The following is a 61,708-nucleotide window of genomic DNA, read 5'->3' as shown; positions in this document are numbered from 1 at the left end:
CAGTGGTGTGGAGCCGAAGGGGACTGCGATGGAACGGTGACGGAGCCGTTTGGACCGAGTCTTGAAGATAGATCGCTCGGGTTTTTGTCCGAGGAAACTTCGTCTCGAGACGGTCCTATCGCTCGCTGGCAACGTGGTAGGAAACTGCTTTGTTGATCTTGACGGCGCAGTGTGTTGGGAGTATTAAGATTCCTCGGGAGATCAGAAGCGAGTAGGTTGTTTCTCTAAGGGAAAGGGGAATAGGCCTGTATCGTTAAAGGAAAGACTCAGAGTGGGTTTTGTTTCTCTCAAGTACAAAGCGCCCCATCTCAAGGGATTGCAAAGTCTGAAACGATGGTTCAAAAGCAGACTTGTGCTGTTTGCAAAGCGTCTGTTGCACTGCTCAAAGACAAAAGACGCTCACCCGAGAAAGTTTTTGGAAACCGATGTCCGATAGGCACGGGGAAAGAGCTGCAGAGGTTTACGTATCGTCTGTCGAATTCTGTTCTCTTTCGTGCCCTTCCATTTTACGATAAAAACTTTCGTGACCCCTTTTCCCGTTCAGGCACTGTTGCTAGTGTTTTTATAAGGGGGGAAAAAAAAGCGTAAGCCTGGTCTCTCGAGTGATTTTTTTTTTTTTTTTTTTTTTTTTTTTTTTCTTTTTCGCTAGACTAGTGGAATCGAGAATGTTCGCTGCCAGAACTTCATCCACCGAGATGGGACGCCAGGCAACTTCCTAACGGGCCGTGGGCAGAGTTCCCCTCTTGATGCCGTGCCTATATAATAAACTGTGCAGTCCGTTAGCTAGACGGGCTGCAGTACCCAATTTTTTTCGCCAGGCGGCAGCACCGCGCCCGCCCCCGGCGGAGTAAGGGCAGCGCATGCGCAGACGCGGCTTGACGCCGAAGGGGGCGTGGCTTGCGGGCACGTCGCGGGCCGATGACGCAATCCGGCTTCGGCGCATGCGCAGAAGGGGTTTCTGGCAAACTAAGGGCAGCGCATGCGCAGACGCGGCTTGACGCCGAAGGGGGCGGGGCTTCCGGCTTCGTCGCAGCCCGATGACGCAACACGCCTCGGCGCATGCGCAGAAGGGCTTTCTGGCAAACTAAGGGCAGCGCATGCGCAGACGCGGCTTGACGCCGAAGGGGCGGGGCTTCCGGCCTCGGGCGTACGGGCAGATGACGCAATCCCGCTTTGGCGCATGCGCAGAAGCCTTTCTGGCCGACCGAGGGCGGCGCATGCGCAGAAGCGGCTTTGACCCCCCCCCCCCCCTAGGGGCGGGGCTTCCGGCCTCGTGCGTAGGGGCAGATGGCGCATCCGGCCCGGGAAAGGCGGGTTCGCTCCCGGCCCGCGCGGCGCGCTGGAGCGGCCGTGGAGGTACGGAGCCTTCGCCGGGAGCCCGGAAGACTTTCGGGCCGGGACGTGCGGCGGCGCGCTCGGGCTGAAGGGCGGCCGGGGGCCGGCGGGCAGCGGCCCGGTCGGGGGGGGGATGTGGCGGCCCGGCGCTCGGCCGCGGCAGGGAGCGCCTGGTGCCGGCGGCGGGCGGGCTGAGGCAGGCGGGCGGCCCGGCCCGGGACCGGCGGGGCTGCCGCCGGTTCTCGTCTCCCCGGCAGGGACGGTGGTCAGCGGGCTCCTCACGGGGCTGCCCTTTTCTGGGTGGGTGGGTTTTTGTTTGTTTGGGTTTTTTTGTTTGTTTTTTTTTTTTTTTCTCTCGGAGCCGCGCCGCTACCTCGGCGAGGAGCGGCGGCGGGGCGGCCCCGGTGCTCGCTCGTGGCGGCGGCGCCCGGGAGAGGGGTCGGCCCGCGCCGCCCCGCCGCCCCCCCGCCGCCGCCTGCGGGCTGCCCGGGCAGCCGCCGCAGCCCTGCGCGGGGCTTTGTCTTTCCGCCAGCCGCTGGCCTGAGCCGTGGCAGCCGGCTGGGGCTGCCGGCCCCCGCGGGCCGCAGAGAGGCTGCCTCGGGGCCTGCGGTAACGCTGTCGCGGGGGGGGGGGGGTGGGGGTGTGTGTGTGTGGCTCAGGAGCCTCTTCCCGCCCCTGCGAGCGGGCCAGAGCAAGAAAAGGCAGCCGGCAGCGGAATCCCCAGCCGTCGCCCCCGACTGCTGCTTTCTCCGCAAGCCTTTTAACTGCCGGGGAGGGCTGGGAGGCAGCGGCAGCTCAGGTGTCTGGCTGATCTTGTGTCGTGACAGTCAGCTCCGGGGCCGGAGCAGCCGAGGGGAAGAGGCCTTTTGGTTTGCTTCCCCGCGAAACCGGGGCCTTTTGTTTTCCCTTTGTCCCTAGGTTCGTCCGGAAGCGTCCGTCGACAAGTCAAGGGGAGCGGAACCGAAGGTCGCTCGAGATGTTACTTCGCCACGCGTGCCTCGTGCTTGCGAGTCGGACTGCTGACTACGGAGGGATCCCTTTTGTAGCCGCCGAGGGCCCGCGAGGCTCCGTGTGCCCGCCGCTTCCGAGTGCTGCGCTGCGGCTCGGGCAACGGCCGGGGAGGAATTGTCGGTCCCTCGTGGTAACGCAGCCGGGCCTGCTAGGCGCTTAGAGCCGCGCGTCCGGCCGGGCAGTATTGTTTTCCGAGGCTGTAAAGGAGCCCGAGGTATAAACCCGCTTGACGTTTCCGTACGGCGGTGCGCTTTGTCGGAGAGCTGGGCCCTACTGACGGAGCTGGCACAGGGTTCCCGCGGGACTCCGGCTTTGCCCGTCTCGTGGAAAGGCTCCAGAGCCTGCTTGGGAAGCCGCTTGACAAGGCACGGCTTTGCCGTGATTTTTACGCCGGAATTCCGACGGTAACGCCAATGCCACGTGTTAGCCTTTCTCCAGCAGCTCCTCAAAGCAGAGTGAGCCTTAAGAATCGGATTGCCTTTTAACGAAATTCGAAACAAAGCGGCGGGGTGAAGCGGCTGGAAGCGTCCTGCCAGTCTGCCGTGGGTATCGCTGCCGTGCGTGTTACCTGCCTGTCTGCCGATCGCTCCTGCCTCTTGTTGTGGCCCGGTAATTCCTCTGGGGAAGGCGTTGGGCTCTGACCGCAGCGCACCCCGACTCCCTCCTGACCCCGGCGAGACGTGATGGGTGTTTGCCTTCCTCCCCTTTCACAGGGCCTCGGCTGTTGCGTGCAGAGAAGCTGTCAGCCTTGCGAGAGAGCACGCCGCCGGCAAGCGCAGCGTGGTGCTTCGGTACCGAGCTGAGGCCGCAGGCGTCCGTCTTTTGTTTGCGAAAAGGGATCGCGAGGAAAGGTGCTGGCCTCGGAGGGGGAGAGGTGGCGGGGGAACAGGTAGGAGGCAGCTCTTTCAACCGGTTTTAGGCTTAACTCCTGGGTGCCTGAGCACGGTTCTGGGCTTCGGGGGGTTGGCTTTCGGCTTTTCGCCTTCAGCGCGTCCTCCGTCACCGCTGTCGGCGCGCGCTGAGCTGCGGCTCAGGGGACTGCGGCGATACAGGCCGTGTGCGTGCCAGCCGTCCTCGAGGCTAGAGCTGTATTCTGCTTGTTACCCTGATGAAAGCGTTTCTTTTTTTCTAGGGGGCGTTCCCACAAGGCAGTGGTGTGGAGCCGAAGGGGACTGCGATGGAACGGTGACGGAGCCGTTTGGACCGAGTCTTGAAGATAGATCGCTCGGGTTTTTGTCCGAGGAAACTTCGTCTCGAGACGGTCCTATCGCTCGCTGGCAACGTGGTAGGAAACTGCTTTGTTGATCTTGACGGCGCAGTGTGTTGGGAGTATTAAGATTCCTCGGGAGATCAGAAGCGAGTAGGTTGTTTCTCTAAGGGAAAGGGGAATAGGCCTGTATCGTTAAAGGAAAGACTCAGAGTGGGTTTTGTTTCTCTCAAGTACAAAGCGCCCCATCTCAAGGGATTGCAAAGTCTGAAACGATGGTTCAAAAGCAGACTTGTGCTGTTTGCAAAGCGTCTGTTGCACTGCTCAAAGACAAAAGACGCTCACCCGAGAAAGTTTTTGGAAACCGATGTCCGATAGGCACGGGGAAAGAGCTGCAGAGGTTTACGTATCGTCTGTCGAATTCTGTTCTCTTTCGTGCCCTTCCATTTTACGATAAAAACTTTCGTGACCCCTTTTCCCGTTCAGGCACTGTTGCTAGTGTTTTTATAAGGGGGGAAAAAAAAGCGTAAGCCTGGTCTCTCGAGTGATTTTTTTTTTTTTTTTTTTTTTTTTTTTTTCTTTTTCGCTAGACTAGTGGAATCGAGAATGTTCGCTGCCAGAACTTCATCCACCGAGATGGGACGCCAGGCAACTTCCTAACGGGCCGTGGGCAGAGTTCCCCTCTTGATGCCGTGCCTATATAATAAACTGTGCAGTCCGTTAGCTAGACGGGCTGCAGTACCCAATTTTTTTCGCCAGGCGGCAGCACCGCGCCCGCCCCCGGCGGAGTAAGGGCAGCGCATGCGCAGACGCGGCTTGACGCCGAAGGGGGCGTGGCTTGCGGGCACGTCGCGGGCCGATGACGCAATCCGGCTTCGGCGCATGCGCAGAAGGGGTTTCTGGCAAACTAAGGGCAGCGCATGCGCAGACGCGGCTTGACGCCGAAGGGGGCGGGGCTTCCGGCTTCGTCGCAGCCCGATGACGCAACACGCCTCGGCGCATGCGCAGAAGGGCTTTCTGGCAAACTAAGGGCAGCGCATGCGCAGACGCGGCTTGACGCCGAAGGGGCGGGGCTTCCGGCCTCGGGCGTACGGGCAGATGACGCAATCCCGCTTTGGCGCATGCGCAGAAGCCTTTCTGGCCGACCGAGGGCGGCGCATGCGCAGAAGCGGCTTTGACCCCCCCCCCCCCCTAGGGGCGGGGCTTCCGGCCTCGTGCGTAGGGGCAGATGGCGCATCCGGCCCGGGAAAGGCGGGTTCGCTCCCGGCCCGCGCGGCGCGCTGGAGCGGCCGTGGAGGTACGGAGCCTTCGCCGGGAGCCCGGAAGACTTTCGGGCCGGGACGTGCGGCGGCGCGCTCGGGCTGAAGGGCGGCCGGGGGCCGGCGGGCAGCGGCCCGGTCGGGGGGGGGATGTGGCGGCCCGGCGCTCGGCCGCGGCAGGGAGCGCCTGGTGCCGGCGGCGGGCGGGCTGAGGCAGGCGGGCGGCCCGGCCCGGGACCGGCGGGGCTGCCGCCGGTTCTCGTCTCCCCGGCAGGGACGGTGGTCAGCGGGCTCCTCACGGGGCTGCCCTTTTCTGGGTGGGTGGGTTTTTGTTTGTTTGGGTTTTTTTGTTTGTTTTTTTTTTTTTTTCTCTCGGAGCCGCGCCGCTACCTCGGCGAGGAGCGGCGGCGGGGCGGCCCCGGTGCTCGCTCGTGGCGGCGGCGCCCGGGAGAGGGGTCGGCCCGCGCCGCCCCGCCGCCCCCCCGCCGCCGCCTGCGGGCTGCCCGGGCAGCCGCCGCAGCCCTGCGCGGGGCTTTGTCTTTCCGCCAGCCGCTGGCCTGAGCCGTGGCAGCCGGCTGGGGCTGCCGGCCCCCGCGGGCCGCAGAGAGGCTGCCTCGGGGCCTGCGGTAACGCTGTCGCGGGGGGGGGGGGGTGGGGGTGTGTGTGTGTGGCTCAGGAGCCTCTTCCCGCCCCTGCGAGCGGGCCAGAGCAAGAAAAGGCAGCCGGCAGCGGAATCCCCAGCCGTCGCCCCCGACTGCTGCTTTCTCCGCAAGCCTTTTAACTGCCGGGGAGGGCTGGGAGGCAGCGGCAGCTCAGGTGTCTGGCTGATCTTGTGTCGTGACAGTCAGCTCCGGGGCCGGAGCAGCCGAGGGGAAGAGGCCTTTTGGTTTGCTTCCCCGCGAAACCGGGGCCTTTTGTTTTCCCTTTGTCCCTAGGTTCGTCCGGAAGCGTCCGTCGACAAGTCAAGGGGAGCGGAACCGAAGGTCGCTCGAGATGTTACTTCGCCACGCGTGCCTCGTGCTTGCGAGTCGGACTGCTGACTACGGAGGGATCCCTTTTGTAGCCGCCGAGGGCCCGCGAGGCTCCGTGTGCCCGCCGCTTCCGAGTGCTGCGCTGCGGCTCGGGCAACGGCCGGGGAGGAATTGTCGGTCCCTCGTGGTAACGCAGCCGGGCCTGCTAGGCGCTTAGAGCCGCGCGTCCGGCCGGGCAGTATTGTTTTCCGAGGCTGTAAAGGAGCCCGAGGTATAAACCCGCTTGACGTTTCCGTACGGCGGTGCGCTTTGTCGGAGAGCTGGGCCCTACTGACGGAGCTGGCACAGGGTTCCCGCGGGACTCCGGCTTTGCCCGTCTCGTGGAAAGGCTCCAGAGCCTGCTTGGGAAGCCGCTTGACAAGGCACGGCTTTGCCGTGATTTTTACGCCGGAATTCCGACGGTAACGCCAATGCCACGTGTTAGCCTTTCTCCAGCAGCTCCTCAAAGCAGAGTGAGCCTTAAGAATCGGATTGCCTTTTAACGAAATTCGAAACAAAGCGGCGGGGTGAAGCGGCTGGAAGCGTCCTGCCAGTCTGCCGTGGGTATCGCTGCCGTGCGTGTTACCTGCCTGTCTGCCGATCGCTCCTGCCTCTTGTTGTGGCCCGGTAATTCCTCTGGGGAAGGCGTTGGGCTCTGACCGCAGCGCACCCCGACTCCCTCCTGACCCCGGCGAGACGTGATGGGTGTTTGCCTTCCTCCCCTTTCACAGGGCCTCGGCTGTTGCGTGCAGAGAAGCTGTCAGCCTTGCGAGAGAGCACGCCGCCGGCAAGCGCAGCGTGGTGCTTCGGTACCGAGCTGAGGCCGCAGGCGTCCGTCTTTTGTTTGCGAAAAGGGATCGCGAGGAAAGGTGCTGGCCTCGGAGGGGGAGAGGTGGCGGGGGAACAGGTAGGAGGCAGCTCTTTCAACCGGTTTTAGGCTTAACTCCTGGGTGCCTGAGCACGGTTCTGGGCTTCGGGGGGTTGGCTTTCGGCTTTTCGCCTTCAGCGCGTCCTCCGTCACCGCTGTCGGCGCGCGCTGAGCTGCGGCTCAGGGGACTGCGGCGATACAGGCCGTGTGCGTGCCAGCCGTCCTCGAGGCTAGAGCTGTATTCTGCTTGTTACCCTGATGAAAGCGTTTCTTTTTTTCTAGGGGGCGTTCCCACAAGGCAGTGGTGTGGAGCCGAAGGGGACTGCGATGGAACGGTGACGGAGCCGTTTGGACCGAGTCTTGAAGATAGATCGCTCGGGTTTTTGTCCGAGGAAACTTCGTCTCGAGACGGTCCTATCGCTCGCTGGCAACGTGGTAGGAAACTGCTTTGTTGATCTTGACGGCGCAGTGTGTTGGGAGTATTAAGATTCCTCGGGAGATCAGAAGCGAGTAGGTTGTTTCTCTAAGGGAAAGGGGAATAGGCCTGTATCGTTAAAGGAAAGACTCAGAGTGGGTTTTGTTTCTCTCAAGTACAAAGCGCCCCATCTCAAGGGATTGCAAAGTCTGAAACGATGGTTCAAAAGCAGACTTGTGCTGTTTGCAAAGCGTCTGTTGCACTGCTCAAAGACAAAAGACGCTCACCCGAGAAAGTTTTTGGAAACCGATGTCCGATAGGCACGGGGAAAGAGCTGCAGAGGTTTACGTATCGTCTGTCGAATTCTGTTCTCTTTCGTGCCCTTCCATTTTACGATAAAAACTTTCGTGACCCCTTTTCCCGTTCAGGCACTGTTGCTAGTGTTTTTATAAGGGGGGAAAAAAAAGCGTAAGCCTGGTCTCTCGAGTGATTTTTTTTTTTTTTTTTTTTTTTTTTTTTTTCTTTTTCGCTAGACTAGTGGAATCGAGAATGTTCGCTGCCAGAACTTCATCCACCGAGATGGGACGCCAGGCAACTTCCTAACGGGCCGTGGGCAGAGTTCCCCTCTTGATGCCGTGCCTATATAATAAACTGTGCAGTCCGTTAGCTAGACGGGCTGCAGTACCCAATTTTTTTCGCCAGGCGGCAGCACCGCGCCCGCCCCCGGCGGAGTAAGGGCAGCGCATGCGCAGACGCGGCTTGACGCCGAAGGGGGCGTGGCTTGCGGGCACGTCGCGGGCCGATGACGCAATCCGGCTTCGGCGCATGCGCAGAAGGGGTTTCTGGCAAACTAAGGGCAGCGCATGCGCAGACGCGGCTTGACGCCGAAGGGGGCGGGGCTTCCGGCTTCGTCGCAGCCCGATGACGCAACACGCCTCGGCGCATGCGCAGAAGGGCTTTCTGGCAAACTAAGGGCAGCGCATGCGCAGACGCGGCTTGACGCCGAAGGGGCGGGGCTTCCGGCCTCGGGCGTACGGGCAGATGACGCAATCCCGCTTTGGCGCATGCGCAGAAGCCTTTCTGGCCGACCGAGGGCGGCGCATGCGCAGAAGCGGCTTTGACCCCCCCCCCCCCTAGGGGCGGGGCTTCCGGCCTCGTGCGTAGGGGCAGATGGCGCATCCGGCCCGGGAAAGGCGGGTTCGCTCCCGGCCCGCGCGGCGCGCTGGAGCGGCCGTGGAGGTACGGAGCCTTCGCCGGGAGCCCGGAAGACTTTCGGGCCGGGACGTGCGGCGGCGCGCTCGGGCTGAAGGGCGGCCGGGGGCCGGCGGGCAGCGGCCCGGTCGGGGGGGGGATGTGGCGGCCCGGCGCTCGGCCGCGGCAGGGAGCGCCTGGTGCCGGCGGCGGGCGGGCTGAGGCAGGCGGGCGGCCCGGCCCGGGACCGGCGGGGCTGCCGCCGGTTCTCGTCTCCCCGGCAGGGACGGTGGTCAGCGGGCTCCTCACGGGGCTGCCCTTTTCTGGGTGGGTGGGTTTTTGTTTGTTTGGGTTTTTTTGTTTGTTTTTTTTTTTTTTTCTCTCGGAGCCGCGCCGCTACCTCGGCGAGGAGCGGCGGCGGGGCGGCCCCGGTGCTCGCTCGTGGCGGCGGCGCCCGGGAGAGGGGTCGGCCCGCGCCGCCCCGCCGCCCCCCCGCCGCCGCCTGCGGGCTGCCCGGGCAGCCGCCGCAGCCCTGCGCGGGGCTTTGTCTTTCCGCCAGCCGCTGGCCTGAGCCGTGGCAGCCGGCTGGGGCTGCCGGCCCCCGCGGGCCGCAGAGAGGCTGCCTCGGGGCCTGCGGTAACGCTGTCGCGGGGGGGGGGGGGTGGGGGTGTGTGTGTGTGGCTCAGGAGCCTCTTCCCGCCCCTGCGAGCGGGCCAGAGCAAGAAAAGGCAGCCGGCAGCGGAATCCCCAGCCGTCGCCCCCGACTGCTGCTTTCTCCGCAAGCCTTTTAACTGCCGGGGAGGGCTGGGAGGCAGCGGCAGCTCAGGTGTCTGGCTGATCTTGTGTCGTGACAGTCAGCTCCGGGGCCGGAGCAGCCGAGGGGAAGAGGCCTTTTGGTTTGCTTCCCCGCGAAACCGGGGCCTTTTGTTTTCCCTTTGTCCCTAGGTTCGTCCGGAAGCGTCCGTCGACAAGTCAAGGGGAGCGGAACCGAAGGTCGCTCGAGATGTTACTTCGCCACGCGTGCCTCGTGCTTGCGAGTCGGACTGCTGACTACGGAGGGATCCCTTTTGTAGCCGCCGAGGGCCCGCGAGGCTCCGTGTGCCCGCCGCTTCCGAGTGCTGCGCTGCGGCTCGGGCAACGGCCGGGGAGGAATTGTCGGTCCCTCGTGGTAACGCAGCCGGGCCTGCTAGGCGCTTAGAGCCGCGCGTCCGGCCGGGCAGTATTGTTTTCCGAGGCTGTAAAGGAGCCCGAGGTATAAACCCGCTTGACGTTTCCGTACGGCGGTGCGCTTTGTCGGAGAGCTGGGCCCTACTGACGGAGCTGGCACAGGGTTCCCGCGGGACTCCGGCTTTGCCCGTCTCGTGGAAAGGCTCCAGAGCCTGCTTGGGAAGCCGCTTGACAAGGCACGGCTTTGCCGTGATTTTTACGCCGGAATTCCGACGGTAACGCCAATGCCACGTGTTAGCCTTTCTCCAGCAGCTCCTCAAAGCAGAGTGAGCCTTAAGAATCGGATTGCCTTTTAACGAAATTCGAAACAAAGCGGCGGGGTGAAGCGGCTGGAAGCGTCCTGCCAGTCTGCCGTGGGTATCGCTGCCGTGCGTGTTACCTGCCTGTCTGCCGATCGCTCCTGCCTCTTGTTGTGGCCCGGTAATTCCTCTGGGGAAGGCGTTGGGCTCTGACCGCAGCGCACCCCGACTCCCTCCTGACCCCGGCGAGACGTGATGGGTGTTTGCCTTCCTCCCCTTTCACAGGGCCTCGGCTGTTGCGTGCAGAGAAGCTGTCAGCCTTGCGAGAGAGCACGCCGCCGGCAAGCGCAGCGTGGTGCTTCGGTACCGAGCTGAGGCCGCAGGCGTCCGTCTTTTGTTTGCGAAAAGGGATCGCGAGGAAAGGTGCTGGCCTCGGAGGGGGAGAGGTGGCGGGGGGAACAGGTAGGAGGCAGCTCTTTCAACCGGTTTTAGGCTTAACTCCTGGGTGCCTGAGCACGGTTCTGGGCTTCGGGGGGTTGGCTTTCGGCTTTTCGCCTTCAGCGCGTCCTCCGTCACCGCTGTCGGCGCGCGCTGAGCTGCGGCTCAGGGGACTGCGGCGATACAGGCCGTGTGCGTGCCAGCCGTCCTCGAGGCTAGAGCTGTATTCTGCTTGTTACCCTGATGAAAGCGTTTCTTTTTTTCTAGGGGGCGTTCCCACAAGGCAGTGGTGTGGAGCCGAAGGGGACTGCGATGGAACGGTGACGGAGCCGTTTGGACCGAGTCTTGAAGATAGATCGCTCGGGTTTTTGTCCGAGGAAACTTCGTCTCGAGACGGTCCTATCGCTCGCTGGCAACGTGGTAGGAAACTGCTTTGTTGATCTTGACGGCGCAGTGTGTTGGGAGTATTAAGATTCCTCGGGAGATCAGAAGCGAGTAGGTTGTTTCTCTAAGGGAAAGGGGAATAGGCCTGTATCGTTAAAGGAAAGACTCAGAGTGGGTTTTGTTTCTCTCAAGTACAAAGCGCCCCATCTCAAGGGATTGCAAAGTCTGAAACGATGGTTCAAAAGCAGACTTGTGCTGTTTGCAAAGCGTCTGTTGCACTGCTCAAAGACAAAAGACGCTCACCCGAGAAAGTTTTTGGAAACCGATGTCCGATAGGCACGGGGAAAGAGCTGCAGAGGTTTACGTATCGTCTGTCGAATTCTGTTCTCTTTCGTGCCCTTCCATTTTACGATAAAAACTTTCGTGACCCCTTTTCCCGTTCAGGCACTGTTGCTAGTGTTTTTATAAGGGGGGAAAAAAAAGCGTAAGCCTGGTCTCTCGAGTGATTTTTTTTTTTTTTTTTTTTTTTTTTTTTTCTTTTTCGCTAGACTAGTGGAATCGAGAATGTTCGCTGCCAGAACTTCATCCACCGAGATGGGACGCCAGGCAACTTCCTAACGGGCCGTGGGCAGAGTTCCCCTCTTGATGCCGTGCCTATATAATAAACTGTGCAGTCCGTTAGCTAGACGGGCTGCAGTACCCAATTTTTTTCGCCAGGCGGCAGCACCGCGCCCGCCCCCGGCGGAGTAAGGGCAGCGCATGCGCAGACGCGGCTTGACGCCGAAGGGGGCGTGGCTTGCGGGCACGTCGCGGGCCGATGACGCAATCCGGCTTCGGCGCATGCGCAGAAGGGGTTTCTGGCAAACTAAGGGCAGCGCATGCGCAGACGCGGCTTGACGCCGAAGGGGGCGGGGCTTCCGGCTTCGTCGCAGCCCGATGACGCAACACGCCTCGGCGCATGCGCAGAAGGGCTTTCTGGCAAACTAAGGGCAGCGCATGCGCAGACGCGGCTTGACGCCGAAGGGGCGGGGCTTCCGGCCTCGGGCGTACGGGCAGATGACGCAATCCCGCTTTGGCGCATGCGCAGAAGCCTTTCTGGCCGACCGAGGGCGGCGCATGCGCAGAAGCGGCTTTGACCCCCCCCCCCCCCTAGGGGCGGGGCTTCCGGCCTCGTGCGTAGGGGCAGATGGCGCATCCGGCCCGGGAAAGGCGGGTTCGCTCCCGGCCCGCGCGGCGCGCTGGAGCGGCCGTGGAGGTACGGAGCCTTCGCCGGGAGCCCGGAAGACTTTCGGGCCGGGACGTGCGGCGGCGCGCTCGGGCTGAAGGGCGGCCGGGGGCCGGCGGGCAGCGGCCCGGTCGGGGGGGGGATGTGGCGGCCCGGCGCTCGGCCGCGGCAGGGAGCGCCTGGTGCCGGCGGCGGGCGGGCTGAGGCAGGCGGGCGGCCCGGCCCGGGACCGGCGGGGCTGCCGCCGGTTCTCGTCTCCCCGGCAGGGACGGTGGTCAGCGGGCTCCTCACGGGGCTGCCCTTTTCTGGGTGGGTGGGTTTTTGTTTGTTTGGGTTTTTTTGTTTGTTTTTTTTTTTTTTTCTCTCGGAGCCGCGCCGCTACCTCGGCGAGGAGCGGCGGCGGGGCGGCCCCGGTGCTCGCTCGTGGCGGCGGCGCCCGGGAGAGGGGTCGGCCCGCGCCGCCCCGCCGCCCCCCCGCCGCCGCCTGCGGGCTGCCCGGGCAGCCGCCGCAGCCCTGCGCGGGGCTTTGTCTTTCCGCCAGCCGCTGGCCTGAGCCGTGGCAGCCGGCTGGGGCTGCCGGCCCCCGCGGGCCGCAGAGAGGCTGCCTCGGGGCCTGCGGTAACGCTGTCGCGGGGGGGGGGGGGTGGGGGTGTGTGTGTGTGGCTCAGGAGCCTCTTCCCGCCCCTGCGAGCGGGCCAGAGCAAGAAAAGGCAGCCGGCAGCGGAATCCCCAGCCGTCACCCCCGACTGCTGCTTTCTCCGCAAGCCTTTTAACTGCCGGGGAGGGCTGGGAGGCAGCGGCAGCTCAGGTGTCTGGCTGATCTTGTGTCGTGACAGTCAGCTCCGGGGCCGGAGCAGCCGAGGGGAAGAGGCCTTTTGGTTTGCTTCCCCGCGAAACCGGGGCCTTTTGTTTTCCCTTTGTCCCTAGGTTCGTCCGGAAGCGTCCGTCGACAAGTCAAGGGGAGCGGAACCGAAGGTCGCTCGAGATGTTACTTCGCCACGCGTGCCTCGTGCTTGCGAGTCGGACTGCTGACTACGGAGGGATCCCTTTTGTAGCCGCCGAGGGCCCGCGAGGCTCCGTGTGCCCGCCGCTTCCGAGTGCTGCGCTGCGGCTCGGGCAACGGCCGGGGAGGAATTGTCGGTCCCTCGTGGTAACGCAGCCGGGCCTGCTAGGCGCTTAGAGCCGCGCGTCCGGCCGGGCAGTATTGTTTTCCGAGGCTGTAAAGGAGCCCGAGGTATAAACCCGCTTGACGTTTCCGTACGGCGGTGCGCTTTGTCGGAGAGCTGGGCCCTACTGACGGAGCTGGCACAGGGTTCCCGCGGGACTCCGGCTTTGCCCGTCTCGTGGAAAGGCTCCAGAGCCTGCTTGGGAAGCCGCTTGACAAGGCACGGCTTTGCCGTGATTTTTACGCCGGAATTCCGACGGTAACGCCAATGCCACGTGTTAGCCTTTCTCCAGCAGCTCCTCAAAGCAGAGTGAGCCTTAAGAATCGGATTGCCTTTTAACGAAATTCGAAACAAAGCGGCGGGGTGAAGCGGCTGGAAGCGTCCTGCCAGTCTGCCGTGGGTATCGCTGCCGTGCGTGTTACCTGCCTGTCTGCCGATCGCTCCTGCCTCTTGTTGTGGCCCGGTAATTCCTCTGGGGAAGGCGTTGGGCTCTGACCGCAGCGCACCCCGACTCCCTCCTGACCCCGGCGAGACGTGATGGGTGTTTGCCTTCCTCCCCTTTCACAGGGCCTCGGCTGTTGCGTGCAGAGAAGCTGTCAGCCTTGCGAGAGAGCACGCCGCCGGCAAGCGCAGCGTGGTGCTTCGGTACCGAGCTGAGGCCGCAGGCGTCCGTCTTTTGTTTGCGAAAAGGGATCGCGAGGAAAGGTGCTGGCCTCGGAGGGGGAGAGGTGGCGGGGGGAACAGGTAGGAGGCAGCTCTTTCAACCGGTTTTAGGCTTAACTCCTGGGTGCCTGAGCACGGTTCTGGGCTTCGGGGGGTTGGCTTTCGGCTTTTCGCCTTCAGCGCGTCCTCCGTCACCGCTGTCGGCGCGCGCTGAGCTGCGGCTCAGGGGACTGCGGCGATACAGGCCGTGTGCGTGCCAGCCGTCCTCGAGGCTAGAGCTGTATTCTGCTTGTTACCCTGATGAAAGCGTTTCTTTTTTTCTAGGGGGCGTTCCCACAAGGCAGTGGTGTGGAGCCGAAGGGGACTGCGATGGAACGGTGACGGAGCCGTTTGGACCGAGTCTTGAAGATAGATCGCTCGGGTTTTTGTCCGAGGAAACTTCGTCTCGAGACGGTCCTATCGCTCGCTGGCAACGTGGTAGGAAACTGCTTTGTTGATCTTGACGGCGCAGTGTGTTGGGAGTATTAAGATTCCTCGGGAGATCAGAAGCGAGTAGGTTGTTTCTCTAAGGGAAAGGGGAATAGGCCTGTATCGTTAAAGGAAAGACTCAGAGTGGGTTTTGTTTCTCTCAAGTACAAAGCGCCCCATCTCAAGGGATTGCAAAGTCTGAAACGATGGTTCAAAAGCAGACTTGTGCTGTTTGCAAAGCGTCTGTTGCACTGCTCAAAGACAAAAGACGCTCACCCGAGAAAGTTTTTGGAAACCGATGTCCGATAGGCACGGGGAAAGAGCTGCAGAGGTTTACGTATCGTCTGTCGAATTCTGTTCTCTTTCGTGCCCTTCCATTTTACGATAAAAACTTTCGTGACCCCTTTTCCCGTTCAGGCACTGTTGCTAGTGTTTTTATAAGGGGGGAAAAAAAAGCGTAAGCCTGGTCTCTCGAGTGATTTTTTTTTTTTTTTTTTTTTTTTTTTTTTTCTTTTTCGCTAGACTAGTGGAATCGAGAATGTTCGCTGCCAGAACTTCATCCACCGAGATGGGACGCCAGGCAACTTCCTAACGGGCCGTGGGCAGAGTTCCCCTCTTGATGCCGTGCCTATATAATAAACTGTGCAGTCCGTTAGCTAGACGGGCTGCAGTACCCAATTTTTTTCGCCAGGCGGCAGCACCGCGCCCGCCCCCGGCGGAGTAAGGGCAGCGCATGCGCAGACGCGGCTTGACGCCGAAGGGGGCGTGGCTTGCGGGCACGTCGCGGGCCGATGACGCAATCCGGCTTCGGCGCATGCGCAGAAGGGGTTTCTGGCAAACTAAGGGCAGCGCATGCGCAGACGCGGCTTGACGCCGAAGGGGGCGGGGCTTCCGGCTTCGTCGCAGCCCGATGACGCAACACGCCTCGGCGCATGCGCAGAAGGGCTTTCTGGCAAACTAAGGGCAGCGCATGCGCAGACGCGGCTTGACGCCGAAGGGGCGGGGCTTCCGGCCTCGGGCGTACGGGCAGATGACGCAATCCCGCTTTGGCGCATGCGCAGAAGCCTTTCTGGCCGACCGAGGGCGGCGCATGCGCAGAAGCGGCTTTGACCCCCCCCCCCCTAGGGGCGGGGCTTCCGGCCTCGTGCGTAGGGGCAGATGGCGCATCCGGCCCGGGAAAGGCGGGTTCGCTCCCGGCCCGCGCGGCGCGCTGGAGCGGCCGTGGAGGTACGGAGCCTTCGCCGGGAGCCCGGAAGACTTTCGGGCCGGGACGTGCGGCGGCGCGCTCGGGCTGAAGGGCGGCCGGGGGCCGGCGGGCAGCGGCCCGGTCGGGGGGGGGGATGTGGCGGCCCGGCGCTCGGCCGCGGCAGGGAGCGCCTGGTGCCGGCGGCGGGCGGGCTGAGGCAGGCGGGCGGCCCGGCCCGGGACCGGCGGGGCTGCCGCCGGTTCTCGTCTCCCCGGCAGGGACGGTGGTCAGCGGGCTCCTCACGGGGCTGCCCTTTTCTGGGTGGGTGGGTTTTTGTTTGTTTGGGTTTTTTTGTTTGTTTTTTTTTTTTTTTTCTCTCGGAGCCGCGCCGCTACCTCGGCGAGGAGCGGCGGCGGGGCGGCCCCGGTGCTCGCTCGTGGCGGCGGCGCCCGGGAGAGGGGTCGGCCCGCGCCACCCCGCCGCCCACCCGCCGCCGCCTCCTGGCTGCCCGGGCAGCCGCCGCAGCCCTGCGCGGGGCTTTGTCTTTCCCCCAGCCGCCGGCCTGAGCCGTGGCAGCCGGCTGGGGCTGCCGGCCCCCGCGGGCCGCAGAGGCTGCCTCGGGGCCTGCGGTAACGCTGTCGCGGGGTGGGGTGGCTCAGGAGCCTCTTCCCGCCCCTGGGAGCGGGCAAAGGCAAGAAAAGAAAGCCGGTAGCAGAATCCCCACCCGTCGCCCCCGACTGCTGATTTCTCCGCAAGCGTTTAACCACCGGGATGGGCTGGGAGGCAGCAGCTACTCAGGTGTCTGGCTGATCTTGTGTCGTGACAGTCAGCTACGGGTCCGGAGCAGCCGAGGGGAAGAGGCCTTTTGATTTGCTTCCCAGTGAAACGGGGGTCTTTTGTTTTTCCTTTGTCCCTAGGTTCGTCTGGAATTGTACATTGACAAATCAAGGGGAGCGGAACCGAAGGTCAGTCGAGATGCTACTTTTCCCCGTGTGCCTTGTGCTTGTGAGTCGGACTGCTGACTACGGAGGGATAACCTTTGTACTTGCCGAGGGCCCGCGAGGCTCCGTGTGCCCGCTGCTTCCGAGTGCTGCGCTGCGGCTCGGGCAACGGCCGGGGAGGAATTGTCGGTCCCTCGTGGTTACGCAGCCGGGCCTGCTAGGCGCTTGAAGCAGCGCGTCCGGTCGGGCAGTATTATTTTTCTAGATTGTAAATGAGCCCGAGGTATAAACCCACTTAGTTTCCGTACGGCGGTGTACTTTGTCAGAGAGCTCAGCCGTACTGATGGAGCTGGCACAGAGTTCCCTTGGGACACCAGATTTGTCTGTCTCGTTGAAAGGCTCCAGAGCCTGCTTTGGAAGCCACTTGACAAGGCACAGCTTTGCCGTGATTTTTATACCGGAATTCTGACTGTAATGCCAATGCCACGTGTTAGCCTTTCTCCAGCAGCTATGAAAAGCAGAATGAGCGTTAAGAATCTGATTACCTTTTAACTAAATTCAAAACAAAGTTGCGGGATGAAGTGACTGGAAGCGTCCTGCCAGTCTGACGTGGGTATCGCTGCCATGCATGTTATCTGCCTGTCTACTGATCGCTCCTGCCTCTTGTTCTGCCGTGGTAATTCCTTTGGGTAAGGCGTTGGGCTCTGACTGTAGTGCATCCTGACTCCCTCCTGACCCCTGCGAGATGTTATCGGTGTTTGCCTTCCTCCCGTTTCACAGGGCCTCGGCTGTTGTGTGCAGAGAAGCTGTCAGCCTTGTAAGAGAGCATGCAGCCGGCAAGCGCATCGTGGTGCTTCGGTACCAAGCTGATACCACAGGCATCCGTCTTTTGTTTGCGAAAAGGGATCGCGAGGAAATGTGCTGACGTTGGAGGGGGAAAGGTGGCGGGGGGAACAGGTAGGAGGCAGCTTTCAACCAATTTTAGGTTTAACTCCTGTGTTCCTGAGAATGGTTCTGGGCTTCGAGGGGTTTGCTTTTGGCTGTTTGCCTTAACCGCATCCTCCGTCACTGCTGTCGGCGTGCGCTGAGCTGCTGCTTAGGGAACTGTGGCGATACAGACTGTGTGCGTGCCAACCGTCCCCAAGGCTATAGCTGTATTCTACCCTAAGAGAAGCTTTCCGTAATACTATGCTTCCGTTAGGACGCAATTTTCTCGAGTTCCCCCCACCTCAGGGTGATTTTCCCACACACCTGCAGGCAGCAGGACTAACGTCAACTCCTTTTGCCCGCTTGGGCTTGGACTAAAATCCCTTCCCTGACTATTCTTTAGCTTTTACAGCCTTTGAGCCTTCCCTTGGGCCTGGCTGATAGTCCTTTGCCATTTCACCCTGTTCACAGTCAGCGTGACTCTAGGTACCGACTATATCGACGAATTTCAGTTACACGATAAACCTGCTGTTTTGTAAATTAAATTTAGCATTTTAATTGCTTTCAAAGGGAACTACAGGAAATCCTGTCCGCGTGGTGGCCTAGCGTAAGCGATGATGGAAAGGTGCATCAGGTGTTACCTCCGTGTCAGCTCAGCGTGCCTCAGACAGACTGCATTTGGCGCTCCGTGGCATGCTGCGCAGCTCCAGAAATTAATGCTAGGGGAAAAAAAATGGGCAAAAATAATAGTCACATAGAAACACGAGTTGGGAAGAAATGCTATAAATTAGGTCTTTCTGTTGATGGAGGCAGTTGATCTTGCTTGTGGATCTTTGGGGTATGAACTTGATGCCAAACAGCTCGTTTTTCGTTTTGACATGCCTTGAATTATTTTCAAAGAGAGAGAAGAGAAGCTTATGAAATAGGATAGGTTATTGAGTCTTCCTAAAACGCTCACAACAATTATGTATAAAGCCGAAGTGAAGGACGATGGAATAAAGTTCTGTGCTTTATAAGTAAATACAGTACACTTAAAACGGATCTCCGTGCAGGGTCCTAGTTATTTCTGTTTTTAAGATCAAAAAGAAGTTTTAAGAAGTGTCTCAGCGGTTAGTAGTGTGGGAAATAACTGGCTCTTCCACAAAAAATTCCACGTAAGCAAGGCTCTTTGAACAATTCTTCTCGAAATCGGTTCTAACTACAGCCAGTTAATGGTTTAATGTTGAAATGTATACTTGCTCTCCTATAAAGTATTTCATTTGCATTTCAGTCCTGTTGGTCATGACGAATTTGGGAAGAACCCGAAGGAAACTTTTCATCCTGGGATACAGAAGGTAGGAGGTGACTTTTTTTTGTTGTTGTTGTTGTTTGGTTGTGGCTTTTTATTCTTTTCTGGAAAAATAAGTCGTTACGTATAAATGCTAGTGGTTTGTTTTTTTCGGTAGCAGGATAATAATGAGGAGTAGTCGCAGTTAGAAAATCAGCTGTCTTTATCGGTTGAACTGGCTACTTTGAAATTAAACAAATACAGGAGTACATTACAGGGGGTTTTGCGCTGTGTCTTCAGTACCGGTGTGCTAAAGACATTGCTTTGTTTACAGGATTTATTGGCTCTTGAAGAGCAAGAGGTAAATGTAAACTTTTCACTCCTAGCGCTCACTCGGTGACGTATACCGACTTAGATATCAATTGCTTATTGCAGTAAAAAAAAATGTGGTGTTTCTGTGCAACATCTGAGATCGAAAATCATTTCAGGCACTGGCATAATATATCCTATTGATAGACGACCAACTTAGTAATATCATAAAAAATTGTAATCTGTGATCAAAAGTAAAGTATTAGGTATCTGCTACTTGAGCGTGTGATGGAGCTGGTATGAAGCGTATATTGCCGTGTGTAGGTCATATGCAAAAGATGTATATAAAAGTCCTTAGAGGAAACATTATTTTAGGTCTTTTGTTTGATTGTCTGTTTATCCTGTAGTATTTGGTTTTATTTCTCCGGGACCTGTGAATTTTGAATTTGGAGTCCTATATGCTGAGGACGGGCAGCTTACAGGTGAGGAAATGTTTGGCGCTGGCGAGTTTTTCACCTTTTTCTTGGCTGAGGGTTGCATAAGACGTTGAGCTTCACGGCGAGTACAAACATTCACAGGCCTGACCCTCTTAGAATTCTATCTTGGGAGCCTTGAAGATTTGTATACCAATCAAATTGTTACCCTGAATAAACTGTTTCTTTTTTTCTAGTGGGCGTTCCCACAACGAAGTAGTGTGGAGCTGAAGGGGATTGCGATTGAACGGTGATGGAGCCATTTGGACTGAGTCTTGAAGATCTCTTCGGTTTTTGTTGGAGGAAACTTCGTCTCGAGACAGTCCTATTGCTCGCTGGCAAAATGGTAGGAAACTGCTTTGTTGATCTTGACGGCGCAGTATGTTGGAATATTAAGATTCCTTGAGAGATCAGAACCAAATACATTGTTTCTCTAATGTAAAGGTGAATAGGTCTGTATCATTAAAGGAAAGACTCAAAATGGGTTTTGTTTCTCTTAAGTACAAAGTGCCCCATCTAAAGTGATTACAAAGTCTGAAATGATTGTTAAAAAGCAGACTTGTGCTGTTTGCAAACCATCTGTTGCACTGCTCAAAGACAAAAGACGTTCACCCGAGAAAGGTTTTGGAAACTAATGTCAAATAGACATGGGGAGAGAGCTGGAGAGGTTTATGTATTTTCTATCGAATTATGTTCTCTTTCATGCCCTTACATTTTACAATAAAAAGTTTCATGACCTCTTTTATCGTTAAGACAATGTTGCTAGTGTTTTTATAAGGAAAAAAAAGTGTATGCCTAGTCTCTCGAGTGATTTTTTTTTTTTTTTCCTTTCTTTTTCTCTAGACTAGTTGAATCGAATATGTTCGCTCTAAGAACTTCATCCACCGAGATGTGAAGCCAGGCAACTTCCTAACGGGCCGTGGGCAGAGTTGCCTTATTGATTCCATTCCTATAATAAACTGTGCAGTCTGTTAGATGGACGGGCTGCAGTACCCAATTGTTTTCGCCAGGCGGCAGCACTGCCCCATGCGGAGTAAGGGCAGCGCATGCGCAGACGCGGCTTGACGCCGAAGGGGCGGGGCTTCCGGCCTCGGACGTATGGGCCGATGACGCAATCCGGGTTTGGCGCATGCGCAGAAGCCTTTCTGGCCGACCGGGGGCGGCGCATGCGCAGAAGCGGCTTTGACCCCCCCCTAGGGGCGGGGCTTCCGGCCTCGTGCGTAGGGGCAGATGGCGCATCCGGCCCGGGAAAGGCGGGTTCACTCCCGGCCCGCGCGGCGCGCTGGAGCGGCCGTGGAGGTGCGGAGCCTTCGCCGGGAGCCTGGAAGACTTTCGGGCCGGGACGTGCGGCGGCGCGCTGGGTGAGCCTAACATTTATAGTGACAAAATGTTCGAAGGCACACCCCATGCACAACTCCACCGGGGCAGGTGCCAGAAAGGAGTTCTGTTGGTAGTTCTCACACTGTCCCGGTAGCCAGTGTAAAGACACAACAAAATTTGGGCTACCTGCTTTCTGGGCTGAGATGGGGAACCGCTGACTTTTGGACTCGGCCGGAGACAAAATGTTCCAAGGCACACTGCATGCACAACTCCACCGGGGAAGGTGCCAGGAAGGAATTCTGTTGGTAGTTCTCACACTGCCCTGGTAGCCAGAGGAAAGACACCAGAAAAGTTGTTCTACCTGCTTTCTGGGCTGAGATGGGGAACCGTTGATTTTTGAACTCAGCCGGAGACAAAATGTTCCAAGGCACACTGCATGCAAAACTCCACCGGGGAAGGTGACAGGAAGGAATTCTGTTGGTAGTTCTCACACTGCCCCGGTAGCCAGATGAAAGGCACCACAAAAATGGAGCTACCTGTTTTCTGGACTGAGATCCGGAACCGCTGACTTTTCTACTCGGCTGGAGACAAAATGTTCCAAGGCACACCCCATGCACAACTCCACTGGGGAAGGTGCCAGGAAGGAATTCTGTGGTAGTTCTTACACTGCCGCGGTAGCCAGAGGAAAGACACAACAAAAGTTGGGATACCTGCTTTCTGGGCTGAGATGGGGAACCGCTGACTTTTGCATACTTCATGCCCAACTCCAGCAGGGAAATGTGCCAGGAAGGAATTCCTTTGGTAGTTCTTACACTGCCCCGGTACCCTCCATCTAAACCTAGCAACCAATCAATAACTGTTGACCTTCCGTCAAACCCTAGCAACCAACCATCCAGTGTCGCCCCTCAGTGTACCCCTAGAACCATCCATCCAGTGTCACCCCTCCATCTAAACGAGAAACCAACCAACCAGTGTCGCCCCTCCGTCTACCCTAGCAACCAAACAACCAGCGTCGCCCCTCCGTCTGCCCCTAGAAACCAACCAACCAGTGTTGTCCCTCTGTCTACCCGTAGTAACCAACCAACCAGCGTCGCGTTTTCCGTCTACCTCTAGAAACCAACAAACCATCGTCACCCCTCTGTTTACCCCTAGCAACCAACCAACCAGTGTCGCCCCTCCATCTACTGTAGACGAATGCTGAACTCAAGAAAAGATCCAATTCTACAGCGTTGGTCTGGTGATAATCGTGATGCTGTTTTGGAGGGAGAATGGCAGGTGACCAGTTCGTTAGCTTGTCCAGTACTGATTAATAATCTTGATGCACATAACTGGGACATGATTTATGGAAGATTAATGATCAGATTTTAGTGATGGGAGTATTGCAGTCTGCTCTTCCACCTTTTTATGATGATCCCTCAGATTTGGCAAATTGTTGTGATAGACTTGAAAGACTGTTCTTTTTCACGATTCCCTTACACCCTGATGACACACAAAGAGACTTACTAACGGTGATTTGCAACTTTTCTGATCCTGGTTGCATGGCACCGAAGCCAACAGTCCTCAAACTTGTTCACCAGAACAGCAGGCTGCCCTGAAAGTTGTATCCCGCAAGATTCAGACTGACTGGTGTGGTCACCGAACGGCAAATCATCCATTATCTTTATTGGTTTGTAATGTTGCCACTTCACCTTTTGCCCTTATTTTGCAATGGCAAAAGAAAAAGGGGGAAAATATGGCGATCATTTTAGAGTGGTGGTTTTTGCCATTGCAACCCAGACATCATATTTTAAGTCGCCCTGAAGCAGTAGCGGCCTTGGTGAGAAAAGGAAGAGACAGGATTGTTGAAATTGATGGGACTGAACCAGCAGATATCAATATTCCAATCCGTGGTGATGATTATGAGTGGCTTCTGAGACATTCAACAGCCATACAGGAAGCCTTGATGGGTTATGCAGGTGTTGTACGCAACAACCAGCCAAAAGGACCTCTCTGGAAGATGTTAGAACATTATCAGTGGATTGTGAGACCGTTATGCTCAAAAAGATCAGTTGACAGGGCAAAGGTGTTTACAGATGCAGGACAGAAGATGAAGAAGGCTGCGTGTGTTTGGCAATCTGATAATCAGTGGCAGAAACAAGTGATCACCGGTGAACCACGGGACAACCTTCAAACCTTAGAACTGAAAACAGTTGTTGTAGAGGGAAAACCGTACCCTGAAGGATTATCTTCAGAGACAGAAAGTATCGCAGGACATAGACGTAACTAAACAGTCGACTAAGGTGTTATTTACCTTAAACTATCTCTCCCTTACAGAGGATAGAGAGGGACCACCTGTTGTTATACATCACCAAACAGCACGAGGGAACCAAACAACTACAGTTCCTGGTTTGAATGTTCTGTATAAAAATATGGCTTCAGGTGTATGGGAAGGACCTAATCCGGTGTTATTTATCGGTAGAGGTTATTTTTGTATCTCCACAGATAAAGGACTTATATGGGTCCCTAGCAAGTTTGTGCGACCTGTATGTCAAGATCAGAAGACAGAAGAGAAGACTCAGAGCGAGCAGACGGAATCAACTGTCTATGTTATAAGGGATGTAACCCACAGGTATTGTGCCGATGTATGCTGTGTGGGGTAAAACGGTTCTGTAAGCCAAAGCTTAAATGTAAATGGTGTAAAGAGTGTATGTGTTTGATTAGTAACTGGGCATGAAACAAGGGAAAGCATACGACTAGCGTAATACCATGCTGATTGGAGACAGCATACATCATCAGAATCTGTGAAAGCACAGATTTGTGGGGTGGAATGGAAAAAAAAAAGGGTGGAAATTGTAGGACTAAAGGTCAGGATCCAGAGGCTTTTGTTTCAGCCCTAGATGCACTGCGCCCTGGTACCCTGGCGGTTAAAAAGCAGCTGGAACAAACGTGTTGTGTTCCAACTCGAGTCCGTTGCAAACACCTTTCCGTGAAGCGCATCCTGCTGGTTCCTGGCGCCGGAGGGAAGCCGGCCAGCCTCCCCGCGCACAGCTGCCCGTGCAGGCACCGGGAGCGCTGTCCCTGCTGACCAGCCTCCTGCCACCCTTCAGACCTGGTGCCCCTCTGGCTCTATGAACAGAGCAGGGCAGTTCTGGAAATGAAGCAGAGGAGCTTTCTGCGTATTTGCCTCCCCCCGCCGATGGTGGCAAGTTTTCTCAAAAAAAAAAAAAAAAAAAAAAAAAAGATACAGACCTAGAAAATGAGGCAATACAACATGCCAGACACTTTCAAAAGCTTGACTGTTGCAGGGAAGGACACGTTAAGGTGTTTTCTTACCAAAATATTGTGCGCTGTATGCATTTTTTAATGCTGATTCTTTATTGATTCTATATATATCAATGTATTGGTTTCATTACTGGAGAAAATGTGAATAAGTAGATGATACTGTAAGTGCTGTATTAAGTAGCCAGACTGGAGGTAAACCTCAGTGTAGGATCCCTAAGTGCAATTTGTAATTAAGGTGTAAAACATATGAGTAGTTTCCAAGTTACCAGTGCAGAATTTGAATACAGGAATGTTTTCAACAGCAGCTGCAAAATTAAAAAAATAAGGGCTGTACCTCTGCTTCTGTCTCAGTTTTTCTGACAGGTTTTGCGAGGACAAAACTTAGGGAAAATAACTGCCAAGCAGGTAGATAAGTCCACAGAAATGGCCGGATTTCACCTGCAGCCTTCGGAAACTGTAGAGCTTTGCTTTGGGTAGGTTTGGTGACCACCAGTGTGCTGATACTCACAGGCAGGTGTGGGCATTTCTTGCTGAATCTCAGCAAATGCTGCAGGATTGTGTAGCTTGTTGGAACAGTAAATAATGGTAAATTAGTAGATCGTGGCTGTGAATATTTATGAAAGAGATTTTTTAGAACAGGTGGAGCTGCCATGCACCTCATTCTCATCCTTTCTTGACATATCTGGTTGAGCAAAGACAAAGAGACTCTCAGATTAAAGACGAGAATAAAATGTGCCCCACTGACGTACCCTAGCAGAGTCGGGGAGTGCTGCTGAAGCTGGTTATAGGGCTGTCCCAAGGTATTTTCTACATCCAATAAACTTGCTGGCTGTAACGGGAGCTGAATGTGTTTTGCCCTTGGCAGGACTGGGCTCATCTGGAGCAGGAGCAGTTAGGTGGCGATTCGCTGTAATGCTGCGACCGCCCTTTGCTGCTCTTTGGGGCAGGTCTGCATCGCCTTGGTGATGCTGAGCACATCAGCCCTGCAAGTCCAAGCGGACTGCTCTGTGTCAGTGGAATAAACCCAGAGTGACTCTGTTTATGTGAAGTTATCACTGTTTTGCATGCAAAAACCCAAAGGCAGAAACTGTCCTGTTGTGTTTTCTTTGGCTTCAGCCAAGCAGCAGCACACAGCATCTTCTGCCTTTTGTAGGTGTTTAATTAGAAAACAAATCAGCTTTCTGTAAGGAAAGAAGATTCCTCATGTATTTTCATTTTGCTTTCTTGCTGCTGCAGGTGATCCTTTTTAACAAAGGAGTCATCGATGCCCCCTTCAGCTTGGTGCCTCCAGCGACCGCTCAGGGCTCCTGCTTCTCCTTTCTCCCCCAGGAGGGCATCATTTTCCCAGATGGCCTCCAAGTCATCCAGATCTCCTTCAGTTCCACCATCCTGGGGCAGTTCACAGAAGAATTCTGGTTCAGTGTGGATGGGTCCCCTGAGCCCGTGACCTTGACCCGTCAGGTGAGGAGGGTTATAGGAGCCTGGTGGGTGCCTCCACAGTAATTCCCACTGCAGACTCCTCTCCTCGAGATGGCATCTGCCTCCTTGCTTTCTGTCTTGCCTTTGTTTCGAGGATCCCTGTCCAGCCCTTATCTCTCATTCTCCAGCCCCACAACTCAAGCTGTTTGTTTCAAATGCTTTTGAGATGCCCACCCACCGGGGCAAGCTGAGCCTCCCTCTTCAGGGGGGTTGTGCACTGGATTTAGTTCTCCAGGGAGGAAAAACTCCCAGTTCTTTTGAGTGGAGATGAGCTGGCTGGTGGGACACGGGGCTGCAGAGGAAGGAACAGCGGTGGGAGTGCAGGTGGTTCCTCTCCTACCTTGTGCTCCTTCCTGTTCTGCGAGGACCCCGATCTCCCTTCAGAAGCACTATTGGAAGATGTGGCTGTTGCCATAAAGACTGCCCTCTTCCCCCGTTCTCTTGCAAGCTGCACTGTTACCGGCTGTAGCGCACAGGGCTCTGGGCTGGCTGCTTGGCCGAGCCCTCTGGGCAGTCCTTCAGGTCTGACTTCCTTGAGCACAGCTCCTGTGTGCTCAGCAGAAACGGCAGTTATTTCCCCCCTCGCTGCAAGGCTCACCCTTGGCAGTTTCCCAGTGTGAGACCCAGTTGTGGTTGGTTTGGAGGCAGTTTTCTATCATCTTTTGGCAAGTGCTATTATGGAAAGCATGTCTGCTCCCTTTGCTCCATCCAGAGTAGGATGCTGGGGTTTGGGAGGTTAAGTCTGATTACGTGAGGTCCTTGGAGAGGGAACCTCATTGCCAGAAGGGATTTGCTACCTAACTTGTTCTCAGGAACTGATTCAGCTCCAGGAATCGAGAATTAGCATGGGGTTGAAACTCCTGAAAGTCAGATTTTGAGTGCTTTTTGATTGTGCAGTCAGAAGATGCCCAAACCATAGGTGATCACTCTTTACTCGGAAACAGACCTGACAAGGTCCTGAGCAATTATTCTTTTGCTATTTAGAAAGGGATGCTGGAACTGGGACACCACAGGTGAGTACAGGTCCCTCCTGCGGGAGGCTGGGGTCTGTTCATGTTTATGAGAGAGCCGGTGGCAGTCCTGTGAATAAAACTAGAAGGCACAGGTCACTGTGCTTCTTGATTTGTATTTGTTTTTTTAACCAAGAGGCAGAGCTTTCATTGATTGGCATCAACCATGAAATTAATGAATGTTGTGCAGCTTCAAGTGATGATTTCAGTGGATGTTGGTGAGTTTTGGAGTTTGGAACCTCTCTGAATTTAGGGATGGGCGAGCTGGTGTGGTGGCTTCAGGACACTCATGTTCGGTGGTGCAAATAGTCTTGCTCTTGGATGTGTCAGCTGGTGCACTGGTGACAAGCTGATACTTTCCTCCAAGATTCCACCATCCACTGTGTAGAACTTGTGCTACGTTTCTCAGTAGATGTCTGGGGCTCCTGTGGATTCGTGCCTCAAAATCCTGCACGCATAATGGTAGTGTGGAATAAGGTCTGAGGAAGATGTCCATCTAGCCCGTGGAAAGGCCAGTTCCAGCAAAGAGATACCAAAGCAGGGAACCTGTGGCTGAGAGGGCTAGTTACAATGAACCTGCTTCTGCATGGACAGCTCTGCCCGTCACATGACAGATGGGGAAACTGAGGCACAGAGCCATCACTTGTTCAGGGTCCTTCACTGGGCCAGCAGCAACCTGGGGGTGTACCCTGCCTGCCCTGGTGCCCTGAGCCACCTCAGCAGCTGCCACCTGCTGACCAGGGCTTTGCTTTGGCTGCCTCCTGTGCACAGGGATGCTGTGCCGAGCGCAGGGGTGACGGGTTGGTTTGAAACCCACCGTGCTGCTGAGACCAGCTTCTATCCGTCCCGGTGGTAACGAAAGCCGAACGCTTTGCAGTTCTTTTTGACCAAGCCAGTTCCTCCTCTGCCTTTGTCCTTACAGGGGCTGTGTCATCGGACCGACTTTCCCTTTCAATGCACCTTCCCTCCATTCGGCGACGTCTCCTTTGGTGAGTGTGCCCTGGGCTTGGACCGCCAGTGGGGAGGTCTGTGCCTTACTGAAATGAAGCGCTTTGGGAGCGTCTGTCGCTTGTGTTCCTCCACAGCAGCCTTCAGGGTGTTAGAACCAGGGCTGCTGCTTGCTCAGGTGGTATTTTGCTGCCATGAGATCAAACAGGACCAAAGGAATAGAAAGTCAGTATTTTTCTGGTGCCCTCAGAGCCTGCTCAGCCCCAACCTCCCAATCCTTGGCGGCAGAATGATGGTGAAAGCCCTTGTCCCAGAAGGGCCCAGGGGATGGGGCTGCAGGAGAAGGGAGTTGGAGCCACACGCTAGCCTGTGGCTGCTCAGGGTGAACGTTCCTGTTGCAAGGCGAGGACACCACTTACCCACTTGACCTTTGGTGTGAGCTGTTAATTTGTGCTGTGAGGGCTCCTCGTTATCACCTGCCCGGTAATAAGCCCAGGCAGTAGCTCGGCATTGGATTGGGCGGTGATGTCTCCAGAGATGTGGGCTCCTTCTCCATCCCCAGCCTAAGCACTGCTCCACTGACGGAGCCGGTGGCTGAGCACCCAGAGCATCTCCACTGAAATGCAGATTCTGATTCTCCATCTTGAGTCTCAGAGAAAAGGCTTTGTACTGAGATGATCTAAAGTTTAAATGTGAAATCAGTTGTGGATTGATTGAAGGGCCATGATCATTCTGTGCCCAGGATGCCTCTGTGTTTTCATGCTGTTCGTGGACTTTCTAGGAAAACTCAGTACTTTCCCTGAGCCACTTCTCCCTCTCCCTGCATCACCACTCGGCCACTTCTCTGCTTCCTTTTGAGTAAATAAACCCACAAGAAGCGCACCAGCAGAAATGCGGTTGTGTAATAGGAGATTCATCCTACTTTAATCTGATTTCGTTAACAAGGCCTTTTCAGCTGAAGGCAGCTATTGTATTTTTGCTTCTTGTCACTGTGCTGCTGGGTGTTGTCTGCATCTGGTGACTTCGGTCCCATTTGGGGCTGTGCAGTGGGTCAGTCGGTGCATGTCCTTTCTGTGCCCCACCCCCGCCTCCCTGCCGGAGTAATTGCTGGCGGTGGGCAATGGTCACTGCTGCTGGGCACAGAGGAACTATCTGCTGTGCCTGCAGGTGGTTTTCCTCCCTGTCTGTATTCAAATAGCACTTGGTAAGCAGGGCATGGGAGGTGTCTTCTGGCAGAGCTGGTGTCCGCTCCAGACCAAGCTGCGGGCTGGTGTCCTGCCTCTGCAGAACAGCCACCCCCTCACCCAGTGTGGTTGTACCACTGGTTTTCCGTTGTGGAAAGCAAGTGTCAGAGCTGAAGCGATGTCAGGCTTTGTGGGCCGTAATCAAAGGCAGTGTGGATGTGATGTCCCCATTTGTTAGGTAAGGTGAGACACAGTTCCTGCTCATTTCTAAGGAAGCATCAGGTTTGCCTGCAGTGAGGTGGGCTGAGTTGTCATGTGCTCAGTCTGGTTGCCCAAAACAGGAGATGCCTTAAGGGTCCTGCCTAGAGAAACTGCATTAGAGTGCAATGCATCATGTTGTAGTGCCCGGTCTCATCCTTTCTTTTCCTTACATGACAATGCCCTACTTTCATATATTGAAAACTGGGGGAATGTTCATGGAATTAATGCGGGATTTTACAGACTGAATTTTCAGAATAAATGCTCTGTCTGGATGCACACTGATCAGTGAGAAAAAGTTGGGGCTGGTTTGGGAGCAGGTGAGAGAGCTTCTCACAGGTAGAGACAGCTCTTCAGCACCAACGGCACTGCCCATTGCCAAGGAAGCAAGCTGTGCCATCCATGGAAAAAGCAACTTCAGTCACAACTCGCTCCTCCCTGAGCTTCTCCATTACCTCTCATTCACACTGAAAAGAGATAAACAACAAGCACCGGTCTATCCTAACAGGAGAGTCACACCAGGAATCACGGGATAGCTGGGGACTTAACTGATATTTGTCTCATCTTCCCAGGCTTTCCTCGCACCCTGCTGTGTCGCCTCACTAACACCTCCTTGGTTCCCATGACTTTCAACCTTCGCATCCCTGGTGATGGCTCAGGACACCGCAGCGTCACCAGTTTTGCTCAGATATCAGACAACACTTGCCCGTCCTGGAGAAAGGGAGCCCAATGTCACATCAAGCCAACTGAATTCACCATAATGCCCTGCAAGGGGACCATCCGCTCCCAAGGAGCCCTGGGTATCCAGGTATGGCACGAGCCCGGCCATACGTGCTTCAACAGGTGGAGCTGAAGCTTCACTGGTGCGCAGGAGGGCTGTAGTGCTGCTGGCTTTGGGCATAACGCAAGTAAGAGATCGGTGTTCGTGTTAGGTTTTTGTGAGCTGGGGTACTCTGGGGCGGAGCACCGTTTTGTTTCCAAAGTTGTAAGCCAAGGATGACGTACCCTACGGTCAAGCACAGAAGCCATGCGTGTGTGTCTGAGCTGCTTAGAGCAATTTGATTTAAAGTGGGCCGAGGAAGGATGGGGACAGAAGGTGACTGTTAAAAGAAAGATGTCATTGCATAAAGCAGTTTGCTATTCTTCCCGCTCTTATCTTTCCTCTCGTGTTGAGCAGAATGGTTGCATCCACTGCAGCGAGGACTGGAAAAGCTCCAGCAGCCGTGAGCTGCACAGCTGCTGCTGGGCCACGTCTTGCCCTCGGCTTCCCACTGTAAAGCTGGACTCATTCTGTGAAAGTCAACAGATTTCCTCTGGATTTATGTTATTGTAGTCGAGAGTAAAAATTGGTCCCAGTGGCAAGCAGAACATGAATTGTGCTTTAATTTAGCTTACATATGCCCTGGTATGCAAGGCGTACTTAATAAATCGGATATCGCCAGAAGAGTTTTGTTACTTGGAAAGACAGTGGTCTACACATGGACCAGCAGAAGAACTAAGGCAAAATATTGCTCCCTTGCCTGACCGTGGGTGAGAGCCAGAGGACACCACGCATGGCTGATGGCTTCTGGCAGTGATTAAGTATCTGACGCTCTTCTCCTCTACCAGGTCACCCTGTCTTCCAACACGGTGGGGCGATACGAGCTGGCGCTGGAGCTGGACGTGGATGGTGTTGGCTAGGAGGTGTTGGCGCTGCCTCTCACAGCCAGGTACCGGCGCTTTCCTTGCAGCTGGCCACCTTTCCCCGCGTACCCATGCCCAGCATGCTGCCTGGCGTGGGGTGTCCTGGCTTCAGCTCCAAATGAGAAATGTTGCTTAACGAGCTAGTTCTGCCCCGCTCGCTGTGAGCACAGCCGTGCTTTGAAAGCAGCCCATGTTGAGAAGCACCTGTGCTCAGTGCTCAGGGCCATGCCTCTATATTTTTTTTTATTTTATATTTTTTTAAGGGAACAGTGATTATATTCATTATTGGCCTGTTGTCTGGGACTTGAGGAGTAACGAATCTGCAAAGGGCTGCCCCTGCTTCTCCCTGCAAGCGGTGGGCTTGTGCTGGGTTGGCCCAAAATGCAGCATTTGTTTGGAAGGTGGCGAGCAGCCTGCTGAAAGCTGGGGTCTGGCTCAGTTAATGAAGGCGTGTGCAAATGGGAAAGGGGCTTACGGCAGGAGTGGTGAGGGGAAACTAGTCCTTAGTGTGGCAGGTGAGCTCAGGTTTCTCTGGTTCTCTTGAGCATGAATGTTCCCAGACTCAGGCCAAAAGCTGCTCTTGCTGCAGCCACGTTCAGTCCTGTTGCGCCGCAGCAGGTGCCAGTTTAATGACGAGAGGGACGCAGTTCGCTGGTGCTGTTCCCTCTCCCCGGCAGAGTCACCCACTCGGTGCCTGGGCTGCAATTTTGTAAAACGAGTGGGAATGGGAAGAGTCAGTGTGTGGGCTGGTGGGTGGAGGACCCAGGCAGCTGCAGGAGCTGGGAGAGGCTGGTCACCCACTGCGAGAGGCAGGCGGTGCTGGTGCCCTCCATCGCGGGGGCAAGCGGCTGAGGTTTCAGGCAGGGCGAGAGCGGTACGGGAGAGGAGGGAGTTGCTTTTACTGAGATGCGGGAGTCTTGTTTTCCTTGAGCTTTGGGGAGCGCTGGTCCTCAGCGGGAAGGCTCCCGCAGAGCTCGTGCCTTGCTGGGACTGTGGGAGGGTCCTTGCCGGCCTCCTGGGGCAAAGGAGGGGCAAAGCTTGATGAGAGAGCACTGGGGCAGGGCACTGGGCAGCCTCTGCCACGGGAGTCTGGGGCTGCCCCTCCTTTACAAGAGGCTGTTGAGTAAAAAGAAGTTAGAGGTGATCGATTGCCGTAGAGGTAGGAAATGTCTATCTGGCAGAGACAAATGCGTTGTGTCTGTTTCATGCTGTTTGGGGAGTAAACAACTTCTACATTCTCTCAGTGTCTCTAATTCCCTTTGGTCATCTCTTCACCCAGATGTGTCGTTCCTCCGCTGCACGTGCTCAGCCCTGTTCTGAGATTCGGACGGTGCTTTCTGAAATTCCCTTACGAGCGGATGCTGACCCTTGTGAACGACAGTGATCTTCCAGGCTGCTATGGAGTCCTTCCTCAGGTTTGGTTGTGTTTGCCTCCTGCCTTCAAACGTCATTATCGAGGGGTTTATTAGGAAAAAAACGTGGTTTGGATAAGACCTTGCTGTTTTATATTCAAACCTAAAGTTTTGGAGAGAATGGGAAGCTACCTGAATATGAACTTCAGGAGTGGTTTGAACTCTTCAAAAAGCAGTTTCGGTTCTAGTCTTTGGGGTGCTTTCATGCAGGAGGGTTGTGAAAAGCTGCTGCAAGGAGGCCGCCAGCACCGGAGTGGGTGTTTGTGGGTGCAGCAGCTTTTGGACCCTGTGAGGATGCTAATTAGGCCCATATAAATCTTGCACCTTGTGTTGCACCTTTCTGCTTTCTCCTAGGGATTTTTAAAAATGTGGGTGAATTGCTGTTGTGGTAGATGTTAAGGAGCTTGAAGTTTCCTCAGAGGTCACTCTGAAGTTGTCTTTGATTCTGTCCCTTATAGGAGCACAAGGAGGAGGATGCTGTGTGGTACTCCAGCCCTGTGCCGTGTGGGATTATCCAGCCTCACAGCTCGGTGGAGATCCCGTTTACGCTGGAAGCCCAGGCGATAGGAAGGCAGGACACTATGGCTAGTGTCTCAGTGTCTGGGAATGAAAGATCCCCGCTGGTGAGTGCTAGGCCAGATGCGTGCCTTTGTGTGACTCATCTTGGTGGGCATAAAGTGTACTGGGGTTCTGCCAGGGAAAAGGAGAACGTGACAATATGTGGCTGGTGCGGACACGGAAAGAAGGGATTCATGGCATAAGTAACAGCTAATGCCTAGAGAAGGGTGGTGTCCTCTTAGGGGGAAATCTGAGTGTCTGAGATGGTGTTTAATTACGGACGTGTGAGGCGGGATAACAAGCCCAGCCTGAAACCCGGAACAATTCATGGGTCTCTCGCTCTCCTGCATTATTAGATGAGCAGCAACTGCTGCTTCATTAGAACTCTTGTTCGGGAGCGCACGGGGACATCGCTGAATGCCGCTAAAGCAAGAGCGGTGTAGGGCGCCGTGCTGAAATGATGATTTCTGTAAAGCTGGATTTAAGCTTTCCTGAAAGTCAAGTCCATCCCGCCTGAGAAATATCCATCGTATCTCTTTGCCAAAAGCCTCAGCCAAAGACATATGAGACTCCACACTACTTGCATCTGGAGCGCAGACTTTTTTTTTTTTCTTTGTTTTTTTTTTCCCTACCAAGCTTGGAAAGGGGTGAGGCAAAGCATTCCTGGACTAAAGCCTCCTACAAGACATTTGCATTCAGGCATATACAGCAGCAACAACAAAGTGTGGACAAGAGAATGTTGTATGTGGTGTCCTGGCTTCCACTGGCTGAAACCGAGAACAAATTTAGTTAATTCAACTTTAATTTAAAAGGATATTAACTTTTGAAGCAGCTGTTTTAAAATGTCTTGTCCTCTCTCTGAGCACGAAAGGGGATATCAGAGGATTCCTGAGAACCTGAAGCTTTCTGTAACAGAAAGGAAGGCTGACATTTTGAAAGCAAATGCAGGGATATAAACTTTTTATAAAATGAATTGAAACGACGATGCCAAATCCCCTGGATGCCACTGATCATCTCAACCCAGGCTGCTGGGGATGTGCATGTAAACCAGTCAACAGCAAGGCCAGGCAATGCAGGCTTTGCAGGGAAGTCTTAAGTTTGACAAAAGAGTTGCTTGCAAACAGAAGGCATGCTTCCCTGAAAGAGGAGGGTTTCTCCCCACTGGAATAACCAGTCAGCTGGTTTTTGAACTACAGGTTCCTTGAAAAACTTTTACCCTTGGGCTAACAATTTATAAATTGAAAGTTGACCTTACCTTAATCTTTTCTATTTGGACGTGAGCGTGTCAATGTTTTGCCCAAAGGGCGAGCATTTCAGCTGGAGAAGCGTAGCTGTCCCTAAAGAAAGGACTAGATGCGTTGCATTTTCTATAGGTCTGTCTTCTGGTTGCAGTGCAGTTCCAGTAGTTCCCTGGTAGCTGACACACCCAAAGCTTTCTGGGCTGGCAGAAGAGCTGGCTGTCTTGTTACATGTCCTGCGCTGGTGGCAGATCCTACCCGTATGGCTGCAAGTCTGACCTTGGGAATTGCTGCAACGTGTTCCAATAGAAATTCAAAGCCAGTTCTTGCCTTAGGCTGGGGTGCCCAGTGTCGATGCCTGGTCTTTACCACCGTTTCAGGCGGAACGTGGTACAGATCTTTCATCCAGGTTGTGCAGAGTCCCTCCACAGCTCTGTTGTTGGGTATTTTGTTTGCAGGTGACCGCGTGCCAGCTCCAGTCTGGCGTGTGGCATCTGCATGAAGGAGCTGGTAAATCCCGGCGCTGGCGTTACTGGTGCAAGGCAGCCTCGTGTGCCGCGGGCAGGGGGTTTGGCAGCTGGCTGCTGTCGGAATAAGTGGGCACTCGAGCACAGCTGTCCGCCAGGGTCAGATGCTCTTCGTTCCTAAGTGATCAAATGTGACATGACCTACCTATTGACAAAGCCAGCGGTGCTGGGGGGGGGTGGCTGTGTCTGTAGCTGTGGCGATAATGCCGATGGCAGAGCTGCCATCGCTTCTTGCTGCCTTTCCCTGTGCCATGTTGCCTGTAACACTGTTGAATGGCATTTTCCTTGTCCCTTTTAGAATCCTGTAGATGAAGGGGTTGGGGTTTTTGAAGCCCTCTCCTTGGCGGTGAGGATGCGTCGTGTTAGTACACAGTCTGACAGAAGGCAGCTCTCCTGGGCACCCTCCAGATATTGTTCTGCTCATCTCCAAAGGGCTCTGCCCTGCTTTTTCTGCTGCTGTCCCGTTGTCACCGGGAAGCTGAGCTGGCTGGCGAGGTGCAGCTCTTCCCTGCAGCTCCTCCTTCCTGGGAGCTTTGGGCAGCATCGCCCAGACATGCATCATCGTGCATGGCTTCAGCTCCTTATTTTTGAGGCCCCAGCCTTGGTAGGTGATGTTTTTTGGCTCTTAGTTGCACACAGCAGTGCCCTGTCAAGGGATGAGCATTTCTGGATGCTGCTGCTTCTGGCTGAGTTGGGCTGGTGATTCTGACAGCTGTCAATACCACCTCCTTGAGCCAGACATCATTAAAGGTTTTACATCGTGGAGGCTGGTTTCTTTTTCGGTTAAATCGTACTCTGTGCCCTCCAGTGAATCATATGGTGTCTGGTCAGTGTTGGGAGTTCTATGCATTCAGATCCTGTTGAGGTGTTTGGAACCAGTGAAATCCACAGCAAGACTGGACAAATTCTCATTTTTAATGACGTGGGAAGGTGGTTTAGCAAAGGGATCTGTGTTCCTCCTCCAGTAGTCTGTGCCAGTTCTGCAAGGAGAAAGCTTTTGGGTCTGACTGTTAAGAGAAAAAATACCGCTTGAATGATGTAATTAATAATTAATGCCTGTTATTCATGTCATACCAGGAATACACCTAGGCACACATCAGAGGCAAGTAACTTGCACGATCTCTGCTCTGAAGAGCCTGATTCACTTCTGGCTTGTGCTGGTTTTCAGAGGTGCATTTTTGGGAATGTCAGAGAAGTAACTGTCCAAGTGTCGCTGTGCAGCAGCAGCGGTCAGGGAGGTTTGGGGCAAGGCTGAGCGGCAGAAGGAGCGGGAGCAGGCACAAGGCAGAGAAAGGAGAGCTAACTGTGGAGGAGGTCTGGAAAGGAGAGCGTGGGTCCCAGGGTTTCTCTGTCCCCTGAGAACGGGAGCTTGTGGCTTTCAGATGGGGTCACTCCCGAGCCTGCACTTGCCCCAGGCCTTCTGTTTCAGCCTTGCAACACTGAAAACTTCCAACAGCCGTACTTATCGCCCCGTCGAGGAGGACCCTTATAGCTGTCTCATATTTTTTAACTTCCCCTGTTTTTCTTTTTTCTTTCCTACCTGCTTCCTGGAGCAGAATGTCTGTTTAGTGAGCGTTGGAGAAGGACCGATTGTCTACGTGCATCCGAGTGAGATAAATTTCGGCAGTATTGAAGTTCTACAAGATGCGTCCAAAACTCTCCACCTCTCCAATCAGGCTGTCATCCCTGCATCCTTCTGTGTAGAGATGGTAAGTATCTGTGGGGCTGTTTCCCAATGAAAATTGTCTGGTCTGTAGCGGCCTGTGGCCTGATTTTTACATGCAACGTTTCCATATTGCTGTCTTGGAAAGAAAGCAAGATATTCCGTCCCAACGCAGCGAGAGAAGCCTGGCTCTGGGGGCAGTTTTAGCTGGGGCACCCCTCAGTAAAATAGACAGCTTGCATAGACGTTTGTGCAGAAATGAGTCTGGATCATCTTTACAAGTTTTCCCTTTGTTTTTTGGATGGTATTTAACGGAGAGTCGTGTCTTTGGAGCTCTGAGATCAAGAGGCCCCTGTGGCCCTTTGCTCCTGGAAGGGCATGGATTTCCCAACACTTTCCCCATTAGGTCTGTGTTTGCTTTGTGTCAAACTGCTGTTTGTGACAGAGTCTGGGGTGTGAAGTTTGTCCTCAACCTGCTTGTGGTGAGGTGAGTTTCACATCTGCTGGGGGCCCAACCAGCTGTGGTGTTGCACAAAAATATAACTGTAAGGGTTGTGTAGCTACGGAGTCTGTGGGCTGTGTCGCATTGCAGAGCATCTCCAGAGGCCAGCCGCAGGGAAAGGCTGTTTAACTGATGGAGGCTGCAGCTGACAAGCTGCGTGTCAGGAGGAGGTTGGGTCGCTGCCCTGGCGGGGGGGGGCAGGGCTGGTGCAGCCAGGGAGGGCTCCATGTGGAGGCTGGGTGGGATGTGCTGCTCACTGGAGGTGGGATCTGTGAGGGGCTTAAGAACAGGGTTGGGAGGAGGTTTGTTCTGCTCCACGCTAGGTGGGCTGGATTTGTGGAGCTGGTTCACCCAGGCCTGGCTCTGTGGGCTTGGTTGGGTCTGCGGGTAAAGCATCAGGCAGCGTGCGATAGGCCAGGCTCAGCCTCCTGGGCCAAGGAGGAGCGGGGCAAATTTCTCCCTTGCTGCTCTTCCAGCTGTTTGGGGGACAAAGGTAACCCCCAAGTTGGGGAGGGATTCCCAGGGCAGCTTTCTTTGAATCCACCATGAAAACCCGCTTTCCATCTGTGGCGAGAGCAAGCCACCAGGGATGGCTGGTACTGGTGTTGAAATGATGGGTTTGCATGCCTGTCGCAGGCAGTGACCCGCAGAGCTGTTCGGGTGCTGCTGCCCCGGTGCAATGCCTCCCTCCTCCCCGGGCAGCTCGCGGTGTAGCCGGGGGGCTTGCAGGGTACATCTGCCCCTCCGTTGCCTCAGGGCCCTAACCCATGGGACTGGGCAATAAAGCCTGTCGTGCTTCACCGCCATCTCTGCCAGTCCTGGGGCTGATCAGTCACTAGAGCAGTAATACGAGGCGGCTCAGGGACGGTTTCTTTCCCTGCAATAAAGACGGGCTCTGCATGAGCAGTGGCTTGGACCAGATGATCTCCAGAGGTCTCGCCAGCCCCAGCCGCTCTGTGACTGTGTGTGTGTGATGATCCCCCCTGCTGACTCCACGGGGCTGAGTTCCCCCATGGTGAGCATCTCTGCTTTTCAGGGCAGCTGCTGCTCTCATGGAGACGTGCCAGGAGGCAGGTCCTGGGAACCTGCTCCATCAGCCGCTTCACCAAAGGCTCTTCAGACAGACTCCGGGCACGGTGCTGCTGAGGCTGCCTGATGGGAGCAGCGCGGGCGTGGGCGAGATGTGCCCGAGCTGCGCCCTGGCCCTCAGCAGCTGCCTGCTCTGCTGCTCTTTTGCTGCCCCAGTTGAAGTTTTGCCCTTGGCTGCCTTACGCTGCCTGGCAGCTCCTTGACGGGAAGCAGAGGGGACTGAATAATTGTGGAGATAAAGCCTGAGATGCAGTCGGGCGTCAGGGTGACGTGCACGTGTCCACCTGAGAGCGGAGCAGGCTGCGCTGTGCCTTAGCCCAGCTGATGGGTGACATGGGCATCCTTCATTCCCCCGTGTCCCTGAACCCAAGCCTTGTGTCCTCTAAAGCGCCAAAGCCGCTGCTCTGATTCCTGCTTGGAGGTTGCTGCAGGGTGGTGAGCCGTCATTTCCCTGTCTCCCATTTGTTGGCCAATCTGCAAACGGTGGCTGTGAGGCTCAGAGATCATGGTCTCCACTTGAAAGAGCGAGTTATTGACTGAAATCTTCACAGGAGCGTTGCAGCGGGAATGTTATGCTCGCTGACCGGCAGCTTGACAAACTGAATGAGGTTAATTTAAGGGGCAGCAACTGGGCAAATGAAAGGCTGGTGTCTTGTTTGAAACAGAAAAGGAAAATGCTGTAATGCAGGTGGCCGTGCTGCCACCTCAATGGTACTCTTAACCGTCAAGTGAAAATTGCTCTTCCTGTTAAGGCAAGCTTGCTGCTCGCTTTGGGGGAGACAAGATCATTACCTGAGCACGCCAGGATGATTTGTGGTGAACTTCACTTTGGGATAGTGACTTCAGGAATTACTTGCAGTTCCCCTCAGGCACCAGCTTCCCTCTCCTCTCTGCTGGGTGAGTTGTGTCTGTTCTATTCTCAGTTGCAGGGAGCAGCAGGGAGCATCTCTGCCACCAGAAGAAAATAAGTAAAAACCTGCCAAATCTGTCTGTTGAGATGGGGCTTTTTGGGTTGGAAGAGGGGTGTAGGGACTGCATACCTGCGTCCTCGGTTGGCTTATCCCTGCTTGCCAGGGTGTCTGCAGATCTGCGACCCTTGGGACCAGTGTGTTGTCCTGTGCTCACACTGTCAAATCCTGTGTCTGTCGGGTGTGATTTTCCCTGTCAGATTTCTTTCCCAGCTGCCATCCTCTGGATCCAGCAAGGGGAGGATTTGTGTCTGTCTTGGGTAAAAAAAGACTGGAGGAATGGGTCAACATGAAGAAGCTGTTGCAGCTTAGCTGAAGGCTGATGTAACCTGCTGACAAAAGTGGCTGTTTCTCCTCCTTGCTCCACTGTCATCTTCTTTTCCTGCCTCCCTAAGTGTCTGATTTTTGCCATATTGACAAGTGCCAAAGGCTTGTTATGGACTGATGGAAGTGTTTGCTCTCCCTGCAGAAAGGAAAAAGCATCATTTTTAGATCATTTCCTACTTTTTCTTTGTCATGCTGTCTTCTCGGAGATCTTTTATGTGGCTGCTAAGGTTGACATCTCTTGGCATCACAGAAGGCAGCTGCATGTCACGTCTCTGTGATCAGGAAAGAAAAGACAGGCCTAGGGTGTAAGTTTTCTTAATCAGTGGCAGCTTTTTTCTGCCTGCATAAGCCCCGTGCTGGGTCTGTTGTGTGCTGCCACAGGGCGCAAATGGTTTCCCAGCGCCTTGTAACGAGGGAGGAGGCAGAAGACCTTCCTTGGGATTTCCTCTTCTCATGACAGTCATAATGCGGGGTCCTGTCTCCTTCAGCCTGGTCCCTGACCTGCCTGATCCAGAGCCCTGTGCTCCAGGTGAAGCTCGCTGCTGCCTGGTTTCCAGCAGCGGTCGTACAGCCAGCTGCGTCGTCTTCAGGAGGGTGCCTGGTGGCTCAGTGCAGATCCCCTTCGGCGTTCCCAGGGATGCGCTGCTGCCACATTCAACTGGAGCTGACCTTGCAGAAGAGACCAAGTTTTGTTTGTTTTTTAAAAAAAGAAAAAAAAGCTGTAACTATTTATCTTGTCACTGGGATTCACAGCAGATAACTGATTTTTCAGGCAATGTATAAAGGCTCTTGGTCAGGTGTGGTGTAAGCAAGGGCAGAACACGCAGTTCCCATTCCCATACTGGCTTCTCCCCTCTAGCACACAATTTTTTTCATTTACTAATTTAATTGTTTATTACCTCAAGCTTTTGGCAACACTGCCTTTATTAACAAAACAGCCATATGGAGAGACAGCAAAACATGGAGGAGATAAACTTAAAACCAGTGCCGATGAGGGGATGCTGCTTTAGTGGTTCTGTTCCTTGTTCTGGCTGATGGACGATTCTGTTGCTCTCTGAGCAAACCGTGCAGGCTGGGGGCAGTGAAGGCTTTGAAGAGCATGTCAGCATTGACTGCAGTTCTCCCCAGCTGCTCTCACTGAAGTCTGAGCAGACTTGAATTGGCAAGAGGGTGGTTTTTAAATCTACTGCAAATTACCACCACCACCACCCCCAAAGCAGCTGAATAATTAGCCAGCAGGTCAGTGTTTGCTCATAGTGAGACAGAGGCAGACAGTGCTGTGCCCTTCAAATGGTATCTGCAGTGCTATTTAGAAATTAGGGTTAAATTAACCTTCCAGGGTACGGGCAGCGCTAGCCCTGCATATGTGGCCTCTTCCAAGGTGAGCAGAAGTTTTGAAGATGGATCGGCTTAACTCTTTCCTGAGCTGTCCCACCAGAGCCTCATGGTGCTCCAACAGCTGACCTTTAGAATTAAACCCTTGGTTTGGGTTTAAAGGCTGTGTTGCTTATACAGCAGTACCAGTTTCTGATTTCCACCTGGTTTGGTTTTGCCAGAGCTGTAGGGAGCTAAAGGTTTGGAGGAGACCTTGGAAAAGGTGCCTGAAACTTGGCCACAAGGAAGAGTGGCCAAGTTTTTATCGTGTCCGGTATCTTCTACGAGTTCATGGTCTTTCAAAATTGCTGTGTTTCAGTAATCAAAGAAATTGTTATTCTGCTCATCTAGGAAAATGAAACTTGTCGTGCTGTGCTGCACCTGCTGGCCCACAGCATTAAAGAAGGGTAGAAGTCTTCAAGGCAGTTATGCTGCTACAAGCAAGAGTGACTCAGCTGAGCTCTCTTCCCAAAGGCAAAGCAGGAGGATTTTGGTTATTAAATATTGCGCTTGGCAGCAGCTGGCCAAGCTGTGGCCATGTCCTGGCTGGAGAGCCCCTGTGTGCAGAGTGGTGGCACTGGTCTCCCCAGCCCAGAGGGGAGGGCAGATGGGATCTGGAGGGCTGAGCGATGGCCAGGGGACACAAATGGAGACAAACTTCATCAGCTCACTGAGCAGCCTGCTGTTAGCTGAACCAAGGGTGACAAATTAGGCTCTGCTGTCAGTGGCAGTGAGTGCCACACTTCTATTTCTCTCTCTCTCTCTTTTTTTTTTTTTTTTTTTTTTTTTTTTAATGGCTTTAAAGGCTCTGCCTTGATTTCATAAAACATCTCCTTGATGGTGCTCTGGGGCAGAGGCTCAACCAAAGTAGTGCCCCTGCTTTTGCCGAGGAGATGCTGGTGCCGAGGTGCCAGGAGGAGGCTGGTTGCTGGTGGGAGCATCCATCCAGCCTTGTGCTCTGATCCCCACCCTGTGGGCCTTAGGGTGCTTCTGGGCTCTTTCTGCCACTGGCAGTTTGTGCGGATGAAGAGTAACTTTGCTAATGAAGAACACCGGTTCCTGCCCCTTAGGACAGCTAAGCCACCTGGGACAAGGCACAGTGCACAGCCGATGTGGCAGGGGGTTATTGCCCCTTCGTGCATGACCTCCGCAAGGCGCGGTGGATCCACCTGACCGGGTGTGAGCGTTGTCTCGCTAGAGCTATGGCTTGGTAAGTACAGCTGCATTTTTAATGTTGAGTTCTGCTGCTTCTTTCCTTGCATTCTGTGCAAGGCCAGAATGACCAGATCACTTCAATTAACTAGCTTTAAGTAACTTCAAGATGGCAGTGTGGTCGCCTCTCAGTCATCCCTTAAAGCAACCACCCCTTTAGCCATCCATCTCTGATGCATGCTGATGTCTGCTAGAAACCAGCTTTGGCAGCTCTTATTCACAGTGAAAGTCTGTCCCAGGAGAAGCTAACAGTCTCAGCGCTGAACTTCTCGAAGCGGTTGATGCCATCCCTTGCCTGGCGCTTGGATCTGGCGTCCAGCGGTGCAAGCTCCTGCAGGGACAGAAATAGCCGCTGTCTTTGTCTGCCCAGTGCGTGCAGCTATTGCATCGTGTTCTGGAGCATTCAAGCCTAAGCAAGGAGCAGGGATGTTATCAGAAGTTAGGTTTTGGTCTTCAGAGCTGGGGAATGGATTTCTTGTCTCTGGGACACAGCCTGGACTGGTGTAGGCAGAAGCTGACCTAAAAACCTGAGCAGAGCTGGTCCAGCAGAGCCTTTTGGTCCTGGCAGGTCTCCAGTGGTGCACTGTGCTGCCCCTTGGACCCATCCCAAATGCTAATGGAAACAATGAGGAACGATGCAAATTGTGCTCCTCCGGAGTGGGCTGTTGGCCTGGCAGGGCACGGTGGGTCTGCGCTGGGTCACCCTGGGACACTGAGAGTCTGGCTCCATCAAGACAGCCTGTCATTATTCCTCAGTAATAGTTCCTTGGGTACAATTTACTGCCCGGCTTGTTGCCAAGGTGTGATAAATGGGCTTTGGCAGATAACAGACTTGCATTTCACCTCTGGAGCAGAGCTATCGGGTCTCCTTTTGAAGCAAGCTACCCTGTGTCAGCGTGAATCGGAGGAAAAGTTGTACATTAATGTCAGTGAAAACCTAATGCCCACTGTCTCAGTGTGAATGTGCTGGCTGCGTAGCCCTTGGCTGGCGGCAGCGCAGCCGATGCCCCCGAGACCAGCGACCAGCTGCGCGTGGGCTTCAGGGACCACAGGGGAGGGTTGGTGGAACTCCTGCGTGGTCAGTGAGGGCCCCAGTGTTTACCCCGTGCCAGCCACCTGCCTCCATCCCAGTCTCATCTTGATTTTTGCTTCTTTTTATTTTTTTAAGACTTTCTTTTAAAGCCCTAGAGGACAAATTAAATGGAGCTGAGCGTATTAGTTTTGCCAGTGCTCAGAAACATTTTGATGCCTTTGGCATGCTCTATTATGGGATGCAGGTGTGCAGCCCTGACCTGCTCTACACGGAGGGCACAGCCAGCCTAAGGAGTTATCATAGCTGGGGCACCTACGCTTGCTGCTGGGACCTTGAATGCTCAGCAAATTATTGCTTCCCTGACTTTCAACTAGCCTTAACCTTGTCAGCAGAGGTCATTTTTGGGGGGTATTTTAAATGCTTCCCGTGACTTTGAAGTGCTGCTTGGTTTGCTCTTCTCCCTTGGGCTGGCTGGTGTCCTGTTAGAGCTGTTAGTGCTGCCAGCCTGATGGACAGAAACATGAGCTAACTTCACCTGGATCAAGCACTTGCTTTCATCATGTCAGGCCTCCAAGCACGCTGTTGTTTTCTATTTTTAAAAAAATAAAATAGGGAAACAAACCCTCTTCTCTTACAATACTGTAGAGTTTTGGATGAGTGGTGCCTGTTGTCCCAAACACAGCACTGAACTGCAATGCGTGTCGCACTGACACTGTGGTGGACACTTCGAAGCCATGTGTCTGCCTCCTAGTGCATTTCCTGCTGGCCAGGGAGCATTGCGTGCATTTTTCTTCTGCAAGCTTGCACCTTGTGCATGTGGCTTTGGATGGGCTGGAAGGGTCCAGCACCTTTATTGCATCATCTGTAGAGGGAGGCCCAAGGAACTGGAGGAAAAGAGTGCTTGGGAAGCCCAGGCCATGCCCACAGGGCACGTCTTGTGGTTTTCTTTCTGCTTATTGTTTTACTGCCCTGCTATGAACATTTACAGCTGACTTTGCCAAAGCAGAGGGCCTTGGGGCACCTCACTGCGGGTGATGATCAGTGGGAACCAGAGTGCTTCATCCCTTCAGGGGCTGTTGGGAAGCACTACCTGACTCTTGGAAAAGAAGACTTCGGGGTTTTGATCAGCTGCTTTTGCAGAGTTATTCTTCAGGGTCTCAGCAGTATTCCCCAGCCGTGTGGCTGCTGTGGGCGGACTGGAGCAGTCCTGGCTTCCTCTGGCCTTGAGCCTTTATGGCAGAGCCGGCCACCGTTGTCGGGAAGCCAGGGGATATAAAGTAGCTTCCCTTGGTGTGCGCTCCAAGAGGGAGGCTGGAGGGACAGTAGCATTCTCCTGGGGGTGAGCATCCCTTGGGTCAGACAAAGCTGGGTTAACAAAGTGAGTCTGTTGAGGGAGGGTAAAATAGAGGCTGTATGAGCTCCTGCACGGGTGCTGTTACCAGGCACTGCAGCTTAGAGTTAGGGAAATTAAGCCTTTATGGTTTTACCCTTGTCTCTTTAGTCCTTTCTGCATCCCACAAGAGACCAGGGCCCATGGTTTCCATCCTAAGTTACTCTTTGGCTCATCTTACAGGCTGGCAAACGCTCGTGCTGGAGGATTGAACACAGTAAAGGAGTGATCCCCCCTGAGAGTGAGGTGTCTGTGGCCGTCATAGCGAACTTGGACAATGCTGAGAAATTCAAGGATGAGGTGAAGGTGTTCATAGAAAACAGCCACACCTACATCATCCCCATCCAGGCTGTCGGCACTGGCACAACAATTGTCATCAACAAACCTCTTGCTCCAGAGCTCAGCTGGGGACCCCGCTTCAGGTACGGATCTCTCAGCTCCCGCTTCCCACGTGGGCTCGGCAAGGAGGAGTTTTGCTGTAGTCCTTCAGGTTACTTCTTCTTGAGTGCTCAAGGTCCTGGCTGTGCTTCACTGAAGCCACAGAAATTCCTTTAGGAATATTTTATGGCCTATTGAAAGTCATTAGATACCCTCAGAAGACACCAAAATGGAAACCAGTTGCTAGATTGTCACTGAATTGTCTTTAGTTGGAATATATTTATTTCCTTACTTTATCAAGTAAAAATTTGGAGGAAAACAGCAGGTCCCAGAAGCCTCCTGCTGGAAAATGCTACGTTACAAGTATAAACATATTTCTGCTTGCAATAACGCTGCTTGCTTTTCCATTCGCTATGGAATATTATCTCACAACAGCAGAAAACCTTGGTGGTAGCTTGTTAGGAACTCCGACTAAATCAATGGTGCTGGTTTATTTCCCTTCTGCCTGGGAGTCCTGGAGGAGCTGCAGTTTCTTTGCCCTGTATCATCCATCACTTTGCTCGTCTTCCCCGGTTCCCCTGCCAGACTGCTCTTTATTAGAGGCAGTCGCTCTTTCCTCGTTTCCTCTGCCTGCTTGCCTTGCTGTCTCTGCTGTTAGTGCCATGGCGGCAGCCCAAGGCACAAGCAAGCGAGGGTGCCTGCAGGACCAGCTCTGAGTGGGAGAGGAGGAGAAGCTGGCTGAGGTTGGGTGGGATAAATTGAATGGGCTGTGTGAAAGAGCTTAGCTTGAAAGACGGGATTCGCGGATCCTGATGCATGTGTCTGAAAGTGGCCACGTTCTTATAAATGGGAGAAAAAAATAAGGCTTTTTAAAGTGCTGTTGATGTCAGAGACCTCTTGGGATGAGAATAATATGTTTCTCCAGGTGCCTGTTCCTTTTGCTGGCTGCAAAGAGGGTCCACAGTGCTCTGATACCCAAATTTTGGGGTAGAAAGAGCAAGTTTCTTAATGCCTACCTTAAGCATTTAGGCTAGATTAGCAGGGAGTTACATATGCACCCACAAGCCATCCAGCACCTGCAGGTCTCGCTGCATCAGGCACTAAGCTGGTCTGCCCTGGCTGCAGGTGGGCGCAGGAACAGCGTGCTGCAGCACACGTGCATTCTCTCTATTTCAGACACTAGGTAATATATTGCCATGCTTTTTTTCTTTTGTTTATTCACCTTTATTATTAAAAATGGAAATCGATGAACCACTCGGGGGGGGGGGGGGGGGGGGAACAAAAAAACCACACACAGCCCCCGACCCCACTTTGGATCAGCTTTCTCTTTTGAAGATAATTATGAGAGGGAAAGCAGTTCTGAAACAATGGACGGCAAAGTGTAATGCTTATAACTACAGGGCACAACATACTTTTCCACCCCACGGTTCAATATTGCAATATTCCTCTTCTCTTCTGTTTTCTACTTCATGTACAAAACATGCTTCCAAAATCAATTTTTTTTGCTCTGAACCGCTGCAATGCACAGCAGGATGCCTGTCAGAGTAAAGCATCACTAACAGAGGATACCTCAGAGGATCCAGATAGCAAGAGGAGTTCAGACTGCAACAAGTCTGGAGTGAGAACGCAGTGCCTGAACCCTGGCTGGTTCAGCCACGCAGGGCAGCTCCCATCTCCCCTTTTCTTCACAGGAATGGCCTTGTTCCCTGCCTGGGCAGGTGCGCCAAGAGGATTGCGGTTCTCTGAAGGCAGTGTTGGAGGATGAAGAGCAGCTTCGTTCTCATACTGTACCTGCAAGATGTTGGGGACTCTGACCCTAATGCACCAGAACCAGCACACCGCTTTGGACCAGCCATGTACAGAAAACCCGCAGAGGTGCTACACTGCCCACATAGACTGAGTGCAAATTTGCTCTGCATGTAACTTTTAACTACTGCAGCTGACAATTAATGTGTAAAGGCGTGATTCCCATGTTCCATTTGCAGAAATAAAATTGTCAAAATTAAACATTAAGGCAGGTCTTTTAACTTAAAGATGAAGAATATTTCCTATGGAGCTGCTCAAAATAGTAAACAGCACTCATCCTGTCCTGCAGACCATGCAAGGCAAGAGGAAAGCTCTTCTGGACTGAGCAGTGTTGAGGTCTGTTTCAATCTCTCACAATCACTGGACAACATACTCAATAAATTCAACTATCTTTTAAAAACACAAAGGGACACCACAGAAAAACACCTGGCAAACAAGGGCTCAAGCCCCTTCACACACACTAGTCTAACACGTGAGTTCACTGTGTCATCACTTAATTCATTAGATTTTGAATTCACAGCTTATCCAATTCATACCTGGCAATCTGTAACTCGTAACTTGTGCATGTTCTGCATGCAGAGCTTGCTTTGTCTGAGCAAAACAGCTATCGAGCCAATGGTGACAGTGCTCATCCACCCTCCTCCGTCACGGTGCTGGTGTCCACCGGGTACACCAGGATGCACCAAAGCCTCAGTAGCCCAGCTCCTCTCTTGGAGCCACTTCAAAAACTTACCTTTCACTGTTCCAGGGTGACCACATGCTTTATGCAGGACCTTCGCTGATGTTGGGAATAAACCCTTTAACTCCAACATACCATTAAGAAGCAGGCTTTCTCTTCATTGCAGTGCGGGATGCACGGGGGAATCACTCCACCCAACATGCACTGTATTGCACTTGAGCAACCCACTGAGCTGGTCATGGGTATGCATTATATGCGGTAAGTGTATCTTATTTTATTATAATTACTGCAGTAATTTCCATAGTGCATTACATGGTCATTTTACTGACAGGATCGGGGGACCCATGGAGAGGGGACCCCATACTGGAGCAGATTTCCTGGCAGGACTTGGGACACCATGGGGATCCCATGCTGGAGCAGTCTGTTCCTGAAGGACTGCATCCTGTGGAAGGCACCCACACTGGAGCCAGGGAAGAGCGTGAGGAGGCCTCCTGGTGAGGAAGAAGAAGAAACAATGTGTCATCAACTGATTGTAACTGTCATTCCCTGTATGCTGGGGGTGGAGGGAGACAGGGAAAATGGGAGTAAAGTTAAGCCCGACAGAAGTGAGGGCTGAGGATAAGATGTTTTGAAGATTTGCTTTTAGTTCTTATTCTTCTGCCACGATTGAGAGATGGGACACAGCTTGATGCAAGCAAATGTCACTTAATTAGCCTAGTAGCATGATTATATACACATGAGCAATTGTTACATCTTATTCTGATTGGTCCAAAAACTTACTTATGCTATAACTATGTGGCAACTCCCGCAAAGATCTCACGCTAGCTATTTAGCAATTCAGCAATAGTTAAAGACAATGTCTGCAGCTTTTGCACCACATCCTTGAGCAAGCTGACAAATCGACCACCTTATTCCTTGTATAGTCTCAACTTGATACTTAGTCCCTGTTTCTATACCCTTCAGTAATTTCTCATGTCCCTTATCACCAGGGCTTGTGGCCCACAAGCTGGAGCACATTCCTTTCAACTAACTGTTTGTTATTTGTGGTCCTGCTTCCCAGGCCCCCTCCTGCATTCTCCTACTCTGATTTGACTGCTAAACAGTTGAAATGATTTCTCAAGTTCAGCCTCAAGTTTTCCCCGTTACAGTAATTGCTGAGTGATCTCCCCATCCTTACCTCAACTCATTAGATTTTCATTATATTTTCTCTCCCCTGTCCAGAAGAGTGATTAGAACAGCATTGGTCCAGCCAGGGTCAACCAACAACACCAAAATAAACCTCACAGCAACACAGGAAAGAGAAGGGGCCAAAGGAGGGGCAGGGAAGGCCTAGGACACACAGGAGGAGATACAGGGCTCCAAGGACCCAGGACTCACTGCAAATCTTACTCTTGGCACAGCTGAGAGAATTTGACAGTTCAGAGGACTTCTTCTCCCCTCCCTTCCTCCTCTGTAACTAACCCTGACAACAACCCCAAACCTAAGTGTTGCACAACAGGGCTTGGGCTACCTTCTTTCTGAGCCAAGGGAACAGCCTCGGCACAACTCCTGCCTGGTGCCTCGCCTGCGGGACCAGGGGACAGACATTCCCATCTGTGGCCAGGGTGCCCCTGGTAGAGATGAGAACACACTGGGGCCATTCCCTCGGCTCAGAAAGCAGGTAGCCCAAGTTTCCCTGGGTCCCTCCTGGCATGGTAAGAGCCAGCAAGAAAGTTCCTTCCTGGCACCCTCTCTCGGGGAGAAGTGGCTGGACATTTCCAATGTGGCCAACAGGCTCCTTCAGAGTGGGAAAATGAGGTATCTTGAAGCGGAGAGCTACCATAGTATTTATGGAAGGTCTGCTTTATTTCTGGAAGATTGTACTGCATACTGCATAATATTTGGGTACTTTTTTGACAAATAAAAAAACCCCACAAATCCAAACACATAGTTTTATAGCAGATGAGGTGCACGAGATCAGGCATCCTTATACTATATGCAGGCAGATGCCTGTCTTCCTCTCTCAGCTCTGGATTTGACACCATAAGGAAGGCAGACATAAGAGCTGGGATCAGCTTCCCTTACTTAACTATGCTGAAAGGGACTTCTGACACTGAATATTGTATGGAAATATTTTCCAGTCATGTCTTTAAAAGACTGGGAGTTGCACTGCTGAAATTTATCTGTCTCTGTGCTGAGATGCAGTTACCTGTTCAGCAAATGTTCCTCTAGGGCATTCAGGTATGGACTTTCTTTCTATTCTTGTGTGAGAGACCATATGTCAAACTGACTGTCTCAAAGCTTGTTTGCTGAGCTCCTGCAAGACTTAACAGTTGTGAACAGATAAGGAGCCAACAGCTGCCTGACATCAGTTTTCAACCAGGGTCAAGGAAAGGCCATGCCACTGTGAGGGATGTGCCTAGACATGGATGATCACCCCTACCTATGCAGTAATCACATGTGCCCCATGGAGGGATGCAGTACATGCCATTGTCTGGGAAATGACCCTCCTGAACACCCTATAAAAGACTGTGCCACCAAACACTAAGTGGTGATCCAGAGACCCCCACCACTGACATGAAGGGCGATTGAGGACCAGAGGGATGCCGCAGGATCCATGGTGGTGACTATCTCTTGCAACTCTATCCCGACTGCTTGCTAGATTTCCTTCTTTCCTATCTTTCCCTCTCCTTCCTCTCACTATTTTCTTACCACAACACATGGATGTTTTGTTTATATAAGCGCACAATAAATTTACTTAATTAGTGGCATTTGACCTCATTTGTGTTTCAGTCTCACTTTGGGCATAACAAAGAATCTTCCTGGCTTGAGTCTTCCCACACTGGAACATCTTCCGACACAAAATAGGTTTGCTTGATGCTATTTAGTGTGCACCATTCTGCTCTCAGCTATTGATTTGGAGAAGGGCCGAAGAGTAATTTTCCAGCAGGTCAGGTAAAGAGAGATGAGATAATTTGATTTTAATGCTGGCCTCAAATGACTAGTTTCCATTTATCCTTCTCCTTGAATGCCTGGCAATTATTTATTACAAAACAAGGAAGGGAAAAAATGAATCGAGGTACAGTATCTGCAGGCCAAATGTGTGACTGAAGATGAGGTTTTCAGACATGACATGAGACTTTTAATGCGATTCCATTAGTATATTTAGCTGGAGTGGATCATAAGCCACATGCTGCCTCTCAGAGTACTACAAGGTGCTTTGGTAGTGGGGGAGAGAGAGCTGCAGCTTGTTAGCAATGAATTGCCATCCTTGGAGGTACATGAGAGCTTTCAGCATAGAAATAAGGAAACCAAGCTAGTCTGAGCCACAGGCAAGGCAAACTAAATTAACTGGCTTCATTCATCTGTGCTCTGATTCAGTCCTGGGAGTAAGCCTTCAGCCTGTTTGTCAGTCCCACTGAGTTTGGACTGAAGATTCTCATTCTCTGCCTTAAATTTATCCTTAATAAAAAGTTAGCGTACTTCTGACTAGGAGCAGCTGCATTTCAGTAGTGAGATGTACAGGATTACAGTGAGTCAATTTGTTCTATTTTGTATGTGAATGCATTGTTTTCAAAAAGTCTGTTTGAAGTGATGAGTCACTGCAGAAGGGGGGTGAAGGCACAAAGCAAGTTGAAGGAAGTAAAAAGTTAACTGTGGTGCCAGGTTTTGCACAGGTGTTCAGTATAACAATAATGAGCAATCAGGCATCCAGCAGAGACCAGAGCTTTGCTATAAAAAGAGCTTCAGGGACACAGCAAATGTTTTAGTAAATCAGATCTTTTTGGCTTTGGAGAGTGGAAGGTCACTCAAACTGAGGGTTTGTTCATAGAGATTTGTCAAGTTTTATTTCATTTCTTTTAAAGTGGTCTTGTTAAAGCATGAAGAAGAAAAGAAGCATTTTGAGGTGTGAAAATTTCATTAATCAGCTGCTAATTCTGGATGTGGCTTGATGGCCTTTCCATTGGAGACTACGGTAATTGAAAAGCTCATTTATAGTATGTGGTTATGTTATTTAATTATGTACAGACTGGGGGTCAATGGCCACTCTAGGTGTTGCAGGAATTGCTAGGAGGAGAGAGAGATGGGATGAGTGTGCCTGTGAAGGCTTGATTACTGGTCTGGGACAGTAGGGTTTGGAGTTACAGTGCAACTGGTAATGGGATTTCAGCTTGCAAAGCCTACCTAATCATCATCTTCCAAGTGTTTTCCAGAAAGATTTTGGGAGAAAGGACCCTCCCAGTGTGTCAGCAATCTTGAGTTTCTTTCTGGATGGTCCATGGGAGATCAGTGAAAGCTTATCCATAATTCTTACTCATTTCTAATAGGCTTTGGATCAGGATTGTGTGCTCTGTTTTGTGGCCTCACTGAGTCATTGCATCATTTGTTGACATTGTTGTGTGTGAATTCCTGTGTCCTGCAAGTATGAAACCTGGAGGAGGTTGCTTGCTTTGGCAGCGTGTTAGTGAATATATGTAACCTGTTCCTATTCTGTACCTGAAGTTGCTCTGACTAGAGTATCGTGATCACTTTGTGAAAGGCAAATATAGGACAGCTGTGATGCTGAAGGGGGAGAAATGCAGCTTCCGGAGCAATTGCTTATGAAGCGGATCATACTGAGACCCTCAACCAGGGTCATCAGTATAGTTCCCCTGGGCGTGAAGAGAGTTACTCCATACACGCTGCAGCTGAGCATGAAGCCCAGCCTAAAAACATTTCCCAACACCAACATTTTCTAGACAAAAGGCTTTCATATTACCAAAGCAGCAGGGCCTTAAAATGAAGGCAACAGTCCAAGCTCAGCAAATGACTTGCCCCATCAAGCTATGTAAAATGTTTGTGAGGGAGGGAAATGTTAGGCAGGGGATGAGTTGAGGTCCTTTAGTTTCCCCCAGCTACTTTCAGCTTCTTTGGAGCCAAGGGTTTGGGTGGTGTTCATGGCATTTATAACAAAGTTGTCAGTTGGGGCAGCAATTTGTTGTGGACCTACACTTCTTCAAAAGATCATGTCCCTCCTTCCTCGGCAATGTCACAGCAGTGCAAAGGAGCCCCCATGCATCAGCCTCATTGGAGGATCCCTTTCCTAAGTGACAGCTTTAACATGGAGGCTGGGTTTGGCCAGGTTATTTAATTCCAAGCTGTAGTCGTTCAGGCCTGGCAGGTCAGCATGGATGTGGGGGGTACGGGAGCACAGCCAAGGCACTGGGCTGCCTCAGTCTGGAGCAGTTTTAGAAGCACAAAAAGCAGTTTAGCACCCAGAGCTCTTTCTGCCCTGGCCTTCTCCTTAGTCTTATGGGCAGGTGAGACTGTGGTGAAAGGAGCACCTGGAGAGCTTTTTTAAACATAATATAGCTTTTTGCCCCATCTAGTGGGTATGCTATGTATTGAGCCTGAAGTTGTGTTTTAATTCTAGCATTCAACTTACCTAGTGCAGCTCTCGGCCCCTAATCTTAGTTTTGCCTTCTGGCTGTTTGAGCAATACTTGTACATGTTAAATACACAGAGAAAGTTACTTCTCACACAGAGAAATAGATTAAACATTAGTTATTGAAAGGAAGCAGTGAGTGAATAGGACACATTTTTTGCAGAATGAGATTACAAAAAGAGCAGCTTGGAAAATGTCAAGGTTTTCTAGGTGAGAGCATGGGGTTAAGAGGATAGGCATTCAGCAATGGGAAAGAACAAAACAAAACTTAAAGAATAGAAAACATGTCAATCTGAAACCCAACACATTTCTAAGGAAGAGTTCTCTCGGGTGGATTTTTTAATCAAGAATGTTCAAATGGCAAATTCTTGGTGGCTGTGGTTATAACCTTGCCAGGGTGGCAACACTCTGGTGTGTACCACATTTGTATGTGTTCTGCTTTTGAAGAAATAAGGGTTTGCTGTGCCTCAGAGTGGAAGGCAAGACAAGGTGAGGAAAACAGGGACTTACTGTAGACATGAAAAGCGTATTACATGTCTTTCCCTGCCCTCCTGCTTGCAGGGGAGATGAGAACTGCGACCATGAGGCCGAGACTCCTGGATTTTGGCCAAGAGGGTGAACAAGCAGGGTGTGTGGAAACCTTTCCATGTTGCTGACCTCTGCCCAACTGTGAAAGAAGTGCAGCTGAGCTCTGATGCTCCCTTGGCCTTGGTAGATGTCATGTGTGACATGACAGTCCTGTTTATTTACTACAAGTATGCGGCTTGTTGAGGAGGAGCTAGTAAGTCCCAGGAGACCCTAGTGAAGGACAGAAAGGGGAGAGGACAAGGTAGCTGTTCCTGGGCTGGTTTTTGTATCAGTGCTGCATGTTCTCCCTAGTGTGATGGATTGGAGAAGTCTTTCCCCTTCCTCGCTCCTTTGCCAGAACAACAATTTCTCACATGGAGAAGCTCCCTTCCTTGAAAAGCTAATGCTAAGGTCTTATTCATGTTGCAGTTTTAAATGGCACAAGGGGACTCTTCAGGATGCGATATAGCAGATTCTATGGCATATATGAGAATAAGAATAAAATGGTTTTCTTAATTGTTAAGCAAATTCACTTGGATCTGACATGAGGTATTAAAATGCTGGCACAAAATCAGCCTTGCTTTCTTGGGGGTGCCACAACTGTGCTTAATGTCTGAGATACCTATCTGACTTCAACATTGTTTGGTATTTTTCAATACCATTATGGAACTGACATCTGAGACCTGAAGGCTCCTCCTTATCTTCTGCATCACTGACTCCCTCTAAACTTCTCTGTGAAGCTTGTAATGGTCCTGTGCTCCAGGAAACCCCTGGCAGGGCCAGCCTGTAGCAGTGCCAAGATGTGAATTGTATGGCAGCTCTGCCATCTGCCAGGAGGGAGAAATAAATTTCAGACCTCAGTAGAGAGCAAGATATTTTGTAAGAAATTTTGTTGACACGTTTAGCTACTAGGCCAAAGAAGGCAGTTTGTAGTAAAGGGACATCTGGTTTGAGGATCAGTAGAAGGGTTTAGATAGAAGAAACTGCATAATCAGTGTGGTACAAGAGTTGAGGGTAGTGACTGTCTTATAGGTGGCTGTGGGTTAGGAGTACAGCTTCACTTCGAAATGCATGTTAAGGACACCACTACCACTGGATAGTAACATGAACTGCAAGGTCTCAAGACATTCTGAGAACAGAACTGAAGCTCCTAGTTCAGCTGTGTGCTTTCCAAAGTGTCTCTGCTCTGCTAATGGCTCAGTAACACTTGCAAATTTGGCATATTTCCTACCCAGCAGAGTGCATAGAGGATGTAGTGTTGTGTACAGTGGCCAACTCTTTGTGTCTTGACTCCGAGTGGGATTATCTCCTACCTGGTAGATATTGAGTCCTAATTTAATACATGTAAATTATTATTACAGTTCTTGGATTTACAAGTCAGAATAGTAAGGGAACAATTATTATTTCATTTACTCTAATATGCTAAAAGAGATAAGTTTTCTTCCAGGCTCACTTTTAATCTGGTTACGTATTGGACACAACACACCATAAGGGTAATAACAGTGTTTCAACAGGAAAAAGCTGGAGGAATGAGAATTTACTATTATAAAATGCAGTAACTCTGAATTTGTTCTGGTTATGTTAATCATTCCTTGCTGCTTAGGTCACTGCCTTCTCAGCTTTAGAAAGCTGCAATTTTTCTGCTTTCTAAAAAAAAAAAATAAATCTGAAACTGTTTCAAAACCATGATCTGTCCTAAAACTAGTATTTTCAATTGTTGCCAACAGGAATAGGGAACGGAAATAACAACGTAAGGTCTTTAGAGGGCGAGACAAATTTATACGTAGATGCTGGACATGTCCTGCTTTTCCCTTCTCAGACCCTGTGCTCAATTTTCAGTTGCCCGAAGGCTGATTGTTGGGAAGGCATGCTGAACATATAGCCAGAGCGTTTCCCGCCCCCCCCCCCCCCCCCCCCCCCCCTTCACTGCAAAAGTGACATAAAACTTGCACAGCATCCAGCTTTCTACTTGATAGGGTGGAGAACAAGATCAAATGGGAGATGAGCAGCACAGAGAGAAGTGTTGTGTTTTACAGGGACCTCAGGAACAGCCTTGAAAAACCATTCTCCTGGAGCTTGGACCATGCCCTGAGCTGCTCCAGCTTGAAGGAGGTGACATATACCTCCCATTGTGGTGTTAGTTGGCAGTGGAGTAAAGGAGAGTGGGACTGCTTCCATTTGATGGCATATAGTTTCTTACTTGGTGAGAGGGACTTTGTCAGATTCCTTATATGCTTATTTGTGACTGTGCCATGTGTTTTCCTTGCATCTCCAGGTATGTACAAAGTACTTTGTACTTTGGTTGCCTACCTTGCAGGGGTCTGAGAGTGATGATTAATAAGTGATTGCAAAGTGCTTTGAGATCTCTGGATGGAAGGAACTATAGACATGCAAACTATTATTATTTTCTTATATTTATATTATTGTGTATATATATATAATATTTATATTATTGTAGACAAGTAATTTTCTTTTTCTATTTTATCCTTGCAAATGAATGTGAACAGAAGACAGCAGCAATTACATTGATGGGATGGAAAAAGTCTTTCCAACTTCTCTTGGACTATCTCTTATCTTCATTTTATATTCACTTTGAATTTCCTTTGTGGTGGCAAGTTCAGTTTTAACCTGGTGTAACCTCTGTCTGAGAAAATCCCTGAAGTGTCTGCATCCACAGCTGGAAAGACAAAGCATGGAAAGATCTCTCTGTACATATCCTGTTCTTCTATTTTTCCCTGACACCATGGTCATACAGGACACTTGGACTAGATGGGCTATTGATCTGATGTGCATGGTATCTCTTCCATGTACACACCAGCACACGTTTGCCTGCATTCTGTCTCTTGGGAGGGGCAGATGCAGCATCTGATCTGGGCTGCCTTCAGATGAAACAACCATAATTCTTTGGTCAGATATCTTCCATGTAAACCTAACTCTTTTTCCTGTATTGGAAGTTTGAGGAGGAAAAATTTATGCTGTCTTAAGATTGCTTAGCAGTAGCTGGTGGTGTCTGTTAGAATGTGTTACAAACTGTTCACATGTCTATTGTGAACATCATCTATTGGAAAAGGTGATAAACATCTATGGTTGTCTGGAATCAAAGAATGACAGGTTGCTTAAAAAATCCTGAGGTTTTATCACTTTCTTCTATCCAGATGTGAGACTAAGCCATGATTTTTAGAAAACTATCATAGGGAAATGAGACTCCTCAAACAAAGCAGCTGCTGGCCCAGTGGGCCAGGTTCTCACCTGGGATGCAAAAGGCTCCAAGTCTGGGTCAGAAAACAGATCTGAAGTTGAGTGTTGCATTTTCCAAATAACAGAATCAATCACAGGGGTGTTTGGCTGGTTAGGGGTCAGTGTCTCCCTGAGACTATGCTCCATCCCATGATTTGGTCCCAATAGAGCATATCCAACACAACGTTCTTCACAATTATATTTTTTTTTCTGACAAACTAGTATTTCTCAATGAAAAATGTAATAAAAAAATCCATACCAGCTGCAACAGCTACTGCCAACTGTGTATTGCCGTGGTAGTTTTGATGATAGGGACACAGCTGCTAACAGAAAACAAACAAAAAAAAATCCACAGAGGCTTGACTGTTCATTTACATTTACCTGGAGTCTGGAACTGTAATTCTGGATTTAAACCAGTTCTCATATGTTCGTGGACAATGGCATTCAGGTCACTAAAGATATGTTTTTGGATTTACAAAGTATTTGGTGTATCTTTTTTTGTCCTTAGACATTCTTTTGAATCTGGGCAGTTGCAGGGGGCATAAAATCAAACAGCAAAGAAGGTTACAATAATAATTACAAAACTCTCTTTGTTTCATGGTCTGATAAAACATACAAGATTCAAGGGATCTCCTTGATCAAAGTTCAGTGCCTTACACTTATAGTCAACTCTAGGACAGAGGTGTAGTTCAGAAGGCTCCACAGAATTTCTGGTTCATTCCTCATCAGTCACAAAATATTCCTAACAAACTGAAGAATTTCAGTAAAGGTGTGACAAATCACAATCATAAAGCACTGCACACAAAAAAAGAAAAAGGAGGAAATCAATGCTATTGCCAATGTCCTAAGGTCTTTCCATTGATTGTGTATGCATTAAATAAAGCTCCCAGATTATCACAAGTACTGGAGCATGGTCTTAGATAAAGAGATGTCATTAACACAATACTGAAATAGTATACCTATGGTCTGTACAACCAGCTATATTGAAAGCCTGTGAACTTGAAGAAAACAACAGAAATGGTGGAAATTAATTCTGTGCTTCAGAACATGGCAGATGGGTCACCTCTGTTGTAGGTCGTTTCTCACATTTGTGGCCAGCATGAAGCAGGCTTGGAAATGTCAGTGTGAGGTACCTGCAAAACTGTTGCATGCAACCACAAATTCTTTTTTCACAAATGTTACAGGTTTTCACTCTGTTATCTGAGATTGGAGATCCATTGTAACAGGTTTCCTTGCAGTGTGTAACAAAAGATATTGTCTCTTCTCAGGAAGGTGAATATAAATAGCTCAGCAAGTGGTAGGCATAGCAGAAGCAATAGCCTTCAGTTACTGATGGATGGATGAGGAACATGGAGGTAGCTAAGGGCTGCCATTTGAAAGATATAGCTGTAGATACCTTTAAAGCATGGTGCTCTAGGATTTATTCAAGGTCATGCAAGGAGTTTGTAGCAGAGCCAGGGCATGCATCCAGATCTGTCAGCTCTGTGTGATGCCTTAAAAATAAAGGCTATCTTTCATCTAAATTAAAACCCCCACAATTTTTTAGAAGCTTCAGGGCCTCTGTCTAATCTCTTCACACAGCATTCACTACCATGGCATCTGGGTGCCACTCTTGTAATCTCTTAACCTTGCCAGAGTCTATCATGAATATTCTGAGCATCTATATGGATTTCCAAATGAGATGAACACACTCTTCCACTCTCTACTACTTCAACTCTCACTTTACACAGCCAGGTTATATGTCTGATAAACAACCCCATATAATATATTTAAAAAACAAACAAACAAAAAAACCCCCACCAACCAAACAGACAAAACCTGAAGAGGCTGTCCAATTAGCAAATATCGCACTTAACCATATTTTGGAGCATCTCTTCCCCCTTCCCTATTAGGACTTACGCACTATAACACAGCCTGTCACTGTGCAGCCCACCAGCTGCATAAAATCAAGGCATCAGGCTTTTTAAATTGAATGCATAATGAGTTGACTGGCAGGTTTAATTAACAAAACTCATCCTGTGCATGCACCTGGAGGTGAAAATAAGTTTAATCAAGAGGAGCTGGCAAGTGCCAACAGCTCTGTCATGTTGTTTTGGGTTTTTTTCCCTCTTTTGTTTTGGGTTGTTTCAACCAGGCTTTGCTTTTGCAAAAATGGCTCTGGGTGCTGATTAATTATCTTTTGCCCAAGATTGATGAGTTGTTGCAGCCTGCCTTGTAATGAGAACTACTCCTGGAAAAGCTGCACTGAAAGTTTTAATAATCAGTCTGCCTTAGATAAACTACTTATGGCAAACATTCAAGGTGTCTGAACGTGGCCCTATCATGCTAACCCTTGAGGACCTCATCCATGTGAGAAAACAGTGTTCTTAAAATGTATTGGCTGACATATTATTGCTAAGAGAAGGTGGATTCCTGGTGAAGATGGTAGTGTGTAGCTTTCTCAGAAGTCACAAGACTGAGGCAGAAACCATAAGGAATGTAGTTACTTAGGCTTAATTACTTCTGTTTTGAAATGGCAACTATGAAATGAAAAGGCATCTTTGGTGAGACCTCTATGTTGGTTAACAGTCATAGCTAGAAGGTAAAAAATGCCTTCTTTCCTCCTGAACACAAGGCTAGAGGATATGTTCTTAAGCCTAAGGTCAACCTGTGCTAGCCTTCCCCCTGTCTAGGATCCTCACATTCTCAGACATCCACTTTGGCCCTTCTGAATGCAAGCTAAAAGTGCAAAAGCGGGGAGAGTGGAGATGGAGAGGTGGATCCTAGAGGGTCTATGGGTGAATGCATCTCCCCTGCCTACCAAAACAAGACCCTGGCCAGCGGAGGCCTCTAGGTGTGCCTGCGGCAGAGCTACTGGAGTCTACACTCCTCACCCAGTGTGTGGAAGGTATCTACCAAGCCAAGTTCTAGCAAAGATTGTGGGCGTTCTACGGGGAGGTTAATGCATTCAAGCTGTCAAAATATTCTTCCTGCTGTTCACCCAGTTAACATGCCCTCTCTTTCTTTTGCCTGAAAAGGCATTTGCTATGGTATTCTAATACATGGTCTGTGTTCAAGATGTTAGTGACAGCTGTTGTATGACTACAGGAATCAAATTATGACTCCCTAATGATAACATGTCACGGCATGTCTCTTTGCTTTTCTTTTCCTTTAGATGTACATTTATTCTGCCAATGTCTCCATCATTGCACACATGCAGTTAATTGTGTATCAATGACATGTATACCATGTTTTGAGATCAGAGCTTTAAAAAAGAATCTTCTGAATGCTTCTACCATGTCTTTAAATAATGTGGAGCTGCCAGAGAAGATGCTCCATGTAGTAACCTCATCCTTTGTACTTTGGGATGCTTCGTATCTGAACATCAGTATTGCCATCCAGCTTTCCTTAGGGATGATAGAGCTACAATATCTTCAGTTAAGGATCAAGCATTCAGGGTAATGAATGTGTGCACTCAGGTATACTGTCAGTTTAATCTCTTATGTGACTTTTATGGCTTTACCCTGATAAATTCTGGAAGGGCTGATAGCTGTTGGAGAACAAGCCAACAAGAACATGTGGAGGTGGCTGTCTGGATGGGGCACCACAAGCCCCTCTCTGCTGTGTTTCAGCGGTGTTAGAACACCTTCAGCCTTTGCAGGGTATCTTGTCAGAGAAGTTGTAATGAGTGACCAAAAAAAAGTCTTTTGCATCTGCTTTAAGGAACTTACTGGAGTGACGAGTGTGTTTAACCTAGTTTTTAATTCCCTTGATGTGGGAAGGTTTCTGTGCCCAGGCAGAAGGCCCAGAAGGGTTATGCATCATTTACAACCCAATGTTCAAAATGAGGAGCAGGCTGGGGACAGGTGGGAGTGAAAAAGTAGGTTTATAATTCTCAGCTCAGCAGGAGCCACTGCTCTGAACAGAGGCAAAACCCAATTGATTAACAGCTTCTGGCAAGGGCAGCGGTTCTGTTCGCTCTCACTTCCTGCTGGCACAGCAGAGAAAGTGTCATTTCACTATGGCAAGTTACCACTCAGCTGAGTGTACCCTCTGCACAGCTTCTCAGGCATATCTGCAGCACTTTGGCAGGTTTTGGGGTCACCCAGAGCAATGCAACCCAACAGATATAATTTTGTTCTGTGAGACACAGTGGTCCCTGATGATTTCCCATTGCATCTAGGAGGCAACTCTTTGTCTTTGAGTGGTGTGTGGCTGCTGTTCAGTATAAAAGTCTTCTAATGCCAGGCCATTTTAAAGAGGATCCTAAAATATTTGAAACAAGGCAGGAACAGCAACAACAAAAGGTGTCTGGTGATATCGGGAAATGGTATGCTGTGTATAGTCAAACTGTGGTTGCTTGGAACATATGTGTGGCTCCTGTGTGCATGAGAGTCAGACAGTACAAGGCTGGGTACTGCTGAGCATCCCAGAGGGTATCCAAGTGTGTGGCTGAGGCCAGCGTCACCTGCTTGTGCATGGCTCAATTGTGTAGCCAGGTTTACCATAGTCCCAAATGGAGAAATTCCCTGGGGCATCTGCTGTCATCTTCCTCCTGCAAGGTGATCCCAGAGCCCTCCTCATCTTGGGCTCTTGAAGAGTCATGTGTCTTGTGACTGTTGTATGGGGTATTAGTCTTCTGCCAAGAGGTTGTCCCCTCTCCCAATGCGCTCTGTGATAATACCAGCCAGAAAACAGAAAACAAGCCTGCTTGCCAAACTAAGGCAGGTAATACCATGAACGCAGGCCAGACATTTTTTGAGTAGGACAGATCTTGACAGTCTTTACCATGGTGACCTTTTAAAAAGCACTTGAATTTGCTGTGGGATTCCTTGTTTCTGTGATTTCTCAGCTGTACAGCAGGTCAGCATGATTTCTCAGGTGGAAACTCATGGACAATCTGCATTTCTCTCCCAGAAGAGATTTTCATATTGCCTGTGGTATAAAAGCATAAGCTTGCAGGAAGGGAAAACACACTGTGGACGTTGTTTCAACAGCTGGTAGCTGTGACAACCATAAAAACCCGAACAAGCTCCTTCCCACTCTATTGCTAAGAGCAGTATCTATGGGAATGACTGTACATCCTGGCTTCCCCAAGACCCCCTTCTAACACAGGCAAGCTGCCATTTCTTCTTCAGTTTAGGCAGTCATGAGAAAAAACAGAAATTACTTTAACATTGCCACTGAAATATGGATGGAATTCTGTTTGTAGATGACTGTACCAGGGCTCTGCACAGTGCAAGCCTTATTGTGTAGAAATACATGTCTTTGTTCCTCTGTCAGGGAGTAGGTTTATGTCCTAAAGGTAGTTTTTCTTTTGGGACTGATGCCAGGAGTTGAGTGAAGGCAAGCTTTCCTTCATCCTCTCTCGAGTGATAGGCACATGGAAGATAATACAAGTAGAGAGATGTGCACAGAAGGAGTTTTTCATCCTTTTTTGCCCAGGTAGCATGAACAGTCAGCTGGCCGGAGGAGAAGGGAAGAGCCTCCTACTCGCTGCTCTGGGTGGTGGCTGAGGAGCAGCAGCCACAGGAGGTCAGTGTTGCACCGCGAATGTAGCTGCAAAAAGCACGGCCTTGGAGGAAAACCTGACCCAGGAGGGAGGGTTAATTCGTCTTGGGCACTTCTGGGTAGTTTGCCACCCTGGTTTACTTCTGTGTTCCACAAAACAAGGTGCTAGTGAAGAATGTGTTCCTGGGAGGAACGGGAATTTGTTGCAAGTGTGAAAGAAAAATTGCAAAAGGAGCGCAACCCGGCTTGCATGCCTTTGTGCAGGCACGCAGCTGGGAACAGACGCTAGATGGCTCAGGTCTGGATTGATCCGAAGAGCTGCAGGCTTTCACCTCCAAATCACTGCCTTGGTTTTGGCCCAAAGTATTTCCTTGCAGCCTCTGACAGCTGTTTGGTCGAGGTGAAGTGGTTTGGCAGACGTGGGCCAGCTGGAGTGGAGGGTGTCCAACATCCCGGCACATGCGGCTGCTGCACAGGTGGCCAGCTTGTTGGCAGCTTTGCT

General features: G+C 51.8%; 1 protein-coding gene and 3 long non-coding RNA genes across 4 annotated transcripts; all 4 read left to right on the top strand.

The window, feature by feature from the left end:
• The first annotated feature begins 1,265 nt into the window (after positions 1-1,265).
• LOC130141690 (uncharacterized) lies at positions 1,266-4,581 on the top strand. The gene is made up of 5 exons (XR_008819138.1): positions 1,266-1,356; positions 2,254-2,301; positions 3,060-3,235; positions 3,479-3,631; positions 4,144-4,581. It is a non-coding gene; the product is annotated as an uncharacterized LOC130141690 (long non-coding RNA).
• Positions 4,582-4,759: 178 nt separating this feature from the next.
• On the top strand, positions 4,760-8,076 carry LOC130141689 (uncharacterized). The gene is made up of 5 exons (XR_008819137.1): positions 4,760-4,850; positions 5,748-5,795; positions 6,554-6,729; positions 6,973-7,125; positions 7,639-8,076. It is a non-coding gene; the product is annotated as an uncharacterized LOC130141689 (long non-coding RNA).
• A 71-nt stretch (positions 8,077-8,147) lies between these two features.
• Positions 8,148-10,196, top strand: LOC130141705 (uncharacterized). Its single transcript, XR_008819140.1, has 3 exons — positions 8,148-8,344; positions 9,242-9,289; positions 10,048-10,196. It is a non-coding gene; the product is annotated as an uncharacterized LOC130141705 (long non-coding RNA).
• A 20,076-nt stretch (positions 10,197-30,272) lies between these two features.
• Positions 30,273-46,029, top strand: LOC130141706 (hydrocephalus-inducing protein-like). Its single transcript, XM_056322825.1, has 6 exons — positions 30,273-30,378; positions 31,632-31,767; positions 32,223-32,387; positions 35,644-35,796; positions 43,829-44,067; positions 45,715-46,029. Exons 2-6 carry the CDS (start codon positions 31,711-31,713, stop codon positions 45,767-45,769), a joined length of 669 nt encoding a protein of 222 aa, XP_056178800.1. The 5' UTR covers positions 30,273-30,378; positions 31,632-31,710; the 3' UTR covers positions 45,770-46,029.
• Positions 46,030-61,708: the final 15,679 nt, after the last annotated feature.

This window comes from Falco biarmicus, chromosome 20 (genome assembly GCF_023638135.1).
Source record: "Falco biarmicus isolate bFalBia1 chromosome 20, bFalBia1.pri, whole genome shotgun sequence".
Lineage (NCBI taxonomy): Eukaryota > Metazoa > Chordata > Aves > Falconiformes > Falconidae > Falco > Falco biarmicus.
This window is presented reverse-complemented; position numbering and strand designations above follow the sequence as displayed.

What these genes read in the sequence shown, in the direction of transcription:
- LOC130141706 (XM_056322825.1), top strand. Translation starts at nt 31,711, where the DNA reads ATGCTGACCCTTGTGAACGACAGTGATCTTCCAGGCTGCTATGGAGTC. An exon ending in GGAATGAAAGATCCCCGCTG is followed by an intron (nt 32,388 to 35,643) that starts GTGAGTGCTAGG and finishes TTCCTGGAGCAG; the next exon opens with AATGTCTGTTTAGTGAGCGT. An exon ending in CATCCTTCTGTGTAGAGATG is followed by an intron (nt 35,797 to 43,828) that starts GTAAGTATCTGT and finishes CTCATCTTACAG; the next exon opens with GCTGGCAAACGCTCGTGCTG.